This window comes from Cydia pomonella, chromosome 8, assembly GCF_033807575.1.
Source record: "Cydia pomonella isolate Wapato2018A chromosome 8, ilCydPomo1, whole genome shotgun sequence".
Taxonomy (NCBI): domain Eukaryota; kingdom Metazoa; phylum Arthropoda; class Insecta; order Lepidoptera; family Tortricidae; genus Cydia; species Cydia pomonella.
Window position 1 is genome coordinate 11903307 of NC_084710.1, and position 72089 is coordinate 11975395.

At 36.9% G+C, this 72089-nt stretch overlaps 1 protein-coding gene across 1 annotated transcript; it reads left to right on the forward strand.

The window, feature by feature from the left end:
* The first annotated feature begins 3992 nt into the window (after positions 1 to 3992).
* Positions 3993 to 30812, forward strand: LOC133520593 (ras-related and estrogen-regulated growth inhibitor-like protein). Its single transcript, XM_061855098.1, has 6 exons — positions 3993 to 4593; positions 16652 to 16708; positions 17356 to 17432; positions 22085 to 22266; positions 26535 to 26721; positions 27180 to 30812. The coding sequence occupies exons 1-6, from the start codon at positions 4530 to 4532 to the stop codon at positions 27246 to 27248; spliced, it is 636 nt and encodes a 211-aa protein (XP_061711082.1). The 5' UTR covers positions 3993 to 4529; the 3' UTR covers positions 27249 to 30812.
* The last annotated feature ends 41277 nt before the right edge of the window (positions 30813 to 72089 follow it).

A 72089-nucleotide genomic window follows, 5' to 3' on the forward strand; every position in this document is an offset into this window, starting at 1 on the left:
ACCCGCCCCGGCTTCGCACGGGTTACACAAAACCTTAACAAATGATACACTTATCTAAATCTTCCTCAAGTATCACTCTATCGATAGGTGAATACTGCATGAAAGTCCGTTTAGTTGCTTTTGAGTTTATCGCGAACATACACACAGACAGACGCAGCGGAGGACTTTGTTTTATAAGGTGTAGGTAGTGATAGTAATGCTATTACCTAGCTACTTACATTCACGTTACACTACTACTAGACAAAGGCCTGAGTAGCCTATAACCTGGCCCAGGATGCTCATGATTTTATCTTCACCCAAAGATTTCATGCTATACATTTTCATTCGCCATCATTCATGACAACATAAGAAAGCAAAGAAGATGTTTTTTTTTTATTCCCATGGCTACAACGGACTATGTTATCAGTGCTCAATTTATGCCACATTTTTTAATGATAATAGGCATTAAAATATACAAAATGGCAATATTTGCACCAAAAAAAGGTTCCAGGAACAAAGCCTGAGACAGACGGACAAAGACGTTGCTTAGCCTTTTTAAGCCGTTTATAACCAATGTTGACATTTCTATGGTTTCTGTATTTCCCACAATGTACTCTTGCATAGGGACGCTAAAACCATTATTACGCTGCACTTAATCCAGTTCGCCGAAACTAATATAACTCAACGCAATATTTACTAAAGCAGCGCAAGCTTTTGAAATCATAATAATCTTGAGAAATGTTTTCATTGCTCTTTTCAATGAACGGTTCAACTCAAGAGTAGGTGTTAACGTTGCAACAAGCAAGATCCAGAGATACTAAGCTCAATAGGCAAGTGTGAACCATTGTTGAGACCATTAACAAACGAGTTTTGACACGCGAGTTTGCGAAACCGCTGAGTAAATACACGATTTATTTAATTAGAACAACTTTAATTGAATGCATATATCGAAAATATGCAGTTTGCAAATGTCGCAATTAATTAATCAAATATGATTTGCGTGTGCCGCAGCCGACTGGACCAATTTGTTGCGCAATATTGAGATCGAGATAGCAACGCGTTAAACAGAGGGTTGATACGTACTGTGATAAGGTAAATATAATTGGCGCTTACAGGAAAAGAAATCGTGTAACATTGTGGACATTTAAGGGTTATACGCACAGACCAATCCGCATAAATCGCTTCCGACATGCTATTGAACTGTCTCTATAAAATTCTCGACTCGGAGGACTCTAGAGCACTCAACTCCCGTATCCTTGACTATTAGGAACACTGGGAACAGGAAATAAACATTGGTACCTAAACCTCGGCATGACACTAATAATATATTCGGCAGTCAAAGCTAAGATTATTCGTATCTCTAGGACGTAAGCAGCCCACACAAAGAAGTTCCGTGATTAGTACAATATAAATGCTTATGATACTTAGTATCTTTGGCTATAATTCCTTTTCCAATTTATCTGATACATTTTTTTGCTATCTAATTGTAAATGGGAGGCATACATAGATAAATAAATACATTGATTAAATATAAGTTTATGTATGTTTATTACGAACTAATACCTAACTTAGTTTCTATTTTATAACGAACGCCACCCATAATAATAATAATAATAATTCAGCCTATATACGTCCCACTGCTGGGCACAGGCCTCCTCTGATGCGTGAGAGGGCTCGGGCTATAGTCCCCACGCTAGCCCAATGCGGATTGGGGACTTCACATACACCTTTGAATTTCTTCGCAGATGCATGCAGGTTTCCTCACGATGTTTTCCTTCACCGGAAAGCTAGTGGTAAATATCAAATGATATTTCGTACATAAGTTCCGAAAAACTCATTGGTACGAGCCAGGATTTGAACCCGCGACCTCCGGATTGAAAGTCGGACGTCATATCCACTCGGCCACCACCGCTTCAAACCCGCACCAACGCCACCCATATTAATATTATATATAGGTACATACCTACATAATTAAATTAAGTGTATCTATGACTTTTTTTTCTACGCAGTGTAAAAACAAATAAATATGATTTCTAAACTGTTCATTAATGTGTTTTAAACACCCATAAGTATTTGGCAAAATTTTAAAAATCTTAATTTTAAATTCAGTTGACGAGCTTAATTTTTAAAATTGTAAACATTGAAAGCTCTCCACTGATAATGTATTTTGATCACGTAGAGTTTTGATGAAGATGATACTACAAGCTGTCGTGTTTGGGGTCTGTAGCGCTATGTTATGGACCTGTGTACGGAATATTTATTTTTTTATATATTGTATGTATTTAAAAAGCGCTACACAAGTAAACACAATAACATAAACTTTATTAGACCTTCGGCAATAATTTAGTAGGTAGATCGAAAGGGTACTGTCCAGATTGCTGCTGGTTGTAAAGCTTTAACAATTAACACCCGATCGCGCTTGACCCTTTTTTTACGACAATATCGTCGAAATCATGCTTGATTTGTAGCCCATCAATATACCGGTTTGCGGGGTAAATTTATTCGAGCACAATGTAGTTTAAGAACCAGGTCCATCGACAGTACGAGTATGACGCCGATTGCATAAATACGGTAAGGTCCGACCTTATACGAGGAAGTTGTCCAGTAACGACCAATTTGCCTCGGGAGACAGCACTCGTCGCGTTTTTTCTCCCGGCCCAACCTTCCTTAATGAGCAGAGAAACGCGCATCGCGCTCTAACTTCTATGCAAATCGAGGTATTTTCTTCGATTTTCGAAAGTTCATATTTGTGAGATCGCTAATGAATGCTGACAAATACGGTTTACGCGTTTCGTTAAGTTTTACTTTTACGTGGATATAGCGGCGTCTGTCAGGGTAATCTATAGCGCTTAAACAAATTGATGGTGATTTGTGCTTTGCACGTAAACTAACATTTGAGTGATGAAATCGTTTGGGTAAGAAATTGTTTCACCCCAGAGTAATGGCTGCTCCGCCGTCAGTTTGAGAAGCTTAGGTGTGTATTTATAAGTAATACCTATGTAAATATGAACATTCTTTTGCAACACCTCTTCGCGTTAGATTGGATCTCATTACTTTACTGTTAGTATGTAAACTATAGATTGATGTCTTAATAGGCTCTTAGCTATATTAGAAAAAATGGTGTTAGACCACATTTTATAACTGCCCATAAATGGAGTCATCTTTAAACACCCGTCTCGTCTTTGAACCATCTTCATACGTGGAATCGATTGGTATGAAATTTCTCTATGAGGCTTGATTGTAATTTTCTTGGTACTGAAGGTTTTGCGATCGTTACCGCTACTATTTTATTAGAAGGTCTATTATTATGATTGCACTGCATTAGTCCGTTCACAGGGGTTCGAAATCGGTCTCATCTGTCCTAGATGCACTTGTCGCATGGTAAAGTGGTCTAACCTACAATGGACTGAAGGAAGCGGGGTAGTCTAGCTGGCCAGCGTAGGCGGGGCGGATCCAATTACGTCTCAGCAAGAACGAATTTATTGCGGCGGGCGTCTGCGCCCGCAACGCTCTCACCTTGACATGTCGCCGACGTGCCGATCTAGAGCAGATCCCCGTGCGACAGGTTTGCAAAACCTACCCAAAACGACTAAATTTACGGGCCCATTAAGGATTAATTAATTACCATTTTAGTACCACCTACGCTTCTGGTGTTATGCGTAGTCTCCGGGTTACTGACATTGGTCTTAATTAGGTGAATAGTGCTGTACAAGGTACTTTGATTATCTAATCGCCTACCTAATCATCATAGTTTGTTTCTATGTAGTAAAACCTACTAACATAATTGTGTAAATACCAACCATATTAAGTGTTCCATAACTTATACATTTAGATTAATAACCACCTTTTGCGTTACCTATGTCCAGCATTCTCTATTATTGTTTCATAATCTTGTTTTCTTTATATTCAATTTCATTTGTATTTATAACAAAAGTTATCTTTTTTTGAGCAGACTAATTTTTTTATTAATTACCTATATCTAATCAATTAAATTCAAGATGAATTAAGTTTGTTGATTAGATTTCTAATTTATTTAACCCAAGTATTATACTTACACGTTTTTAAACGTCTGTTAGTACTCGTAATTATTATACTGTGTCATTTTGGTATCTCAAAGTTGACCTTATAAGTATACAAATAAAAAATATTATTTATATCCATTTCCGTTATCTAATAAAAGTTCTTATCATTCATCTCCCAATAACAACAAACGCCGATGCCGATGCATTATCGTAGTAAATACGTCATCTCTATGTATGTTATGCGCTTACGCATAGAACGGAGGCTGCGGCGGCGGCGGCGGCGCTATGCCCTCTGGAGGCTCGCGATTCCGACAGTCGCGTGAGAATCGTTGCGGCAGCCGGTTGGGCCCGACACCGAGCACACGCACAACAAATCGCGGACGATATATTTTACGATACAACTTGCGATTTTTAAGCGTCGTGAATCGTGAGTTTAAAAGTGCATTGGACCATGTGGTTTGCGAACTTCGCTGGCGAGATGTTTGAGTACGCATGATTTTGATGAAACCGTCGTGAAAAACAGCACAAATGAAGATGACTGTAAATCGCATTAGGGTGGTAGTGTTGGGGAGTCCGCGGTGCGGGAAATCGGGTTAGTATTTTATATTACAAACGTATGTTATTTCTATAAATGCGGGTTTTTATATATTTATCACAGTCTGAGTAGATACATAATTTAAGTTAAATGGGAACAATTTTTGCAGTTTTCATTTTTGTATAAGCTTCCACACATAGAAACAAATATACTAGCAAAATTAAATACCAGTTGAGTGTACTATACAATAAATGGAAAAATGTAATAAAATGTGAAACCATGATTACGGCCAACAGGTTAACGGCCTTGCAAATTTGGGAAGCATTAAATTTATTATGAGAGAATACAAGAAAACGAGTTTTTTTTTGGGAAATAATGATGTCCATTTAATTAACAGTTTAAAGATTGATGTCTGCATAATTAAAATTACAATTTGTTTTCTACAATGTTCCGTCCTTGGATGATGAATGCACCTTTGCAATTCCTGTATAATTATGTACAAATTTATAATTCATGCAAACACATGATACACATGTAAACCTTATTTAGATAATAGTCTTATTCTTTAATACTTTTAGTTAGGTAGGTATGTATCTACTTTAGGTAGGTATCTAATACATTGTGTTGACATTTTGAAAAATTTGAATAAATTAACATTTCAGGACAATTTTTTTGCTGCTAGATTTATTGAATAGTATTATATGCTTATTAGTGTGATTGTATCAATGAAATATAATTAAACGTACTTACCCTTTTTAGATCAATCGCCAAAAGTTTCGACGTATGTGTATGTATATAACCTTGAACTCTCGTTCGCTCATAGTTCGCGCGATTTCAGTAATTATGTTGCTGCTGAAAATAGTGTCATTAATGTGTGTAATGCTTTATTTTTAATTGATAATATGTTCCCTTGGCCTAGTATAACAAATGACAGAAAACCTTTTTTTTCAATTGCACTATTCTAATACATCATTAGGACAACCTCAAGGTTCAAAAAACCAATGTTCTAATTTGATGTATAATTCTTCAAGAGGGAAGGAATAGCATTGCGATCCTAGTGAAATAACGGTACTTTTTCTTAGAAAATCCATTTCGGGAGAAAACGCTTTGCACTAACTAAATCTTAACAAATCATTTCGATTTTGATGTCAATCGCTTTAGCATAATATATTCTAGGTTAATATTGCAAATTTTGAAAAAAAAAGGAAAATCTAAAAACCTTGTTTTTCATTGTGTCATACTAAAAAAATCATGAAGAGTGGAAAAAGGTTTTCTCTTTTTGTATAGACAATCACGTGGTTATACTTCCCTCTTAAGAACTCGGTCACAACCTTTCGTCAATGCTTTTAACTAGACTGAAAGTATTAAATCTGTTTATGACAGATGCTTGCAGACGGAAAACAATATTAAGAAATAGGTACTTACCTAGTACCTACCTAACTACCTCTAGGGAACCAATCAAATTATTTAAATACATATTTTTTGATTTATGTTTTTTAAGTAGTCACACTGCACTCCTATATATAAATATTATAAATTAAAAATTGTAATAAATGTCACACATTAAAGAAAATGTAACCAAGCCCTCCGGTGGCCCAGGCCGAAATTGAAGCGGCGTCCTCAGTAGTTTACTTGAGTATCAATATGATATCTAAGTATTTCAGTTTATAATTTATATATAGTAGTGTGTAAGTAATAAATAAGGTGCACACCACACACCAGCGACGTTCTCAGCGGTAGTACGCAGTCGCTGTGGCCGAAAACGGCTAGCAGGGGGATTATGATGATTTTAGTGTGACTACTTAAAAGCAAATAATTAAATACGTATTTAATAAAATCAATTGATTTATTTCTCAGTTGAGTAGGGTGGTTCAAAAACCGTTTTTTTATTTTCCCACTGGGCACCCCCTTATTTTGTTATACTTATTACTTATGCTGATAAACTAAGACTAGACGTCAGTTGAAATTTTCACAGATGATGTATTTCTGTTGCCGGTATAACAACAAATGCAAAAAATTACGGAACCCTCGGTGGGCGAGTCCGACTTACACTTGTCCAGATTTTTCTTTAGTGTAATATGACATCATTTCACTATCATTTTAGTTTTAGTACAGTCAAGGTATTAACTATAGATACGGACAAAGTGACTAAAATATGTACACACTACCTTAATATATAGGCAATAAGGTCGTGTATACATATTTTTGGCACTTTGACCGTATCGATATTTAATATCGTACGTTTTATAGTATTTGAATAGGAACGGATTTATTAAATATACGTCTTACACAATCTTCTAGTAATGAACACATTAAGCTTCTTGTAACTAGGTCTAGGTACTATGTTGTTAACAATTGCAATGTGAGCGTAGTCATCAGTATAAAATACCAATTTATAATACCGTAAGTATAACTCTAAAAAAATTTTTAATGGTTCCGGTAAACATAATACCTACTTATCAATAAATAAATATATAATTTTACACAGATCGACCTAGTCCCACAGTAAGCTCAATAAGGCTTGTATTGTGGGTAGCCGACGATATGTAGTTACTACACTTACTACTTTTTTTTCTCATAACAAAAATTCTTTATTTACAATAACAATATATATAATGGATATATACAGATGATTACTATAACTAGCTTATATCTAAAATAGGCCCTTGAGGCATCGTACCAAGGATGCTGGCGGCATTTCCTCGTTGATACGTTGTGCGAGGAAGCCGCCAGCTCTTCGGTCACCAGTTATGTCAACCAGACCTTTCGCGATTTCTCCAAAAAACAGGTGCGCGCTGGGACCCCATTGACCTAGAGTTTCATGGTACAAAATGATACTCTCTAACGAGGCTCTTATATTTATTACGTTTAAAAATTTTGGTGCTTTCCGCCGCTGCGCCCGCTTTTACATTAGTCCGTTGGAGGTGGGACGGTGCCAGTGTGTCTATGCAGGTAGCATCCCACACTAACATCCGTCCCAAGCTCCAAGGACACCCCATCAGGCCTCTTGCCATCATCCCTGATAATGCCAGTCGGTCAAGTCAAGTCAAGTCAAGTCAAAATATTCTTTATTCAAATAGGCCTAGCAACAAGCACTTTTAAATCGTCAAATTTTACAAATATCATCTTAATCTAAATATCAGAGCAATTTATTGATGCAGTTATTATTGTTCTAAAAAAAACATTGAACTATTATAGATATGGTAAACTTAATAATAAGAATTTCACAAAAAGATCGTCAAACATCAATCGATCGGCTCAAGAAGAGCAGGCACATTGATGGTGAGATCGACGGATTATGTCATTAAGCGACGCAAGTCTTGAAAAACGACCTGCACTAGAAAACATCCATAACTCAGCAACAAATATTTGTGATAATGATAAACACACAAATAAAGGCCCTTACCAGGATTCGAACCCGGGACGTATCCTGCTTCGTAGGTAGGGTCACTAGTTCATGGAATTGGTACATTTTACCTAACATCAAATGAGGTAGTTCTGTTTTTTTAATATGTTGGTAGTGATGAAATGGTAATAATAAGTCCAAGTTTTCGACCTCAAAAGCCCTTGGGATCATTGGATAATTTATTTTATTATTACCTCATTTGATGTTAGGCTGTTTGGTGTTTGACTTTACAATGGTAAAGTACATCAAAATCCATTAAATTTTAGGACTTTTTCAGTTTTTGTAAAAAAAAAACACCGAGAACCAGAGTTACGGCAAATTCACTATGCACACTTTCAAGAAGATGAAATTTGCAATTAATTGACAATATAATCTTAATAGTCTTAGTGAGGTAAATAGTTTCTACGGCTTCTCAAAGGTTTGCAAAATTTTGAACTAACTGTAACTGCAAAAAAGGTTGTACCAGCAGTTGTGGTTGCAGGGAAGCAGGACTCAAATGCTCAGCTGTTTGCAACTACAGCAATGGTCAATCCTGCGAGAATATACCAGACCGGAGATGTGTGCCGACATTGAAAAACCATTCATTGATGATCCACCATCAGATGACGATTTCGACCTGCCTGATCAGGTTGACGAAGAAATGCTACCACATACACTGGGTACAAAAGAAGTGCTGTGGATTCAGAGGACAAGCGTGGTCCATCAAAGATATACAAGAGATGCAAGTTATAACAAGTTCCCTCACTGTACTGTATATTATACACACAATGATCCGAAGGGCTTTTGAGGTTGAAAACTTGGATTTGTCATTACTATTTTATCACTAATAACATGTATAAAAAACAGCTAACTACCTCATTTGATGTAAGCCAACACCTCTTTTTTGGTACGATTTCCATGTATTACACTACTAGTCTAGGAGGCCGTTAAAATATAGTAGTTACCTCATCGATTCCATTGTATAACAAAAATAGTCCCACCATTTTTATGAACTGCTAACATTCGTTACCCCATGTCATCCGTTTAATTGTAGATGAACAGATTAGCGAAATAAATTAAATAAATAAATAAATATTATAGGGACATTCTTACACAAATTGACTTAAGTCCCACGGTAAGCCAAGAAGGCTTGTGTTGTGGGTTCTCGGACAGCGATATACATATATAACAAATACTTAAATACATAGAAACCATCCATGAATCGGGAACAAATATCTGTGCTCATCACACTAATAAATGCCTCTACCGGGATTCGAACCCAGGACCATCGGCTTCATAGGCAGGGTCACTACCCACTAGGCCAGACCGGTCGTCAATTAACCTTATATTCGTGTCAACATCAATAAATTACATATCTATCTACATTTTAAATTGATCTACGTTTTAACATAAACTCTATCCAATCGATTATCAAAACCCTGTGCTTAAAGATCGTAATTTCATTCGTTAACTAATATCTCCGGTTGTTTACCAAATTCCTTCAGATGGAATGTTTCAATGTAAACGGTATTATGATAAGCTCACCTTGTATTGTCTCGCCGTTGTTTTCTATTATAATTTAATTATGCATCTTATCACAAAGCACACACTGTAATAATATGATGCATTATACATTTTTTAGCAGTGACAGATGGAGTTGTAGACATTTCACGAAGAATTTTGTGAGTGATTCTAAATATTCGAACCAAGGTAATGCACATAATATTACTTTATGGTGAATAAATGAAAATGAAATGAATGAAAATGAAATCTATATGTAGAGAATAGCAGGTACAAGTATTTCATGTTCTGTATCAAATAAATTGTTTTATTTATGTAATGTTTTTTTTTGGTTTACCATATATTTATCTTCATTTTATGTAATAGTTTTCTTATGGTTTAATTTCGGTTTGGACATAGAAAAACCTTAACTTGAACTTGAAGAACTTCATGCATCCGGCGTCTTATAGAGCACGGCGTCAGTTGTCGCAAGGTAACCTACAAAGCAGAACTTAAACAGTATCACTTAATTAAGAAAAACTGTGTTAATTAGAGTAGAGGCGTTTAAGGTTGTTATTTAAATAGCTTGCATTATGATTTGCACATAACGTGAGTGTAGATCAACGACCTCGGTTAAGCGTTAATCGGACGTTTTAGCGTTACACAACGGTTGGCGCCAGGCGACGGTGTCGGGAAATCGCGCTGACCCACCGGCGTCGAGTGTAATTGCACCGCCCTAATTGCCGGCCCGGCGCGCCCGCTGACGGCTGACGGACCGGCGTAGACGCACGCGTTTGCAATTCATTACAGAAAAGCGCTGGGCCGACATGTGAAATTGTTTTTAAAGTAGATCCTGTCTACGAGGGTGTGGCAGGGACTCGCGACCGACTAACATCGTTTAGCTCGTCCCGTAGCATAAAACGGCGACTACGATTTAAATTATTCTCGGAGCTCATTACTGGAGCCACCGTACGTTATTTACAGGTCATAATGTCCGTTAGTCGTTTATAATTTCATTGATGCTTAATGCAGTTTATCCCTTATCTGGTGTCCGAATAACTAGGCCAGTCTCGAGATGATATGCATCGCGTATGAACGGTTTTTCAATCGACCAGTTAAAACAATTAACTTGGGTCAATAAAGTATTTTATTAACGATCTGCCATGACGTTCCCTGGAAGTTGATTAAGTGTAGACGTGGGGTGAAATTTGAAAGGCACGGACAGCGACTAAAAATAAACTTGGAAATTGTTTTTGGTGTCGAGAATCTGTCGCAATGTCAATTAAGAGCGCAGATTGTGCAGCACTATGTATCTTGACATGCGTTTATATAGATTCTATATTTTAGAGTGTAAAAGTGTAAGAAGTTGTAATATAGTAATATCCTGACGGATCACAAAAATATGTCACTCTTAGGTATCTTACAACTGAGATGACAACGACTCCTCTCCTCTTAAATTAAAATATACCAACAGTCGCGTATGCACACCCAGATGTTTGATGCAGGTTGGGTTTCAGCTTCGGTCATGTCTGAGGTGCTTAACATGTTTAAGTTTAGGTTCTAAGTTGCGTTTAGTATCATTTTCAACTAAATCAAAGATGTAGGATATATCAAATTTCATCGAAATTGGTTCAGCGGTTATTGATTCCTCATTCAAATTTCCACCCCCCTTTTCACACCCTTAAGGGATGAGTTTTGGGATAAAAACTATCCTATGTCGCCATGTACCAAATTCCAACTAAATCGGTTCAACAGTTTAAGCGTGAAGAGGAAAAAAAGTCTTATTTTTTATAATTTTTCATGTGTTTATTCTTCGGAATGGTATCAATGTAGATATAGATATAAACATAAGGTTGAGTGCCCCTAACCCCCCCCCCCCCCCCCCCTTTTCCTAAAAAAATACATCAAAAATCTTGGATAAATCCTTGGGACCTAAGACCCAACCAACGCTGCCATTCACGAAATGCCGTATTTCATCGGCTGCAACGGCCTCTACAAGTCTTATGAACTACGACGCGTTCCAAACAATTAGAACTAGGTCCCACAATAAGCATGTAGGTATAAAAAATCGATAGATGCAGAAAAAAAAACTCCATTCCAAAAACCTACACACATACGACACCAGCCCATATACGTGACGATGTAACCTCTCACTTGCTAAAAAAACCGGGCAAGTGCGAGTCGGACTCGCGCACCGAGGGTTCTGTACAAACCTGTAGGTATATATTACACAGCTTTCTATATTTTGTGCACAGTTAAGAATATATTCATAATAGTGTTGAATGTCCTCTAGTTTTTTTATGATTTTAGCGTATTTTATATCATATATTTTGATTTTTTTAATGCAAAATGAAAATAAAGACTTAAAAACAGTAGAGCAAATCTTCCAAAATCATTGATAGATTCATAAATTGTGAGCATAAGTACATCGGAAATTAATCTTATATCAAAGGCAACAAAACCACTGTTGCCCAGTATTATTATATGATGTAACTAAAAATTTACTGTTTTCGCATTTTTTCCTTTATCTGTGCTATAAGACGTTGCTTCGTACCAAATTTCAAGATTCTGAGTTCACGGGAAGTACCCTGTAGGTTTTGATTTTCCTTGCGAGTGTCGAAAATTTGCGGAAATTTGCGGCATAAACGGCTGTATCTTTTGAATGTGTTGGCTTAGAAGTTTGATTTTTTCACAGCTTCAAGGGACAGTAGACCTGAGTATTTGATATAAATTCCAGCTTGATACCTCCACGCGTTTATGAGAAAAAAGGGTCTTGACAGACAGACAGACAGACGTACGGACGGACAACAAACTGATCCTATAAGGGTTCCGTTTTTTCCTTTCGAGGTACGGAACCCTAAAAAAAGACATAGACTCACATTCAAAAATATTACCCTCCGCCTTCTTTTCACCCGATTATACGAGCTAATCAGGTGAAAAGGGCTCCAACAGCAAACCGCGCCGTCGACGGCTTCTCACGCCGTGATGGATCACTCCGTAGTGATGCACCGCGGTGCCGCCGACATCTACGAGTACCACTGGCGGTGCAGACTAGCAGATGCGGCCGATTTCGCTTGTAGTCACATTAATATTGATTTCGAAATTAACTGTCGATTGGAGAATATATTGATTTATCCTTGCACATTGAAGTGTAAAACAGAAAGTGATCAATCGCTTTGAAATATATTTAGATAGATAGATAGATAAAAACTTTATTTTAAAAACATTCTCGTGACAAAAAAATAATAAACTTATAATGAAAATAAAACTAAAACTTAGGTCTACTATACTAAACAAACTAATTACTAACTAGGTACTAGTTTTTTAGTTTTTTGTCACGACTGTGTATTTCGTTTAGGTATATAATTTGCTCAAAATGACTGAAAAGCGCAAATTTCGCTCTTATAAAAAATATAGTCGCTTTACGTGGTATATTTTAATTGGGTTTAACTTACTTGTAAACCTCGTTATGTACAATAATATTACTAATAGACAAGGAAAATGAATAAATGTACAGTCAGCTGCAGACAAATGGTAACCTTCTGCATAGAAATTTGTATGTAGCACATAGCTAATAGTACGACGAGTATGGCTGACTGATTGCTAAGCCCTTACTGATTGAATTTATTGTGTAACAAACATTAGCCATACCTAAGTTTTAACAATGCATTAAACTGCGGCGGCATTACTGTTACGACATTGCTGCAGCGGCGTTGATGTTGCCTCTGTATCTGTCGGTGTCAATGAGTAACGAATTGAACGTCACAATCGCGATAGTACTCGTAATCCGGCGGCGAATTTCACTCATTTTAATCAAGGAAAATAGCCAGTTTCGTAGCCAAATGGCATAAAACGGAACCCTTATAGTTTCGCCATGTCTGTCTGTCTGTCTGTCTGTCTGTCCGAGGCTTTGCTCCGTGGTCGTTAGTGCTAGAAAGCTGAAATTTGGCATGGATATATAAATCAATAAAGCCGACAAAGTCGTACAATAAAATCTAAAAATTTTTTTTTTAGGGTACCTCCTCTACACGTAAAGTGGGGGTGAATTTTTTTTTTTCGCTTCAATCCTAGAGTGTGGGGTATCGTTAGAAAGGTCTTTCAAAACTAATAGGGGTTTTCAAGAAACATTTTTTGATAAAGTGAATATATTCGGAGAAAATCGCTCCGAAAGAAAAAAAAATGTGTCCCCCCCCCTCTAACTTTTGAACCATAGGTCCAAAAAATATGAAATAAATCGTGGAAGTAGAGCTTAAGAAAAACATTAAATGAAAACTATAGCAGACATGATCAGTTTAGCTGCTTTTGAGTTATCGCAAAAAGTTTTCCCTTCATAGTAAAAAGACTTACTTTAATTAGGTACTGATTATGCAAATTTGCCTATTTGTTTAACTCGGGTGAGAGGTACCGTTTCATCCCTTGGTTAACAATTTACTATACTTTAAGCTCCAATTTAGCTTATTGTGACGAAAGAGTAACTACGGAACCCTACACTGAGCGTGGCCCGACATGCTCTTGGCCGGTTATTATTAATGGTATCAGTTGACTAGATTTGTTAAAGGATCAAATGCCTATATGGGACTCATTTGCATTAAAGCAATACAAAAGTCAGAAATTACAGTCAAAGTCTGCCAAAGTCATTCGCGCAAAATGGTAAACTAAACGGTATGTCTTTTCTTGGAGTATCGAAAACAAGAAAATTGTGACTTTGACGGTAAAATATTGCGTTTATGTATTTAGTTGCTATACAATTATTTTTTTAATAAAATTCAAAGAATCGAATAGTACGATTTTTTTCATTTTAGATTTTAAAATAAAAACAAATGAAATTTTGTAGATCATATTTGTTTTTGTTTTCCTTTTTTGTGTATATTGTGATAAACGGCTCATTTTCTATCTATTTGATTAGATTTTCTTATGAAATCCAACTTGTGTCATCAACAGTAATGTCGCCACAATAACGCAGCTATAGTTGACATCCGATTGTCGCTTTTACAAAGTTTTCATCAGTCGCCTAAAAGCCGTCTTCCCTAATAGTAGGTCTCCAGTGCACGCACGCTGTCAGCTCAGGTACTATAGGTAATGTCCTCACGTAGCCACAATTTCGCGTGGAGTCGCTTTTTTATGCGCCTTAATACTCGACATTAACCACAGCACCCGATGGACCCGCATCGATTTAATGTCAAACCTCTCTGTGCGAGTAAAACAAAAAAAATGTTTCTGTAATTTAATATAAATAGGTTTTTACTTACAAGAGTTGAATCTCAGGATCGGAGGGCCTAGTTATTTTTATTTAAAAGAATCGAAATCTCTCCCAGTTTTCAAGTATTTCCTCTGCCCCAAACGCCTCTTATAATATAAGTATGTTCGTAAACTTAAACAGTTTAGCTAAGTATAAGTATTTGCAATAACAAAACAAAATTATAAACTCTGTGCCTTTTATGACTATGTATACAAAATCTATTATTTATATGAGTATACATATCTAACATTTTTTGGTTTCATGTCAGCGCAATTAAGAATTAATTTGCTGATAGCATGACGGAAAGTGGAGATAAACGTAGGCAAGCTGGTATATCCTAGATGCGTATTACCTGTTCGCCGACACGCGCATCAATCGACTCTTGATCGATGAGACTCGTAATCTATTAATTACCCTATAGATTCCTGCCGATACATCCATTGTTCTTAAGATAAAGCATCATCTATCAACCCACGTGGTGCCATGTAGCTTGATCATCGCAATTTGTCTTATGCCCTTCAACGCATTTAAATGATTTTTATATCGAAATTTATAACGGATCGAATCGATTGTTTGTTTTTAATTCGTAATGGACTTCAAAGTATTTTGATCAAATTAAACAGTCAATTTTATCACCGAATGCGTAATCGAGTCCCGGAGAAAGTGTATGCACTTAATGCACGGGTGAAAAAAAACGAAAGGAAAATGAGAGTGTGGAATTTGGCATGTCTTTCATAAATTTCGGTTACCGTCTGTGGTTCGGTAACGTTACGTCTTTAAGAATCATAATGCCTCATTAAGAACTTCATTCTTCATGAATGCTGTTAACAGGCATTCAACTTTATTGATGCGGTAACTCAGTGGGTTTATCGAATGATGTCAATCAAAGAAGGAGTAGGTTTTGTGATATTGTACTTAATTACGATTACAAATGGCCGGTGATTTCCGGTTTATTGTGTAGTTTGTAGTAATGGCCGAGTTTAGTAATGTTAAGAAAAATGACTCTAAGGACCTACCTGATTCAGAGCGTATCTTTAGCACAGTTAAACAACAAAATACATTGATTGAAAATGTTATTTGATTGTCAACGCATTGATGCGTAAGAGGCAGAGGATTTATATGAAAATCCAATACAGAAGTCACAATTGAGATGCATGTACCTACACTCAGAAGTTGCAATCGAGACGAAGAACGTTTGGTCAAGTTACCTTAATCGGGTGCCCTAGAATGTGTCGTGAATGCATTCCACCCAAGTCCATTGTCATGCGACATGATGCAGTTGCATAAGGCTGCGTAAACGTTGGCTAATCGTTTTGGGCATAGAGTCAGACTAAAATGGAAGCGGCGATAATCCCCCTGGGCTAACACCGCCTTTGATGATAAAACTGCGCCTGGAATAATAAACAGCATTTGTTAGTGAGGGAAGGTAAATAAGAAATTACGCTGCATAAGATTGAATGCAGACGACTAGTCTTTCATCAACTATCAGATCTGAGCATAGTAATTCAAACAAGAAAGTGCATCAGAACATAAATTTCCATCAGTCATGGAGTAGAAACTCGTATAATTATTATTATCCATCAAAGGGTCAAGTACCTATCTTCATTATTCCGCGCCCGTCGAGTCGTGGCTCGTGTAATGAACTTTTTGAATAGGTTCTTCAGCTCCTTTCGAGGTGGCAGGATTCCCTCGTCGTTTTGTAGGTAGCTGTCGGCGAGGGCTTTCTCCAAACTTGCGTCGTCATTGTTGTTGATAACTGTTTGTATTGTATACGTCCCTTCGAATCGAAATACCGGGAGTGGAATGAAAAGACTAATCAATGCTATAGCGCTTCTGGTAGAAAGTTAGGAGGAACGACCTTAGGTCATTGTTAGCTTTATTACCAGGGTCATGATTCTGGTAACTTCCTGTCTATAAAAGGTGTAAAGGTTGATGTATCAATTACATCATAATTGAACGTTATAATAAGATAAGTTATTTGTTTGTTGCAGCGGTCGTCGTGCGTTATCTAACCAAGCGGTACATAGGTGAATACAGCTCTACAGGAGGTGAGTGTTTACAATCAAATTACCGACAGTACGATAATTATAAGAGGCCATTTCGTTTACGATGTGAATATTATATGCAAAATTACGCGTTATTGTTTTGTAACAATTGACGTCAATTTGCGCGCTGTCAGTGCAACTTTAAATTGAAATGTCTCCTTCCTTCCGACCTTAAACGAATGGCAAGTGTCGTGTTTTGCGTCACTGGCGTGGCGCTTCGAAGTAACATTTTAATTATGTTAAGGAAATTTATTTTAATATTCATTGCTAGTAACTCAGCGAAAGCCATAATTTAGTATTTATCGTTCACTCGCATTCCACTGTCTATATTAAGATAAACAAGGTAACAATGTCGCTGTTCGTTTAGGGTATGAATATACCTATAGCGATTGGCCGAATAACAATCCATTATACCATAATTGTCGGTAATGTTATAGCAAATTACAGTGCGCTGATAATTATGATGTTTATGATAGCTATTGAAATTGAATAGTTATAAGCAGGTTGCTACTCGATTAAATATCTCAAAACTTGTTACAGTTTATCTACCGTGATTTATCCTTGATATATTTTTATAAGTAAGTGTAGTGGTGGCTATTTGGCTGGTATGGTAGCTGGGAATACCTAAGAAATGTTTTGTTTGGTTTCAGATTTCCTTTATCAGCACCGAGTCGCGTTCGACGGCGCAGTATCTGAAGTCGAGATTATGGACACTTCTAACTGTGCAGTAAGTTAATTAATTAATAAAGTTGATTATTTTCCTGTTCAACTTTATTACCTTCGACGTTAATCTGTAGGTGGTGAACAATAAAGATTTAAGTGGCAACAGTATTGTAAATGAAGCCGGAAAGGCTGAGTTTCATTTAGCGGTAGACAATGGCGATGTTTATCTGCTAGGTAGCGGGAGGCTGATGCTCGTACAATTTAATTAGACAAAGTTTATGGGTCTTGTATCAGCTATCAGATGCGATCGCGGCGTCCGCGGTCGCCTCCAGCGGAATACCGCCTATCTCAAAAACAGACCGCGAAACGAATTATGCGTAAGCTGATAAAGTTCTTATACCTATGCTTATTTTTTGATATTGACATAGGTTGTTTTTAGTCGGTGAGTTTTGCTTAGTGCATATTGATCTACTTTATACAGATCTTTGTACAATTTATGACAAAATGCACATTAATTTATTTAGAAATGAAATATAAAAAGGTCAATACATAATGATTCAAATGAAATTTCACAATTTGAACCTACCAAAACAACCTTAAATTATATAAATATAAACTCAACAATTAAGTCAAATAAAACTAAACCTATTTACACTAAGCCTAAAATAACCCACTCTGCGTCGTACCCAGGCTCAAAGGTCCCTATAATGCCTGCAGCATTTCCCCGCTGAACTGCTATAGATACCTGTTGAACCAAGTACGACACAGAACGACGATTACCATCACGACCTCTTTCCCGCAAACGCCGGCCTATTTCACCAAAAAGTCGGCGAGCTTCCACTTCCCCACGGCCCCGCTGTCTTCAATGCTACGGGCACAAAATCGTACGCCGATGCCAGTGCGGCGTATTTAATGTGCTTGGCAGCAGTCTCCGCCGCCGAACCAGCACAACGTATTGTCTACCACGAATGGGATTCAGCGAATGTGCTCACGCAAGTGGCATCCCACAAGAGGCAGCGCCATCCGCCACGGAACCAACGTTAGGCCGTCCGGCCTCTTCCCATCCGTACGGCTGAGACCAGGCGCAGGCGGCTCCAAAATACAGGGCACGTTTGCTGAAACCATGGTTGCGCAATTTTCCGCATGCTACATTAAATGTATGCGATGATATGAATCAGAATCTTCTTCAACTTCTTCAGTTTTAAGATAAAAATAACTTCATTTAGTAAATTTTAAATTGTAGGTTCTAACTACATAAGTCCAGCTACATACGTAGCGCCAAAATTTGCCATTGGACATGCCGAAGCTAAGTTTCCTTGCTTTTTCTTTCAGGCCTGTAAATAAAGCCCTCCTATTGTATCAAAATATTCAATCCGGCGGGAATACTGTCCTATGACGGCTATGACAGATGTAGTTGTATTTGGTAGGTATTTTTTAAATATATTTATAGACATAATTTTAAGTTGATGATTTGAAGGGGCCAGTAACCTCGATTACCTTATGTTTTACATGTCGGTATTTCGGCGCAGTTCCCTGCTTCAGTTGATATTTCAGTGGCACGTACTGGAATATCAACTCAAAACAAGAAAACACCAATGTGTGGTTTAAAAATACTTCTTTTGTTTACAAGTATGTTAGATGGAAGACAAAATCTAATAACGGAAATGTAAAAAAAGTGTTTCAATGTTTTGTTTTGAATTGCGTAATAGATTATAAAGCGGCGGCCCCATTGCGCCCCGCAGAGACACTAGTGTCTTGACTGCATTATAATGAGCTCCGATACATTTCTTTAATAGATTATGCTTAATCTTGGCTTTTGTTAATGGAATTAAATCTGAATTTCCGGAATTTGTGCCCAAAACCTTTATCAGCACCGCTACTTTTAATTAAGCGGCGATATGTCATGACACCGTTGTAATAGGCGCCAGCGTTCAAATTAATCTGTCTTGAGAAATACATCTTATTAAGGCAAACATTTTGAGTGGCTTGAATATTTAATACTGATCAAACTTATACCTACCACGCTTTATGATTTTCAACATGAGGCGTTGCCTTTTTAGATTGTTATTCTTAAAAATTATGTCTTTGGAATTTCATTTATGCAAATAATTTTTGAACTGCGTGTCTTTCTTCTTCTACGTTACGAGCTCACGAGCTTTTAGAAGGCTACAATTATAATGACCACCAAAAAATGAGTGTCGTTTTTTTCGCATTAAATGGATTGCCATATTTTCATATGCCATAATGCTATTTCGCATAAATGTCATTATAATAATGCTTCAATTCGCCAAAAAAGCTGTGTATATGCGCATAATATTCTTTTGCCGTATACAAAAATGGCTAATGTCGGATTTTTATAACTTCAAACTTCATAATATTCAATGCATCGAATATAATGCTTCTACTAATGTTGAAAATCCTAACTTTGAAATTATTATAACTAAATCTACTGATATAATTTATGTTATAATTTTAGGCTGTATAAACAACGGAACTTATACTACTCGCTTATACTGCGTTTATTTGTTTGTCCCTACACCTCGTGAGCCCCTGACCCTCAGGGGGCCTAGTCAAGATGACAATCGTTTATAGAAAACGCAGGAAAACAACATTTATAATGAATTATTCGGTCATTTCTATACATTTTTTACGCTTATATTAGCGTTCCGTTTGGTTTTTTGCAAACGATTATCATCTTGCAACTATAGGATACTTACTGCATTAAAATAAGGTACCTATTACAATGAAGTTAATAACACAATCAGTAACAAAAAAGTATATATTTAAGCAAAATAATCTGCAAAACCAGTAATGATAATTTTTCTTCAATACAGTGTGTATTTTTGATATAACTTCAAACTGAAACTAGACGTAGGTTTTAGTGCTATAAAACAATTCTGAAAGATTTTTTTAGTTTAGTCTTCACTACCAGAGCACAATTAATTTTTGAAATTTTTTCGAGCGGCAATGTATATTACATCATGATCACTTTTGACAGTTATGACGCCGCCGCGTCATTAATGAGACGTTTTGATTTAAAACAAAGTAGTGATATATTGCTTGCTGAATTATTTTGTATGAAATAATAAAAGTCGTCCATTTTTTATAAAACCTATGAAATTGTGCTCATTACAGCCTAAACTAACTGCCCTTTGATTATGTGTTAATATCAAAAATACACGCTGTATAAATACGTAAGTCGTTTGACGTTTATAAATTGACACCGTAATATGACGTTTTAGTTCCAAATTTTTCATAGATTTTTTTCCTTATAGTGTAAAATTAAAGAAAACAACATGACTGTGAAACCACGTGGTGAAAAAAACGTGATTTCCTTAAGTCGAAAAGTCAAACGACTTACAATACAATGCGAAGTACAATAATCATTTCCAATGTGGTGCACACCTATTATGGCAGAACTACAAGCCCGACAACGACGAACTGTTGCCAGAATTGCAGTTTAGGTTAGGTTAGAACTGCGACTCCCACATAGACTAACTGTTGCCAGAAACGCAGATTAGGCTAGGTTAGAACTGCGACCCTCACAAAGACGAACTGTTGTCCTAAAAGCAGGAATCAGGTTAAGTTAGAACTGCGACCCTCACAAAGATGGACTGTTGTCAGAAAAACGGGTTATGCGAATAGAAGGATTCAACATAAGAATCTTATGACATTTAACCTGCAGGATGGAAATTTATTAGACATGTGTTTGCTCATAAAAAATAGGATATTCGAATTTAGGCTATTCGGGTTATACGTATAGAAGAATTCGTCATAAGTATCTTATGACATTTAACTTGTATGACGAAAATATCGTAGACAAGATAAGTTTAGCGCATAAAAATTAGGATAATCAATTTATTCGGATCAATAGTTATGCCAAACGTTTTTATGCGAAGTGAAAATAGACAAGAAAAATTTATGCGTTCCAATATAGACCCCCAAAAAATACTTTGGTACAAAACAAAAACTTTTTAGGTCCGGACTAAAGGACAGGGTACTGAGTACATATGTACAATGGGTTGTGGCGGTACTTCTTTTCACCACACCAACTGATATAAGCGCTCATGATTGTTCAAAAACTAATGAGAAAGTTGCATTTTATCCACATGTGGGGCAAAGTAATCAGATGCTGATTTGGAGTTGTTTAATTATGATAGCTGGTAGACTTGACTTTTAAATGATGATTTTGAACGATATTTTTTTTATTACGTTAATTTAGTTTTTTTTTTGGTATTTCATAGGTTAGGTTGGTTAGTGTGGTGAAAAATTTTGTGTTTCACTCGGGGGCAAAGTTTGTTAAACCCTTGTGCCTTGAAACCCTCGCAACGGTCAGGATTCGATTTCTCGAACCACTCGCTACCCTTGTGGTTTAATTTTGGAATCTTTCACTTGCTTGACGAGGGTGCGGAGTGTTAGGGTCGGCAACGCACATGTAACTCCTCTGGAGTTGCAGGCGTCCATAGGCTACGGAGACTGCTTATCATCAGGCGGGCCGTATGCTTGATTGCCACCGACGTAGTATAAAAAAAGCACGAGCGGTTAAACAACAACTTTGCCCCCTTGTAAATGAAATAACCATTCTTCACGTACCTACTTAAACATATCTACTGTTCAATACATGTTTCCCTCTTCTTGGGCATTGCCATTGGTTTATAATATTCTTCCTCTGTTTGCCTTTAGGCCGTCAATACTTATCGAATCTATTTTTCCCAGATTCGTGGCTGCTTGGCGGAGCACGTGCGATGGGGCGACGCTTTCGCTGTGGTGTATTCAGTGTGCGAGCGGCGGTCCTTCGCGGCGGCCGCCGAGCTGCTATCGCTCCTGGAGCGCACCCGGCTGCCGGGCTGCGCGGCTGTCACCCTCTTGGGGAACAAGAGAGACCTCGAACACGCTAGGTGAGAGGGCAAAGCAGCAGTCACAATAGGTTACTGAATCTACACTTATTATAACCCATTAATGACACAGGCTTCGGAAATTGTATGTAGTCCATTCACTACACGGGCAGGCAGTTTCTTTGGTGATGCGCATTCAAGTATCTCCACGATGTTTTCGTAGCTCAACAAGCTTTTTAATTATATTAGGCAATGTTGCGTGGGTAATAAAGACGAACTTATTACAGGTAATAAGTTATTTATTTATTTATTTAGAAACCAAACAGTCGTATAAACATATCAACAATGCAATACAAACGATGTACCACAACAAAAAGAAAATACAACAAAAAGACCTGGAGGTTCATAAATTATGTTAACTGAAATAAATATAGTTATATAGCTACTTAATGCAAATTTTTGAATCTGATAGAAAAAATAACTGATATCTGTACTTATTTTAAGGTCTCAGGGTGGATTTTAGAACAAAAACGGCAGAATAAACAAATCACAATTATTTTATTCAAAGTTCTAATAAATATCACAAAATTAAAGGAACAAACCGCACATTTTATATTACATAACGAAATATAAAATAACAGCATGGAACGATATCAAAGTAGCTCACGCGATCACGACGGCAGCCGAAGGCAAAATGTTCCGAGCAACGGTTTGCACCGGTTTTTATAGCCTATGCCTGGTAGGGTAGACTTTATGTTGCCAACACGGCTTCTCCTGACTAGAGGTCGTCCACGACCTCTTGAGTAACATTCATGGAGCCTGTGGTGCCAGCAGTAGATGGCTGAAGGATGGGCACTCGTCGCGCGCCGGGTTCTGATGGGCTGGTGGTGGTTCTGAGCAGCTCGTACGGGCTTCAGGCGCGAGGTCCGTCAGAGCTTCACTGGACAGTCATCAATGTCATCAGCTGGAATTGGAGAGAGCAATTATAACACACGCTTACATTTTATTTCCAACACATCTACCATGTACGTTAATTCAATGTTTTGTCAATACATCTTTTGCTATTCAACATGTTTTTTTTTCTTTTTTCAAAACAAGAACATAAATATCGAAAGAAACATATCGGAGTGCAGAAAACGTGGCTTGCTTACGCCTATAAGATTTAAATAAAAAAAAGAATACTGCCCTGTAACTGGTCCCTTTCATTCCAAGCCAACCTCAGTAAGGTAGCGCCAGTAGACTCGTTCAGAGCAGCATCCGCCGGGTATGGAGCTCGGAGCGCCGGCTCTATGACGTAATGCATGGGGTAACCGACGAACAGTTAAACTCGAGCCACGAGTTTGACAGTGATTAACACATAACTACGACCGTAGGTAGGTATACGGTCATCAGGTGACGAACACCTACACAGGGCCTTTAGGCAAGACGATGACGAACATCAAGTCTGTGCCCACCTGTGGCATCCTCGAATGCAGTAACAAAGTATGCTTGTTCGAGTACTCCGACGAACGGATAGGCTAGACGTACGAGCTAGACCAGCGACGAACGCATGATCAACAGGCGACGAACGCCATGTCAGTAGGCGACGAACGCCATGTCAGTAGGCGACGAACGCCATGTCAGTAGGCGACGAACGCCATGTCAGTAGGCGACGAACGCCATGTCAGTAGGCGACGAACGTCATGTCAGTAGGCGACAAACGCCATGTCAGTAGGCGACGAACGCCATGTCAGTAGGCGACGAACGCCATGTCAGTAGGCGACGAACGCCATGTCAGTAGGCGACGAACGCCATGTCAGTAGGCGACGAACGCCATGTCAGTAGGCGACGAACGCCATGTCAGTAGGTGACAAACGCCAGGTCAGTAGGTGACGAACGCCACTGAAAAGGGCAGCTCATGTCTCGGGGCACCACTCGCCACGCCAAGGCACCATACACTGATGCCGCTTGAGTCTCTCTCCCGCAGCTGCCGCTGAGTAGACTCAGGCCGTAGCGTCCACTCATCAAGAAATAAGTTTTCCTGTAGACTAAAAATGTTTTATTACAAAAACAAGATCGCCAAATTGGAACTCTCGTGATTCTTGCCCCGTATTTAACAAGGCTTCTAATTCACAAGGCTCGGCCTTACCTGACCTTGACTTACTAACCTATCTAGGTATTCGACCTCAGTGACCAAGAAAGTGCATTTCCGACGATTAATGGAAAAACCCGCCTGAGTAAGAGTCTTTAAGACGTTTTCTAGGGTCAGTATTTATGTGATCTCACAGGTTGAGCATCGCGTGTGTAGTATCGCGATCCGCACTAATACTAGCACCAGAACTACGACGTGAACGTCTTAGAGGTCTATTATGATCATCTGCAGACCTTCTACGCGAATACCCATAAGACCGCGGAGTCACACTACGATGCGCACTCCGAGACCGGTAACGCGATCGAACATGCGAGTAATCACGACGGAGACGCGATCTAGAAAGCCTATTAGTACCCAACAATCTCATTCCTGCGAGTCAGATTGCAATCGGTACCGAGAACTAACGCGTGAGCCATTTCGGGAACTACTACACATACGAACATGCGTCCAGTAACTTCCTCAATGTCGCTGGATCACTTGATATGTTAAACCACAAAAAAATACCAGTCGGTCCAATACGTCTAATCAAGAATCAATTTTAATGAACACACTTTTGGTAACCGCACATTTACAACATCAAAGTCTAAGAACGACAAAACTACGATTGATAATGATTTGCCGAAATAAAACACTAACTTACTACAATAAGCAACACGGTTACGCAAAATCGAACACTAAAAGCAATGCAACAGAATGCTTTTAAAGATTACCCACATGTAACCGGAATTTCATCGTAAACAACGCATAAAAAAGACGCGATTATAACCATTACACCATAAAAGTAGTCAAATGTAAAATTTGTTCCTTTTTAATGTGGGCTGCTACGTTCTTTATCCAACTTCTGATTTAAGGTCTCAGGGTGGATTTTAGAACAAAAACGGCAGAATAAACAAATCACAATTATTTTATTCAAAGTTCTAATAAATATCACAAAATTAAAGGAACAAACCGCACATTTTATATTACATAACGAAATATAAAATAACAGCATGGAACGATATCAAAGTAGCTCACGCGATCACGACGGCAGCCGAAGGCAAAATGTTCCGAGCAACGGTTTGCACCGGTTTTTATAGCCTATGCCTGGTAGGGTAGACTTTATGTTGCCAACATTATATATTAAAACAACTTACTTTTAACTATATCTTTTAGACTAGCCAACGAATTTTGAAAACAATCTACTTCGAATAGATTTTGATTATAGTAACTAGGAACTCGTCTGAAAAAGGTATGCCTGGAATAGTTTTTGACCGAAAAACTAATATGAAACAGCGATCGAGGGCGTAAGGGGTGATGCGGACAACTGAAACTAACTAATCTTAGTAGATTAGGACAATTAATAATATTTTATATAATTTTAAACAAAAACATAACGTCTAAGTATATCCTACGGTTAAAAAGAGAAGGTACACCAAAATGTTTCGCCGCCAACGTTGAATTTACAAAATAAGTACCTGTTCAATAACTTAAAGATTTTAAGAAAATGTTTTGAATTCTCTCCAAACGGTCAATATGGACTTGGTATTGTGGTGTCCAAATTACACTTCCGAATTCGAGGATACTCCTAACTAAAGAATAAAATAATAATTTATACATATTACGCTGCCTAGCTGCCTAGAAACTGTATGATAATAACCAGTATTTATTAAATCTCCGAGCTCCAGTTTCCAAGGTGCGCAGTGCGGAATAAGTGATTCCTTTTTTGCCTTCTTTTTTCTTTCTATTCTTCCAGATTATTTAATATATCCTTATTCATACTTATTATTACTAATTGATAACAATAAAGATTCTGTCGTTTTCGTATAACGAGGTTTTACTCCCCCTTACTTTTGGACCCGGGTATGTCCTTAAACTACGTCCAAAAGAGAGGTATGGGCAATGTGAATGTCATCTCGCCTTGTGTGGTAGGGCACAGCACAGTAGATGTCATTCCAGATCTAGAGCAGAGCCCAACTGGGGAAGTACCTCCACCTTACAGAAAACCGCAGCCTAATTAACACTTGACCCTACTCATAGTGTTGTGTTCCTGCCGGTGAGTAAGGTTGCCAGAGCTCAACGAGGGGGGTGGGGTTAGGGTCGGCAACGCGCATGTAACTCCTCTGGAGTTGCAGGTGTACATAGGCTACGGAGACTGCTTACCATCAGGCAGGCCGTATGCTTGTTTGCTACCGACGTAGTATAACTCAAGTTTTGTTGGTAGGGAGGTCCATGCGGAGGAGGGTCAGGAGCTGTCGCTGCGGTTCGGGTGCCAGTTCTACGAGGTGTCGGCGGCGGAGTCGTGCGCGGGCGCGGCGCTCGCCTTCCACGCGCTGCTGCGCGAGGCGCGCGCGCTCGCGCTGCTGCTACCCTCGCCACGGCGCAAGCTCGCTGCCTATTCTGTTTCTAAAGTAAGTATGTATTACTATGTGTTGGTGGCAAAGTTACATAGGCTGCGTGCTCGTTTTGCTTCTGTCGTCACCCCGGCGAAAATCGAAATTTCGTTAACCGCCTTTCTATCGCTCTTGTATATTCAAACGAAACACGAGGCAAATAGACAAATGAACGAAGTGGTTCACGGTAGACCTTCATCTTTAGTATCTAATGTCATTATTTACTTTTGGGTTGGCTACGCCTGCCTTCCACGTGCTAATGGGCGAGGCGCGCACGCTTCACTGCTGTCTGCCTTCGCCTCACTGTAGCTGCCCATTCTATTTCTAAAGTATGCTCGTTCTATGAGCTTGCGGAAAGTCGGAAGCGGGATTCATCTGCTTGTTTAAAATGTGAAACAAATGTGAAATATTTATACCGTTGTATTTTGATTAAATTATGAATATTCTTTTAATCTGATTACTTTTGTCTTTCACAGGTAATCGGCACAATATTTGGCAAAAATAGCAAAAGTGTGCGAAAGAAAAGGCCGTCACTTAGCATTTAAACTAGGATTAATGTTTCATACAAATATTTATTACTTAAGCCATGGAGACTGCTTCGTTTGTAAATACAATAAGAAATCTATTTTATAATATGCCAGCTAATGGAAAATTTTCCTTAGAAATATTTTTGGAGTTTTTGAGAATCTTATTAACCTGGCCGTCGTGGCCTTAAGCCGCAAATACATGAATTATAAATATGACCCATTCAAATGAAAATGGGATAATTTACCTATTTGTGAAATAGCGAACAATGCCAGGTTAATGAAATTACACAAAAAACTGTAAAAGCTATCCCTATTTTTTAAGAAAAATAACATACCTAACTGAATCTTGTATTTAAAAAATCGCGTGCTTTCGACCTTTGGAACAACGTTGGCCGAGCAGGTTTGTAGCTGCACCAACGTATCTGCACTTATCAAAGATCTTATCTTATTACGAAAGGGTCTATATTTGTTTATTCGCATAACTGATATGTTGGTAGTCTTACACCCTTCATTAAACGTGTAAGACAAGTACGTCAACGTTAAACTCAATCATTATGCTCTCGCAAGATGTGGAATTACTATAATTTTTACATTCATGATTTACGCTGCCGTTTTCACAAATAGCCATGTTTATAATGCGTCACTGTGACTGAGTTTTTTGGACGTCTAGTATACCTACTTATTAAAAAACTGAGTTGAGGATTTAAAGAGTACTTTTAAATACATATATTATAACTGAACTCTCCCCGAATACTTGATGCTGCTGGGATATAATTTTGGCAGATGGGCGACCTCATTGTATCATTGTAAACCTGTCCGGTAGGATCTATATTTGTTAAAAGTGTCTATTATTGTCTTGTTGAAGTTGGAAGAACGCTGGGCCGGTCAGTAAATAGTTCCATTATAGTGACTTGAGATGTGCCTTAATGATGATTCGTTTAGATACTTGTCAATCTAAGTTATAAAAGAATATTTTTTGTAGTACCACCACCACATATAAGTATATACGTTGTATATACGTTGCTAACGAGCTCAGTATTCTCAGTAGTGTTGTAATTTTTTTGTATTTAGCAGAAACAAGTAACCTTTTCCAGATATATAGTAGATAACTTTTGAGGGGAATAATAAATATAAAATAGTTTTGCCCTACGGTTGACTGGTAGAGAATTCCTTAAGTCATTAAGTCTGCCATTTGTACTTGTTTTTATTGCGCAAGAAAGTTTAAATATATAAACAAAATTTGAAAATTTTCATGTTTCTAATTTTCGTACTGTACCATATTAAAAAGCATCTCGGCCAGGTTACACGGTTTACGTTTAATACAAACTAGCGACCTGCCCCGGCTTCACACGGGTTACACAAAACCTTAATAAATTATACACCTAAACCTTAATCAAGAATCATTCTCTTAGCTGAAAACCGCATGAAAATCCGTTCAGTAGTTTTTGAGATTTTTTTTTTTTTTTTCTATTTATTTAGAAACAAACAGTCATACACAATTTTTGATCAAAACTTATAGACAAAAAATAGACCTATAGTTTCATATGTAGAGAATTATCGCAAACATACAGACAAAGAGACAGACGCGGCGGAGGACTTTATAAGGTGCAGTGATTACAATTGTAAGTTGTATTGTGAGTATTGAGCCTGGCTTTCTAAGGGTGCGGGTCGTGTGGATCGAGCGTGACTCGCAGGGCCCGATTACGGTACCCTACAATAGATGTAATTGAGGCACCACAGGAACATATAAACTTATATCTGAGGTCACGAACGCTCGATACATTAAGCGTTGCTATTTGTGAAAAGTGTTATTTAGCGAGAAAATAATTCAAACTGTATGGATATTTCTGTAATATTAATATAATATTTTGGCCATCGTATTGTTGTCTAGGTATTAGGTAGGTAGTTATGTACTTTATGTGGTAGGTACTCTAAAAAGACATTGACGTATCAATAACACAGTAGCTATGTGTCCATACCTCAACGACAAATCATTGTAGATACGCTGCTGCTGCATCTACTTCTGGTATTACTGATTCTTAAGAACGTGCGCTAGTAACTTCACAAGATGGCACTGACCCCTTTTTAGGGTTCCGAAGCCAAATGGCAAAAAACGGAACCCTTATAGATTCGTCATGTCCGTCTGTCTGTCCGTTTATGTCACAGCCACTTTTTTCCGAAACTATAAAAACTATACTGTTCAAACTTGGTAAGTAGATCTATTCTATGAACCGCATTAAGATTTTCACACAAAAATAGAAAAAAAACAATAATTTTTGGGGGTTCCCCATACTTAGAACTGACAGTCAAAAAAACATTTTTTCATCAAACCCATACGTGTGGGGTATCTATCTATGGATAGGTCTTCAAAAATTATATTGAGGTTTCTAATATCATTTTTTTCTAAACTGAATAGTTTGCGCAAGAGATACTTCCAAACATGCAAACTTCCACCGAAAATTGGTTTGAACGAGATCTAGTAAGTAGGTTTTTTAATACGTCATAAATGGTACGGAACCCTTCATGGGCGAGCCCGACTCGCACTTGGCCGTTTTTTTCCTATATATTTTAGGTGGTCGAATTGCCGCCATTACACCATCTAATGGCGCTAACACCGTCTAATGCCACATTCTTTTGACCGAATTAATAAAAATACCTATTCTTGTATGTGATGCTACATAGCAACAAGAAAAATAATTTAATAAGAGAACTAGTGAGTACTGTGAGTAGTTTAGTTAGCTCCAAAACTTAGTGCCTTCGGTCTATCCTCCTGACGACAGTGTTTCAAAATATTCCAGCTTAAATTTAACTCGGTCAAATTCACAAAGAGTCAAAAGTTAATTGGGGCCTATGTACATGTAAATAGTACGCCAATCGTCAGGAGGATGAGTAGACGTAACGGATCTTACAATACACGTAGACGTTCTATATGTATTTACATTTTAACTTTATTCCTTATCAGTTACACAAACCTAGGACTGTTTAATTTTCGTTCAGAAAATTTTTCTCACGGATAATCCCATTATTTTATACATTGTCGATTGTACACGGCGCATGTAGCTAAAGTGGGCGGGGTGCTGATGCTGACTACTTGCGTGAATCGCTTATGCATTACTCGTGCTCGTGGAAAGACCGAGCGATGGAGATAACGAGCAAGAAAATGTGCGGCTCAGTTGTGCAAGCAGCATGTGCAATGTGCAAGTTACTTGTTCCAGTAACCCGTACCTTAACTTGCACCAGTTGCGCAAATTGCAAGGGTTGCTTGCACTGGTAGATACTTGCTCAAATCCTGCGCAAGTGCTTTAACATATGCAAGCTACATGCTCTGTACCTATACAAGGAATGTATGGTCCTTTTAATATATAAAATGTCGCCTTTTACTAATTATGTAAGTATACCGTGTTAAATAAAGTCAGTATATCTTGTAAATAATTCATAATAATATAATTCTGTATATCATAATACACCTCGCACTAGAGTTATGACTGACTCTACAAATTGTAAATATTGATGTTAAAAGTTCATGTTAGCCTTTAGATATAACATTTACAGTAACATAATAAAACTCGATAGTAAAATAAATACCTGTTTTATTTGTAGAACCGAGCCCTTATTCTCGATGTATACTTGTCTTATGAAAATGATAATGAAAATGGTTACGTTCGCTTGCTCGCTTTAAAGTTAGTCTTATTTTTGTGACCGAGCGCGATGACGAACGTAAAGGAGCATATGTGCATGCAGTTGGTGGGTTCCGGTTTCAACGTTCCGGATCCGGGACCGCAAACAGGATCATCTGAATTAAGCAGCAGCACGAGCAATCCCAGACTTGATCCCTAAGATGTTAGACATGTTAGGAAAATTTCGAAAATGTTGAGTGACTGCGACATCTGTCCCACAAAGGAAGAAATATTAAGCGATCCCTTAGCATGCTTTAAATGTTCACGGATGAGGCAGTCACACAGAAAAATAGTAAAGTAGAAAAAAAGCATAAAAATAAAAGAAATTAACTTAACATTTCCAACTAGCAACTAAAATAAAATAAATACAGCTCTTAAGCGATCTGGGGACACCTACACAGCATTTTGCCAACAAAATGAGATATAGATAGAATTATGAGTAGAACTGATACTGTTATTTACAATATATTATATTGAATAAATTATTTCTAAAAAATATGTGACCATTTCTCATGTGAAAAAAAGTGACCGATCGCCGAACGGGATTTTAAAATATTTTTATTCTTCGTACGTTCCCGGAAAAAAAGTCACCTAGAAAATTAAGTAGTGATTCAAAAGTATTTTTTAACCAGACTGGAGTTGGTTTCATCCTTATTCTTAGAAGTCAATTATGCATGTCTGCTTTGCAATAAGCCATATAACATAACATTATGTAGATGGGAAAAAATGGTGTGTACAACTAAATGGCCACAAAATCAAATCGATTAACACCTAAATATTATATATTAAAATGTGCACCGTAGTATTAACAATACGGTGGAAGAAACGAAAAAAAAAACCTTTTTGAAATTACATGTATAGACTGTTAAAATCCCATAACCCTTTTAGCTTGCTAAAGTCGGTAAACCAACGTTTTCTAATTCTGGTGACGGTGAAGTTAAAAACATTTATTGTAGCCTCCGCACACTAGTGGAATCCCGTCTTTTAATAAAATATTTTAATACCTCCTAAAATATTTTATTAAAATACATATTAATATACAAATAAAAACATAAAGTAATAAATAAGCCTACAGTAATTAAAATGTCCGTAATCTGTACAATTTCAAAACAAGGGTTCCACGGATGCTGCTTACATTGTCATAGTCTCGTCTACTATGCTATAGGTACACCAGTAAATTTCTAACTGATGCCATAACTATTATTTCAGTATCAGATGGGTAAAGTAACGCCCCCTTTTTCGCACCGGAAATGACCGTCTTTTTTTTTTACCTTCGGCAAGTTCACCGTGACAGACTATCAAATTCGGACTTAGCGTCACTTTTATAGGAAACCTTTGTACATACATTTTATCGGTATTAAGTCGGTACGAAATTTTGCGGACGGCTCTCCTACTATTAGAAAAGTTCAGTGGTTGTGGACTGGGCCCAGTTCGACTCAACAAAAGACTTGGCAAACTTGCCTTGGCAGGGTACGTACCTATTGGATATTAAACTCAAAACAAAACCCATCCCAGGAAATGTAATAATGCCCCGAATGCAAGTTTTTTTACATGTGGTGGTGTGATTTTGATATGAATGTATAAATAAGTATCAATATTTACGCCCCCGTGAAGACGTCAACAACGGTTAATGCCTTATTAAGTCATCCAGCGGGTCACCATACATTTTTTCTCCAGATGCTTATAAAAATACGACGGCTGAAATACATTGCAATGGGACCTGCTATCCGGGGCATAAGTACCAATATCGAAGTTTATTATACATTTAAATATCCACACACGTTATTACGAATGTTATCCAATAGCACGTAGGCGTACAAGTGCAGTAGTTCTGCGAAAGTTGTTCCTGTACAGGGCACATATTTAACATAATTTCTTACACATCTGACACTGGTAAAAGTCGTAAACGATACCGAGTTACATATTCACCACTAAGGAGATAATAAATATGGAACTAAGTTATTATGATAGTAATATAAAATAGTAGAAAATATAGGTATCGTTAAAAGTAACGAAGGTGTACCTGCCTAGTCCAGTACCTAGCACTGTCTAACAGTACATTATTGGTATAACGTTCAAAAGTAGGTACGAGTACTACGTCGGTATCTAATTATACTTACCCATTATTGAATGGGACACGTAGGGCGCCGTAAGTCCGCTTCGTGTATTTGATCCACAGGCCAGGCTGCACGTGTAATGAGTTAAGTAGTAAATATTAAGTTTGTAATAATACGTGTTTTGTAATAATACGAGAGCCATTAAAAGGGATGATAAGAAATAAATAAATGATAATTTAAGACCAGGCGGGACGGGACGATCAAAATTGTCGCCAATCTCATCTAACGTCCACACGTAAACAATTTAATCACCAATTTTAGATTTATGGCAAGATTCGAGCACTCAAAATAAAAAAAATTCCCTAAACCCGCTTACTAACGCCGAAAATTGGTATTCTTATGTCCGCAAATTAAACGGAATTCTCAGTTCGAGGCGAACTACTACTACTTGTTAAATCTGCAGCTACTAGTTTCTAGGAAATCTATAACAGAATAGAAACATTGTTCCGTTAACCAGAGCTGCAGAATTTTACAAAACCTATTATAACATAAGGAATTCATTGTGGTTGGAAGAAGATTGATAATTAAATAGCTACCCGCTACACGCCCGGCCATCCCCAGCCCCATCAGACGCCCGCCCGCCGGCCGCGAGCCAACCGCGAGAGAACCACACAACCACATATTTCTTTCATTAGTTTTGAAGAAAAAAAGATCATTATATACTATCAGAAATCTACCTCGAGTGTTTACATTCAACCACCTCAGAAATACCGTATCTCTTTTACATGGTGGAGGTGCGGGGTATCTGAGATGGGGAATGTAAACACTCGAGGTAGATTTCTGATAGTATATAATGATCTCTTTTACAGTATCTACAAGTTCAACTCAGCTGCCTCCTGATTCCTGATAATTTAAAGGTGTTGGTAGTGTACGAGTATGTACACTATTGGTGCCACCTAGTTGGTGTTTAGAACGTGCTACCATAGCAAATTTCGCGAAGCAGACAGTAACAAGGCATTTCCAACATATTTCACTCACTTACACCGTTGCTGTTAGGTACACCATAAAAGGTTGTCGTTAAATCGAACTCAATTGTCTTGATATATTCGTCAGTTGCGAGAGTGATTCGCGTTGCACTTTCAGATTACGGCTCGACGATAGCGTCGCATTGATCGCGCCTGCGCCTCGTATACATGTCGTTAAAAGCTCTAATGAGTTTCTGTTTTCACTGGGGAAGTGTCCGGGTGTCACGCTCCGAGCCGACAAGCTCCGCTGGTGTCCGACTAATATTGATCGGACAGGGTAGTCAGTTTCTCCGTCGCCCGCGCACTGCCGGACATACGATCCGCAGATACTGTCTAACGCGTGATACTGATACGAATGTCACTCCACGAGTTACGAGAAAGTTTGCAACAAGTGCAGACTCAAGGTCGTGTCCGGAGAAATTTCACGTCATAATCAGTAACTGTCGCGATGAGATCACTGCGCGATTCAGATTCGGTGGAACGTGAACAATCGTAATGATGTTTAGCTACCGATAACAACGGAACAAGTTCAAGAGCGCGTCGATAAATAAATTTTGTGCGACGGACAGTTAGGAACGAATGGTCAATGTAAGTAATTGGTAAGGACTTGCGTAATAAATGTTATAGTCCCTTGTTCTGCGGCCGTATTAAATCGGTTACAGGTGTATAGGCCGATGTGGAGATATAGGTGATAAATCGGGAGGCTCTAGACGCGGCCGGCGGGGCTGCACTGGCGCCGGCGCCGCGCTCGCGGGCGCTGCACGTGCGGAATGAGAGGATGTGATGGCTATCGACTCGCTATCTTGCATCTCAGTGCATCCATGACGCTATAACCATGCGGTATGTTTATCAGTCGCTTCAAAACGCATAAATTTCTCAATAACATCTATTTCCATGAGCGCATGGACTTTGAATGCGTTTGGCTGCAGAATATAACTTGCGCACATAGTTTATTACGCTGTTGTCAGACGTGGAAACTTACCTTTGTCTATATATTATGAATTATGTTCCAGTCTTCATCAAGTTTCCAATTATTTTACGAGTTAAATGTGTGACCACCGTCATATTTGAACAATAAACTTTCCTAGTTGTGACCTCGCTGCATTTCATGCATTTTTCGTTATGATTATGAAAGAGCTTAGGCAATAAAAGGTTCTGACTTAGCTTTTACAACGTTAAATTGTGTAAAGAAAGTGTTTAAAACTTTATAGCTTTGACACTAATTCAATCAAAAAGGTCAAGTGCGGTCTAATCGATGTCACGACATACCACGTCACTTATAAAATTTAATAAATCATTGATGAACGAGAAGGTGAAAGCTAGACGTAATCAGGAATTCGCGGAGTGATGATATGATAGTGCCAACACGATGTACTGCCCCGGGCGATACTATCCTCGTTGCTATTGTTCTCCCACTTAGCATATTTATTAACTTTTTGTAGCAAAATAATCAAGACACACGGACATTATGTTTATGTTCAGATGTTTATCAAACAAAGGATGTGAAAGAAACGAATTTTATTGTTGTAAATAAGCATATCCATATAACTAACTGGATATCAAAACATAAATAATATAATTTTAAGATTACGATGACGATGACATTTATTATCTCCAATGATCTAATCAAGCAAACGTCATATTTAATTTCCTATTGAAACGCTTTTACTTGTGAGAAGGAAATGTTAATGTACGTTTTTTAATAGACAAATATCTGTTTTTTTCGTTCGTTCTAATTTGAGGTCAATTAGGTTGCTAGAGTTGCTACTTCCTGAACAAGTTATGGAAAATAACATTGTTATGTAAACTCATTATTTTATTATCAAATAACGTTTCATAAGTATCTACCATTCTGTAACAGCTGAACAAAAAGTGATGTATTTAATATAGAACAACTAAGACTGTAAAAGATATACTTTTGAGTGCGAATTTTAACAATTTATCTATATTTGGGAAAGTTATCCGGAATATCAGATACTTTTGGCGCGTTGTTTCATCCGCTACATTTGATGCTGACTGTTCAAGCTTTTATCAGTGACTAATAATAATAAAATTCTTTATTGCACACTACATAAAAAACAGATACAGAAATTGAGTAAAATATATACGTTGGTAGGTAACAACAGGCGGACTCATCGCTAAACAGCGATCTCTTCCAGACAACCTTCAGATAGTGAGATGGCGAACGAAGCGAAATTAACGAGCGGTGGAAAATAAAGAAAAAATACAAATACAAATAGTTTATTTCCAAAAAAAAAAATTAGAGCAAGTTGCAATTTATTCTGACCCCCACACTAGGCAAAGCCTGTCCCGTGAGGGAAAAAGTAGTAAAAATACAATATAATACATATACTACACATACATAGTTAAGATAGACTACATTTATTACTATATACAAAAAATATATACATATATTGTACTCTGTTTTTAACAGGCAAATAATACTCATCGAGACGATTCTAACATACTCAAACACAATTAATTAGGTTGCGTTATTTTATCACAGTGTTCCTATGGCCACCTCCTGTGCCCATCAGATCAGCTCGATGGTACCATAATATTGTATTGTCTCCCGACTTACATATGTATGTACAATTTCAGTACAATCAAATAATGGGAAGTGGCTAGTCTTTAAACCATGCATTTGAGTTTCTACATCACATATTTACCCATATCCACCATCGTTGGAAAGTAAACTGTATATTACATACCAACATCGAGTGATAACATCACACTTAGTCGGTGATTGCCGATTGGTTGCAAGGTCGGTGACCTGGCGAAGTTTTTGCAATAAAAGCAACTTTCATCTAAAACACGTCAAAAATGTATTGAAAGTGAACTTGGTAATGAAACGGATGAAAGGGGCGGATGGTATCACAGTCACGATGCATCCAGCGACAGCAGTATGACATGTAGAATACGCCGCCGTGCAAGCGGCGTCGATGCAACTTATGAAACTAGGCTGAATGGCAAAATTACGCATCTCGTGAATTTTTGAAAATACCTATGTATTGTTTATTATTGCCAGTATTCACACATTGCAAATCATCAAGGAATATAAAATATGTATTAATGTAATGGTTATGTATGTAGGTAGACTAGGTAGGTATACTTCGCTGAAATAACTTGAGATGTTATTAAGACCAAAATTTATTTGATCGGAGATTCTTATAAGGTACTGTATAAACTTAATTATGTATTTTTTTGCTGAAACTAAACGGCACATTTTGGCTTTGGGTTTTCTTTACTGTACGTTTCCATTGAGATACTTATATTCAAAATGAAATTAAAAACTTTATTTTAATATCTAGTATTGAGTCACGAATATCATGAATAGGTCAACAAATTAAAAGGGGCTAATGTACTCCCATAATGAAATTGCTATAATTTTCTTCTTTATGCGTTCAAATAGCATTAGAATATATGTAAGTGCGATTGTTTTACTATCCATCAACGTCAAAATATAAGTAGACCTGTCTTGTAACCATTAATTATTTATAGCTCCTCGTCTTACGATGAGTGACAGATGTAAACAAATTTGAGATTGATGGGCGCTTTTTTCGCTACTTACTCTTTCACTAGCACTAAAAGCAAAAAAAATATAGGTACGCCACGTATCACGTGAGTTAAACATAATAACGTACGTCATAATAGGCACGGTAAAATACACCTTCCATAAGAGATTTTGTATTAAAGACACACATATGTAGATACTTAAGAGTATACTTTGAATTTACGACTTACGACAACATTTTGTTTTAATAGAATGACTGCTGCCTTTTTGTCTATCTGGCTGTTAGGTACATAGTGTAATTTCAAAAAACATAATTCTTTACTTACTATACTATGCTTCTGCCTACTGACAGTATCTACCACTTTCATCTCTTGACTGAGATTAAACGATTACTAGTTTCTTCTAATTGCTCGTGTTTGTCTCGATTGAATCGGTCATTGAGATCCACGCATGAGTGAGTCTAACCCAAACCTGATTGTGACGTACGTCTATCATTGGGCATTATAAAATATGTATGTGATAATCTAGGGACAATCAAAGACGTTTGCCGACAGTTGCATCATTTCAATTGACGAAAACGGATCGAGTCTCTTTGATTCATCGGCGTGACATTATTACTTATTAAAAAAATGGTTGTCTGTAAATAAAAGTCGGTTTACGGAAGATAATTTTGCGTGATAACGTCATAAGAAAACATTGATAAAAAATGGCTTACTTTTATTTATGAATTGAATTGAATTATTATCACTGAATTATCATTATTTTGTATAATACAAAGGAGTTACTATAAGATCTGTCCACAACGTGGCCGTAACGTTACCATGGAGATCTGTCCACAACGTGACACTTTTTCGTGCATGCTACCGGTTATGGAAGGTAGAGGCAAGGAACAGAAACTCCTTAGGCAGAATTGTTGCAAAAGTGTCCAGCTGTCAGCTATAAATAGGTAATAGTTCCAAATCTCACCAGAGTAGCGCTAGAGTAGCTATAACCAAGAACCTAGGCGTTATTGACTAAGTGAAGTGCGCTGTCTATGATTAAATTTTTGCTCAAGTTTATGGTTTTTTCTCGGACACTTTTCGGTGTATGGAGATTTTGTTCCTTGCCTCTACCTTCCATACTACCGGTGTTCATTAATTTATAAGACGTTATCACGTCAAAAAGAACATAAATAAATAGGTACCTATTACTTAATGTTGCTGTTAGTACTTAGCTAAATTGTACCTTATATTAAACACAGGAGCAACTATTCCATATTCGTAAATGGGCAATCTGTGCCCCTAGTGTAAATTTAGTCGATAGCGAAACGTGACGTACGCGTTTGCGTTAAGTCTCATTTTGTATGGGTTTTTGAACAGCGCGCCAAGCGGGACGTTTTGGAAAGTCAAAAATCTCATACAAAATGACACTTAACGCAAACGCGTACGTCACGTTTCGCTGTCGAAAATATTTACACTAGGGGTACAGTATTTGATTTTTATCGAAAATGGCGATGTCACCGGAACTGTCAAATACTGATCAATGCATTATGTTCATGATTTCATGAATTGCGAACGCGATGTCACTAGATTTGCGATGTTTAGAGCTGTCAAACAACAATTTTATAATGGTCATATTACGGTAGGTTATTAGTAAAGCTGAAATCAATTAGTCGAATTAGAGCTTTATTCCATATATATTACAAGTATTACAACCAGCTATCAGTTGATGTAACAACCCAACGCATGTAACCGATCCGATTCCACCGGACTAGGTTACTGGTCCTGAATTCTCATCCCAATCACAGAGCCCAGTCACACAAATCAGTTTATTTGTGAGCTGAAGCATCATATAACTGCTACAGAAGTTGTGGTCACAGTTATTCTAAATCGTTTGAGTTGTATTCTCGGGTTGCAATGAGAATAGTCTGCTAGCCGCAACCTTGCGTTTGCGCACCTTGCCCGTAGCTCGTGCTTTATGAACCGAGATAACCTAATTAGCCACCAGTGTAATATGCCACACATTTGTCCGTGTTAGACGATAGTGTACTTGCAACATAATGTAGAAGGTTTATTAGAAGAAAAATATTTACTCGTAACTATGCGTTATAGTGTCTCACTGCTCGGCAAAGGCAGTCAGTTACTGATGAAGGTGTCTAAGTCGTCTCGCCATCTCCGTCTAGGCCTGACGACTTGACGAGTCGTCGGCGCTTATTTTGCGGCATCCATCCGGGGGGCTAGCATAGCCAGACACATGCGGCAGACGTGACCCGCCCAGTCCTACTCCAGTCTAGCGGTCTTCTCCCCTACGTTAGCTATGCGTATTTTGTATAGTAGTGTAGTGTTTTGGATGCGATTCGTCCTTGTGACACCTAGAATGGCTGCGCTTCATTGCTCGCTGGTTCTTTGCCGATTTTTCTCATTCAAGAAAGAAATATGTTTTCAATTTATCACCGTGTACTATGCATTACTAAACAACGGCGAGCGTTACAGAACTAGTCCATCGTGTTGCTCAAATCATTTTTATATTTAAGATTGTATATTTTCGTATGTAACTTAGTTGTCGGGTTGGTTGGGAGGTTTCCTGGCTGATGCAATCTAGGATTCTTTAAAGTAAGAGTGAATAGACTGTTACTGAATCAGTAAATCTTAAGGTGACATTCGGATTTCAACTGTATCGCAACAGTAATGCAGCTGTAGTTGCCATCCGAATGTCACCTTTAGGCTCTGTCATCACTTTCCATCAGGTGATTGAGACTAAAGGTGAAAAACTATGAACCTTTGTTATCTGAAAATAACAATAACCGACTTTATAAATAATTTTCAGTTTTATATGGCCCGATTCAAACTTAAAGATACGTCAAACATTTCCTAAAGATACGATATGGGTTGGATATGTCAGTGTCAAAAGTGTTAAAGTTTTTGTTTGAAGAAATGTCAGTTTTGACACTGACATATCTAATCCATATCGTATCTTTAGCAAATGCTTGATGTATCTTAAAGTTCGAATCGGGCCGATATCTAATAGCTAACTTCACGAGGTAAAGATCTAATGATTGGCAATTTATATGACTATTTAGGGATGCCGGGTTCAATTACCCGTCTATTCCATTGCCAATATTCTTCATGTATAAAAAAAAAACGTGTAAAATAAACTTAGAGCGTGAAATGTACAGGGCGTCCCAAGACTATGCGGACATCAAGGGAAAGTACCTTAAATATCGTAGATAGAATATTTTGCTGAAAGAACACTTTATGTTATATTTAAAAGTCAGTAATTCTGCATTTAAAGATTTTCTAAGAATTACTTGCTTCGTCTTGGAACCGAACCGACTTAATAATTTTCTTGAAATTTGACTCAAACATTTTACGTTGTTTCTTTCTTTTAAAATACTATGTTACTTAAGAAGATTTATTATTTTTTGTCCATTCTTTCGATTGGCATCATAAAAATAGTTTAATAATTTTTCACATTTTAGTTGGTTCGATTCCCAGGCCAAGCAAGTAATTCTAAGAAAACATTTAAATGCAGAATTACTGACCTTTAAAAATAACATAAAGTCTTCTTTCAGCAAAATATCCTATCTACGATATTTAAGGTACTTTTCCTTGATGTCTCGTAGTCTTGTGACGCCCTGTATACTTAAGTACTTGTTTTGGATCTTTCTTTGTTTTATACACATAAAGACACCGATTAGGTACTCTTGCATTTTAGTTATAGAGCGAATGCCAATTACCTTGTCTGTGATCATTCATGATGTACAAACACTATCATTAAAGTAACAGACATGCTGCTAATTTTACATCCTTGCGATGTATCCTGATAACGTCATGGCTCATGGCATTGTATAAGTAAGAACTCTTGAAAAAGATCTTGTAGACCCTCTGGGCCAGCGGGCGTCAAGATGTGTCTGCACAGCACACTTTAAAAATCGCGAGTTTAAGTTTATTTACTAACTAATATTGCAGAGACGACTTTTATGGCCCCAACGGACGACTTTTACAGTTCCACCCGGCACCACTATAAACGCCAACATGCTGTCAAATTATATTATTAAATAGTAAATTTTGCTATTGGAAGATATTGCTGTAAATCTGTTTTTAAGACTTATTAAAAATGAATAGGTATTAGAGTTATGAAATAAAAATAAATAAACAGAATTCGTCACTTTTTTATTTAATTTCATTGATATCTTGAAAAAATGGTTACGGACATTGCATTAGTAATTTTGTTTTAGTTTGTAGTAGTAACTTCAAAAAATACTTCGCAACTAGAAATTATTCGTTTATTCCTAGCATAAAAAAAAGCGGCCAAGTGCGAGTCGGACTCGCTCATTTCCGAAGAAGAAAGAAGGGTTCCGTAACATTTATGACGTATTAAAAAAAACTACTTACTAGATCTCGTTCAAACCAATTTTCGGTGGAAGTTTGCATGGTAATGTATATCATATATTTTTTTTAGATTTTTTATTCTGTTATTTTAGAAGTTGCAGGGGGGGGGGGGACACACATGTTTTCTTTGGAAGTGTCTCTCGCGCAAACTATTCAGTTTAGAAAAAAATAATATTAGAAACCAAAATATCATTTTTGAAGACCTATCCATGGATACCCCAAACGTAAGGGTTTGATGAAAAAAATTTTTTTTTTAAATTTTATGATGTTTAAAAAAAAACATACTAGATCTCGTTCAAACCAATTTTCGGTGGAAATTTGCATGACAATGTATATCACATATTTTTTTTTTTAGTTTTTTCATTCTGTTATTTTAGAAGTTACGGGGGGGGGGGGGGGGGGCACACATTTTACCACTTTGGAAGTGTTTCTCGCGCAAACTATTCATTTTAGAAAAAAATGATATTAGAAACCTCAATATCATTTTTGAAGACCTATCCATAGATACCCCACACGTATGGGTTTGATGAAAAAAGTTTTTTTGAGTTTCAGTTCTAAGTATGGGGAACCCCCAAAATTTATTGTATTTTTTCTATTTTTGTGTGAACATCTTAATGCGGTTCATAGAATACATCCACTTACTAAGTTTGAACAGTATAGCTCTTATAGTTTCGGAAAAAAGTGGCTGTGACATAATCGGACACACGGACATGACGAATCTATAAGGGTTCCGTTTTTTGCCATTTGGCTACGGAACCCTAAAAAACTATGTTATTGAATGTCACCGCTTTCTTATCGTGTCGTTATAACTTAAGTCGGGCTTTTCAGTATAAGTGTAAATTAAAATACCGACCTGAAAAATTATTTTCTTTCTCTTTCCTTCACGTACAATTAGTCATGATAGTCATGATACATGACACTACCTTTGATGACTAACTTTGTAAAATGCTATATGTGTACTCAATTATACCACCTCGTCCACAGATTAAATAAAAACAGTAATCAAACTATGGCCAAATATTAAACGGTATCGAGTTAAATACTTAATGGTCTCTAATATAGATAATCGACGCACCTGTCAGAAGATTGACGAATAGTAACGTGGGACGTATCGGTAGGTACATCGGAGAAAGTAATCGTGGATCTACATCCATGATCATTTACGCTTGTATTGCACTGGAAGAACCTTTTAATAATTAAATTTTATATGGTGTTTTAGGAACGGCATCCAAACTTTTAGGCATGAATTATATTATTTCGATCGAAATTCACGGACGTGTGATGTTAAAATTATACTTATAATTTGTGAATTGAATTGGCCTATATTCTTCTCTTGACGGTCAATCCTGACGTAGGTCGTGCGTAGCGTGTGCTTTTAGAAGTTTTAGATAAGTACCTAGTGACCACGTCTGCGTTGCGCAAAACTAACGTCACGACGTTATAGGAGGAGACTAGGTAGGTAGGAACTTAAAGCTGGCTATACACACTAGGGTACGCATGCGCAGTTTTGCCAACTGCATAGGTAAAAATGAGCGTAAGTGGCATTCGGCTATGCAGTTTCCTAACCAGCTTTACCTGTTCAGTTAAACTTTATACCACGTCGGTGGCAAACAAGCAAACGACCCGCCTGATGGTAAGCAGTCGTAGCCTATGGACGCCTGCAACTCCAGAGGTGTTACATGCGCGTTGCCGACCCTAGTGTGTATGGCCAGCTGAAGCTTTTACGAGCATTAGGTACTTGCGTGACGGCTATTTTGCGTGGATTGTAGGTATTAATATAATACGTATTCTAAAATTATGTGTTAAGAGGAAAGTATACTACGTACTCGTCCATACAAAAAGATAAAATGTTTTGCCACTTCTTAATATTTTCCACTTTCCATATTTTTTTAGCATATTATTGACACAATGAAAAACTAGGTTTATAGGTTGTCCTTTTTTTTCAAAATTTGCGAAACATTTTTTTTTGTATTAAAGCGAAACCTATAAACCTAAAATACATTATGCTGAAGCGATCGACATCAAAATCAAAGTGATTTGTTAAGATTTAGTTAGGGGAAACCGTTTTCTCAGGAAATGGAATTTCATAGTAAAAGTACCGTTATTTCTTTAGGATCGCAAAGCTCCATCTTAAGTACTTGCGCTTCATTCCGCAACAACATAAAATAACAAGTATAATAAAAAAGGTTCCTTTGAGTTAAAAACTCACTCACTCTTTATGCTTATCAAAGCTTTTCAATGTTATCGGATTAAATCCAGAAGCAGACCTCGAGTCAAGTCTCACTAAGCTTCATTCGCTACGCTTCGGTCCCAATGATTTGCGACAATCCTAGAACTTGTTCTATTGCGCGTGATGAATTAGGTGTAGCTTTTTTAGATATCACATCGATGGCAAACAAGCATACGGCCTGCCTGATGGTAAGCAGCTGTCACCATGCCGTAGGTGTTACATGCGCGTTGCCGACCCTTTAAGAAGCTGTACACTCCTTTATTGAAGAACCTCATAGACCCCGGGAAAACCTCGGCAGGGAGCTCATACCTTTATGCAATTTATGCGCACAGGCAGTTCTATCAGTGAAAGTTCCCGCGGTCGGTTATTTGGCGAATCTCAAAAACAACACCGATGAGATAGTAAAAAGCCATTGTGTACAGACTGCTCACTGGTGGTATTTTCCGATATATTTTAGGCTCAATTCTAGATGTTATCTACGTCATACAAAAAGGATTTAAATACTTTAAATTACATAACGTCTCATGGTCTCAATTTTCTTAAGTTTTCTTAAAGTTAAACCACATCCAGGCACATTTATCTCCTCAATTATATATATTAGGTGTCAGTCGCTTCAAACGAGTTCGCAGATAACACTAAATGGCTAATTTGTATTTTTAAAGCATTGCATAAACCATTACGCGTTATTGCGTGGTCAGTTGGTCACTAATGAGTGTACAGTAGCGGTAATCTTTGACTCCGCAGCAAACTCCGAACAGCTTTTTCACTACGTACCTACACAACAACCATCTCTTTTTGTCTTTTTTTTTTAAATATTCAAAGAATGTCTAAAAGAAGTTTGTAAGTCAATTGAAATAAATGAGTATTATGAAACAAAAAAATGTTTAAGACTTATGCCTGACACCCACGCGGGCACTGCTAATTAAATTAAGGTAAACAATAATATTTTATACAAAAAGCAAATAACCATAGCTTGTTAATCAGTAGGGACGAGTACTTACTCGAATATAAACCGTAAACTACTAGTTTGCAAACGGCTAATTTTATTAGGAGGTCCAATCGGAAACAGGTATAAAGCCGTATAAAATTTGTAAGTAGGTAGCAGAAGTGATACGCTGTCTTTCTCTGAGTTCGTGGTTCAACTGAAGGCAATGCAATTGTTGTTACGGTCGTGACTGTGATTGATAAGACATTAAAGTCCGTGTCACATGTTATGATATCTCTGACACTAATAAATAATTTACCGTGCTTTATAATTGTGCAAGCGAGCTTTTTGTTTGGGCTTCTGGTCAAGTTTATTGGTATCAGTTGCACGATGATTGTAGCAATGACAGATGCCTTGTGCATTACCAGGAAACTTGAAAGCAAATATAGTTGATTGCGTACCTATACAAACTCATGTTTTGTAAATCTCAACAAATATTTTGGTTGAAACCTAAGAACCTAACCGTTAATCTTGCGCAGAAGACGCAATGTCAAAGTTGTCAATACATGAGAATCTTAGAAAAGGGCATCAGTAATTTTATTTTGTGCGTACATTTTTAATTATAGGTGCTCGGGCTTGGTATGTACGAACATGGCAAACAATAACTATAAAGATATGACCCATTATACACATTTATGGCTACCAGTCTGATAGAAATAAATATAAGCAAATTGATCCCGATGCCGATGCGATAAAAATCAAGGGCGATCTCGCACCTTATTTTAGACTCAAATTACTAGTTCTCACTAGTGAGCTTATTACCTGCAGGAAACCATAAATCGAGCTAAAGTATTGAAAAGGGTGAAACAATGTAAACCTGATCCTGCGCTAGGCTTTACAGAAAGTAATGAGTTCAAATTGTAGATTACACAAAGATTAGACACGTAAATGGTAAGTAATATCGTTCGTTAGCAGCACCGGATGTTATTTACATAATGTAACTAGCATATCATTTGGCATTTACCCTATTTGGCCAACTTTTAAAGTTTAAATTTTTATCCATCCTCCAAAAAGGAGAAATTGGCTATATTACCGAAATAAAGGACTTAGGAGTTGTCATTTGCTAGACAGAAATCATAATAGATACCTAAATTATTTACTTTTTAAACTATAACATTTTGTTGGTTTAAATGAAACCCCGGTTCTTAAATAGTGACTGATCTGTCGTTGATTCAATCGTTCGATCCACCACTAACTAGCACCTCGCCTCCGGTGCAAGATTTCTTTACGAATGTGGATTATTAATCAGACATCAGGATTCTTACGCGTAACAAGCTCCGAGCTAAGTTGTGACTGTGTTGAGAGTAAATAGAAATATAAACTAGACGTACTGAGTTTGTGAACGCTTAGTGCGAAACACGAGTAAGATTTTTATTTGACGTGGATAAAGGCGTTTTTCCTTGGTATTTTGGTACACGTTACTATGCTTATGTATGCTTGCTTGATAACTATAGGTAAGCATTGAAGGCTTTCATGCACCCTTGCACAGTCAGCAATTTTACAATACCTAAGAGAGTCCTCTGTAGCTCGTATGATCTGTCGTGTCAAAAAAAACCCGGTAGGTAAATCTTATTGATGGAACTCTATCCTTAGACAATATTATTATTTATTCGGTCGGTTGGCGTATTTCGTATATATGTAGCAAATTATCGACATTAATCAACATGGCAACAAGCAGTTAGCAGCGTCTAAAAATATATGTTTAGTTAACAAATATACAAATAAATCGTTCTTATAGCGTTGCCGCGTAGTCGGGTAAATAGTATTAATTTTGAAAGATTTTTATAATATGTATACATTTTATAATTGTTAAGTTAGTCCAGAAGATACTTGTAAGTCACGGACGCTTATTAAATGATGACGTAATCCAGGAACTCCAAGTAAAATGGTAACTCAATCCTTCCAGTGGATGTGGGTCATGGCTTTGGAGAGCGCCGTAAAGCCCGCCGTCTGCGACCATCATATTTAATTATTATGTTTGAGTACGAGTCTGTTTGCTAAGGCAAAGTGCGGCCAAGGGATACGGATAAGTAAGTAAAAAATGCTAATTGTAACTTATATTATCTACATTGCATTATTCGACTGCACTACTTTTGTTATAATTACCTTTCATGTATTAGGTATGGATTGGTTATCGTTATTTGGAATAACGCAATAAAAGGCAACCACTATATTACCTAACCAACGTCATTTTACATACTGTTATTCTTGGTATAATGGTTATAGGTTACATTTACATTTCGTCTAATATACACTGCCATAATTATTACATACTCTAAAACAGATTTGTTCGTAGTAGTAAAATTATATAATTATATGTAAGTCTCAATAGAAATTATATGTAAGGCTCCCGGAAAAGTGGGTTAGGTTAGTTTAGGTTAGGTTAGCAGTTCTGCCATTCCGTATAAAAAATAATGTTATTGATTTTATAAAGTATTACGTTATATTAAAATATAATATAACAAAAGCCATTATACAATATATCTTTACTGTAGTTAAAAATTATATAGAAATAGGTATTATATCAATTACGGTTTAGATGAAATCATAATATAACAAAGTCAACATAGAATGATAATTACATTATAACAAGTAATAATACATGAAATGGCATTATGGCAAATGTATGATAGTTTCATTATAATTATATTACATATTACACACCCTAAATGTGTAATAATGGCAGGGCCATTTTTTTTATATAAAATAAAACACTTTTCACTCTGGTTGAATAGCACGCCTTCTATGTTTCAGGTTACATTTATTGAAGCTTTAAAAATATAACCTACTCGTAAAGTATAGTGATTTAAATTAAACATGAGGCATGGGTGTTTTATATGTATTTAAGTATTTATATTTGAGTTAAGTATGTATATCGTCGTCTAGTACCAACTTGTACGCATAGTACAAGATTTGTTCAGTTTGGGGCACTGTCGACCTGTATAAGATTGTCTTAAAAAAAAAAACTTTATAAAAGTTAAATTTACCAATAGGTCAAATAGAAACGTGTGGTATGGGTGCAGTCATAAAGATTTAGGTAACAAAGCTATGATTACCGGCATGTGCTAACATGTAGTTTTGAAGAAATTCGAAGAACGGACCATAGAGGTGAGATACTTGCGGGAATGGTTGAGGAACTGGATCTGCACATACTCAATAGAGACTCGGAACCCTCTTTTGATACCATCATAGGAGAAAGGAGATATACCAGCTGTGTTGACGTAACTACTTGCTCTCAGGACCTGCTCACTCAGCCAGATCGGCAACTGGAGAGTCACAGGAGACGTAACGAACTCGGACCACAAAGCAATCGTATTTGAACTATGTTTAGAAAAACCCAGTGGAGTCGTTGTCGTTAATAAAATACTAGGATATACAATACAAAGAGAGCAAACTGGCGTCAGTTTCATGAGAAACTGACCCAGGGTTGGGTAGAAGAAAATATAATTAAAACAGAAATAGACCAGATAGAAAATAAAATAGATATAGAAAAAATAGTAGAAAAGTTTGTAAATACAATTAAAGTAGCAAGTGAAGAAACTATTCCAAAAGTAGATAAAAAAAGTGGACAAAGGAGCTCGATGACTTGAAAAAGGATGTCACAAAAAAGAAACGAGGCATCCGTTGCGTGGCACCAGTGCGACGAGCATGGGTAGTAGAACAATACCTCGAAGCCGAGAAGATTTACCAAGAAGAAGCGTAGAAAGCTCAGATTACTAGTTGGAAAACTTTCTGCGGAAAACAGGACCGAGAGAGTATGTGGGATGGAATATACCGGGTCATAGTCATAGGGCGGACAATTAAAAGAGAGGAAGATGCAGCGCTAGTTAAAAACGGGAAAGAACTAAGTCCAGAGGAGTCGGCGAGTCTACTAGCGGATACCTTTTACCCCGAAGATGAAACCCGGAACGACAACGCAGACCACAAAAGACAGAGAGACAGAGCACATAGGGTGAATGAGAGAGTGCATGATGAAGTATGCGATCCCCCATTCACAATGGAGGAGCTGCGTTGGATTGCGTCTAGTTTCAACCCTAAAGAGGCACCCGGATATGATGATTTCACGGCGGACATTTGTAACAGGGTCACTGAACATAACCCGGAGATTTTTCTGGCGCTAATAAACCGACACCTGGCACTCAACCATTCCCAGACTGCTGGAAAGAGGCGGTAATTGCAGTACTGCGTAAACCTGCAAAAGACGACTACTCTCACCCAAAGTCGTACAGGCCGATTGGGCTACTCCCAGTACTGGGTAAAATAGTAGAAAAGATGATGGTCAGTAGAATTAGGTACCACATACGGTAGTATTTCTCGCTCATATCTGGTAAGATATGAGCGAGACGTGACCCAAGCGCTTCAGAAAGCATACTGCACATAATCCCCGAATGTCCCGTTTTTGGTAAAGAACGTACTGATTTAGAGATGGGGATAGACATGAAAATAGAGGAGTGTACTCGTAATCCGAAAGAGTTGATACAGAATAAAAATGTAAGAGATAAATTTGTGGAATTTTGGTAAACGAGTAGTTTTAAAGGTAATAAATAGAATTAAGTAAGAAATGGAACACAAGTGTATATTTTGTTAAATATAAGAAATTTGTGTCCAATCAAAACTTGTAATTCAAATATAATAAAAACGTGTAATTTTATTTACCCTGTCTTATAAGAATATAAATAAACAATAGCGTAGATAGTGATAGGCGGAAGTTCCACCCACAAACAGTAACAAGAGATGATGCATGAAATAAAGATCACGTATGCAGGATGAAAGTGCGAGCAGAATAATAGCGAGAACTAGTATGACTGTGAAACTGTAAGGATAGGCTATAATTCTGTTGGAGGATAGCATTGTAAAAAAAAATACTTTTGAAGGTATCTTATAATCTACTTTTGGTATTATTTTTAACTAGCCTTTAATCACTTTAAGCTGTAGTTATATATCCACAGGGGATGAATCTTGGGATAAAATGAATCAATTTGTATTAGACCTTATGATGAATAAAAACATACAACTGTTCAAACAATCCAAGTTTCATATTTATACTAAGTATATGAAAGATTTATCTTCGACACATTCAATGCACCGTGGCTAAAAGCAAGCGTCCCAGCAGATCGGCCGCTCGTTTGCTCTACAAGGGACGCCACTCTTATTTCACCTTGAGAATCTTGAGACTGAAAGCAATTATTTGGAAAACAATATTTACTTGCAAACTTACAGAATCTACATAAAATACCGTTTCTTAGTATTCAATATGAAATACTATTAAACTATTTTTGCTAAAAAACTGCTATTACGATGACTAAAAGTTGATATTTTAAAGTTCAGTTAGGATTATAAGAAATATGGAGAAAAAAATATGATACCGTTGTGACCTAAAAGCCAAAATTTTTGGCGGTTAAGCACACACATAAATAACTAATAGCTGGTGCACCATCGAAACATTGCCAGGAAACGTACCTACATTTACCGGTTGTCTTGTCTACCAAATTCAACATAAACAATTGGTCGAAAAATAGAGTTCATATTTGTAAAAGTAGAAATTAACAAACATTGCAAGGCCAAATATCTTCAGCCAAAGAAACGATTCCAATTGCTTTAGACACTTTTCAGTTCGAAGATTCTAAACTTAAAGGTAGAATAGAAGCTTCGTTACTTAGTAAAAATTTAAATAGTGCAGTATTCCGTCCCTAGATAGTATCGGCGCCCACTATTGCACTGGCATGGCGCCAGCTGAGCATTTCCCATAAACCCATCAAACACATTATCTTAGTTCCTATTCCTAACGCAATAGGGACTACTTTATAAGCGAGATTTAAACTAAAAGTTCCGTTCTCAATAAAAGATTTTCGATTCCACCCAATACATACCTTAACGACCTGAAATTAAAGTAGTTTTTAGCAAGATTGATATTAAATTATAAAATATGCCCACAATTTCGCTATCGATTCTCGACATCCGCTCATTACAAGGTGCTGGAATGTTGTTCAACACATTTTATAATAGGAATTGTTAGTTATTTTATAGCATAGAAAATAACTACATTTTCAGAAGCGTTCACTGTTCAATAAAAGTTAACGTTTATTGTTAATGTTTTCTGCGAAAGTGTTTAATCACATGCTATTACAATAAAGAAAATAAATATATAAAACTGTCGGATTATTAAAGTGCAAAGCAATGTAAAACTCCAGATAAAGTGAAATCAATCTGGACAAGTGTAACGGCCAGATTTGAACTTTAATATACGTCACTGTTGATAATGACATATCCGATCCATATCGCATCTAGGCCGAAATTTAGACTCGCGCAAAAAGAATTCTGTTTACGTACGTTGTTTAAACACTTTAAACATTGAAATTCCTTACCTTACAGCTGCTCTAGAGATGTAAATTTACCAATTAGGGTTGGTGAGATACAGCCTGCTGACAGACGGATGGTCGGACATACGAGACATAAATCATAATATCTGGGAAACCGAGCTTTGCTCGGAAAAATACAAAAACTCAGAAATGCGCGTTTTCCCTGAGATAAGACCTAACTAGATCGATTTTTCGGCCCCGAAAACCTCCATATAGAAAATTTCATCGAAATCGTTAGAGTCGTTTTCGAGATCCCCGAAATATATATATAAATATTCAAAAATTGCTCGTTTAGAGGTATAAGGTATGTATTTGTAAACATAAGTTTAAACCGCAGCCAAATAACAGACCCTACTCATAGTGTTGTGTTCCTGCCGGTGAGTAAGGTTGCCAGAGCTCAACGAGGGGGGGGGGGGCGGTTTTTTGGGTCGGCAACGCGTATGTAACTCCTCTGGAGTTGCAGGCGTACATAGGCTACGGAGACTGCTTACCATCAGGCGGGCCGTATGCTTGTTTGCCACCGACGTAGTATAAAAAAATAAAAAAGGTAACTCATTTACTTCGCCGAAAATTATTATATGAAAACGAAATCCTCATTAAAATTTTGCCAAGCCGAAACCATAAGACTCGCACTCACACATGCAAAAAGTAAAAGTTCCAAGTTTTAGAGGTTTTTTGTTGTTTGTTATAATCCAAATCCAAGTTATGAGGGTTCATAAAAACGACGAAGCGCTTCGAGAAAAGGTATTGGGCATGCGCTTCACTTGGCTCGTCTCGGCGGGGGCACGGTATTGCAAATTCACACTGGAACACGAAAAACAGTATTAATAAGGTACGAGTAATATAATTAGTTTGCTAAAGGTAATAAATTTATTACAGACCCCATAGAAAATCTACATCCTAAATAGGTGCTTTATATTATATAATTATGTAACATAGCTTTATTGTGATGTGACTCTACCAAAAATTAACCTTTCGGTGTGTTCAAAATTAAAGGCATCACACACACTTAATTAAAGGCATTGCACACTTGCCATCAACAAGTAAATGGCAAGACATGGATCCAGATAACGTCATGTTTAAACTTGTTCTGTCATTATATCACAAAAGTATATCGAATCGAAGGGACAATCCATCGATCTTAATTCACTCGGCTTATTTTTTCAAGTTCAACAAACTCTCGTCAATACTCGTACTGCCGAATAACCAAACTTGTTGTAACCAAAAGCCTGTAAATCTTCCTATTTTTGGCTCGACCATTAAACCGATTTCGGCTGCCGTTTCGGGTTTTATACACAAAGCCGCATAATCACTCACAATAAATATCAATAAAAGGTTTAAAGCTAACCGTACGTACGTATTACAAGAACGATAATAAGAAATATATAACGGGAACTCCCATTTAATTCCTATTATGAATCCAAGTCTCACTAAATAAAAACATATTATTACCTTTTGTCCAAATCTTGACGTATCTATTGTTACAGGATTAACAGGGTATTAAAGCAGACAGGTGCATCTCGAATCGTGTCCACAGGCACTTTATGGTTCCGACAATAGCATAATATTTACGGGCACAAGAAAATAAACCTTATACGAACAGTGTAAGTCAGTGTATGATGGTAAGGGAGGATGTAAGGAGCGTATCTCCGGAGCGTCCGTCCATCCTTCGATGGAACCTGATAACAGTAGCCGCGGGATGCCTCGTAACTCGGGGAGAGGATGCTCGATAAATTCCCGAAATGGCTGGTTATTCGATACGCTCGATCGCCTTTTCGATACTTCCTGCTCAAACTCTTAAAAAGACTCACGTTTGAATGGGTCCTGGGGGTTAGTTTTCGGCTTAAGTAAAAAATATCATGTCATGTTCTCTCTGCAGCTCTGCACGTCAATGGCTTCTTAAATAAATCATAAATAAGGTTTTTAATAGGGCGTATTCGGTCGAGTATAGGTATATGCTGTCTGCGTTTGATCTTGTACAGTAACACCGTTTCATCCTAACATACGAAACGATTGATGACCTTACAACAACAACAAATCAAATCATTATGTACAACACGCCTTTCAAATTACTCTACCGATATTTCAGATTTATCTTCGTTAAATTAGTGTTAAAACATTTAAAATAAATAAGCTGTTGCATCATGTACCTAATGTGAAAATCGAGAAAGGGTTTTCGACACACGCGTGCGAACATATTTTCGTAACAACATTAATTTGTACTTACTTCATTATAAGCGCTTCATATCCAAGGTTAGAGATTTGGATGTGCTTTATGTTTGACATGACATTATGGATATATTACACCTGTGGTTAAAATGCTTTATCATTATTCGTTACATGTTACGACAATGTTGCATCGATACACCACATTGTAATATGTATAGTGTTTTTTTGTTTTAGATTTAACCTTGACTTTATTGTTTCTGTTTTCTTCTTAGATGTATATTGGGAAAGTATTGATGCATCTCAATAGAGTATAATAGCAATAAATTAGTTGCTAGAAGAGCTTTATTTGCGTACTCGTAAATTGCGACTCTTGGAATTTAAGGTAGGTAGGTAATTGTTATTTTTATGACGGATTTTATAGAACCTACCCTTGTTGTGTGTTCGTAGAAAATATTTTAAATAGAAATGTACGGCCTGGTCTATACAAAAGGTGCTTTAGATGAATGACTACAACAGTAATCAAAATTCAGGTACCCACTTAAACAAACATATTAATTGTCTGAAAAAGGAAGTGATTCTCATCGCTATTTATTATAAATAGTTAGGCTACATTACATTGTATAAATATAAATAAATATTCGTCCAACAGTAAGCTAAATAAGGCTTGTGTTGTGGGTACTAGACGACGATATACCGGGTGCCCAGTAATTAATGGATAACCTTCTAACCACCGGCAGGGCACCTTAGGCCGGTCCAGAAAATGCGCTTATAGGTCTAGTAAAATTTCATGGTTTTCAAGATAATCTTGATTGAAGAAAAAATTTGATTGAAAAAATTGGTCCTTCAACCATAAAGCTCTCACACACACACACACACGTCCATAAAAATTAAATAGGACGAGAAATCTCTTAATTTGTGACGTGTAGTCCGTCGTTTAAGTCAAATAAACTGCTTGTGGTGAGTATAAAATGTAGTGTATGGAGACCAGTGTGACCAACTTTCTAAATAATAGTTTATCTAATACTGATTCTAAAATGGCATAACACATACTATTTACATCTTGACAAATAATGGTGATTAAAGTTAAGTAGGTAAGGTGCTACCTAGCTATTAAAAAAAGAGTTTTGAGAAAGAAGTTTTGTTTATCTCGAAAACCACGAGACTTTTATTAGACCTATAAGTGACCAGCCTAAGGTGGCTGTCGGTGGTTAGAAGGTTATCCATTAATTACTGGGCACCCGGTATATATATAATATGTATTTAATAAATATATACAGATAATATATACAGAAGTCCATAAACCAAAATTCTATAAAAAATACAAATAATTACATACAAAAATGTAAATGCATTACATTTTCATCAGTGACTCATTTATTACTTAACAAATCTTTGATTTTAATGCAATATTTTGTAGTGATAACAGAAGGCTGCTATTTTATTTGGCTCAACGGTACCTTTAGTAACTTACTTTATCAATTAGTTCTGCAGCAATAACCGACAATCAAAATAATAGCTTTGCGTAATCGACTCATTAGAGTATTGTATACGTTATTGATTTCGCCAAGTGTCCGGACACCCCGCTAGGAGCCACGACTGCCCAATGCTTCGTCACGGCTATTAATGAAATGCTAGTTCATTAGGTATTTTTAAGAATTATTTTGCATTTCACACCTAAAGAAGCCATCAACCAACTAGTAAAGAACCCTATAATTAAAGGCATAAAGATAATATTTTGTTGACAGGTTCACGGCTTTAACTGTAAACAAAGCTAATGCGGACAAAGAACCTTTAGTACTGCAAGCGCATTGTTTAGGTTAGCGTGCAAGATTAACGTTTGTGGCTTTGAAGACATGTGCAATTCCTGACAGGATGAAATTCAAATTTCGCAGTAAAGCTTCTTTTAAAAGAAGTAAGGAGACTTCAGTAGACATAAGAAGCTTAAGGCCCCGTGTTAACATATTTTTATGGATTTTTATCTGATCTTTGTGATTTGACAATGCAGTGTAACTAAGTTGTAGATTGTACAAGCTGCTGTTTCAATAAGGACATTTGGCATTTTATTTTCTTCTTTTGTATGTGACCATTATTTTTAAATCCAAATTCTAGTCTACTTTCTCTTTAAAGTCGATTTTAGTCGCTAAGGGAGTTCTCTTGCATCCAATCATACAAATGTGTGGTTCTTATAGGTGATTACAAATAAATGCATAACTATATCGAAATCAAACTTCCTTTCAGTTTAAAGGGCACCCACTCGAGCCATCACTTTTTCCGACAGGATTAAGCCATACAACTTATAACGCCGACCTTAAACCAAGAAGCTCTAGTGACGTAAACTCTGACCCTTCCAGTTGCAAAAGGTCAACCGATCCCGCACTAGCGTTTTCTTATCTATAACTTTGTGACGAAACTAATCTAGTTCGCGTATTTACGAATCCCAGATAAAATCACCACTGCTGTAAGACTATCAAAAACGTGATTTGCACGCGGAAAGTTTTGCAAGTAGACAGGTTACTTCATTGTTTGGTCGGACTGAGATCGGGTCGTGTTCTTTCCTTTAGCGAAAGGTGAAGGACGAGACAGGAATGTGGGATATCGCGGCGGATACGGTACGAGTTTATTATGCAAATGCGTCTCCGAATGCGTAAAAGCGTGCGAGATGTGCTGACAGATTAACAATATTACTGATAAAGTGAACTTGGAAGGCCTAAGTGAAGGTATTAAATATTTGACTCGTAACAATATCGAATATAAATCGTAGTTATTGCCGTGTTTGTCATTATTTAGTAGGCTTGTTACCTAGAAGCTTTTATTTAGTTTCACCTGCCCCGTTGTCTGTCTGTAATCAAATCTTATAAGTTAAATTTGACCCACTTCCCGGCTTCCGATAAAGCTGAAAATTTACATACCTATTTACAATGCAATATTATGGTACCATTGAGCTGGAGACAGACCACCTGTTATAGGAACTCTGTGATATTTCATAAAACAACGCAACTTAATTGTGTTTCGGTTTGTTAGAATTGTTTTAATGAGTACTAGTTGCTTGTTGAAAGAAAAGTACAGTCAGCGGTTAAAGCTATCAAAAATGAAATGTTTGACAAAAAAGGTCATGCTCACTTAATAAAACAGATTGTGTCTTTGACAAAAACAACATGGAACTGGAAACTGACCGGGCCCATTTCATTAATATATATAAGCCTACTTGCCTAGTAGTGGCATAATATAAAAGGATTGATTAAATTAATTATAAAGCGCGATGCCCTGATTAATGACATTAGAACGTTCTCCGTAGATGTTTCACGGTCTGATTACCGGAGAAAAGCAAATAATTTACATTCTAGCTTATGTAGGTCGTATTTCAAAGCCTAGTTAGGGCCAGCATTATGCTGTAACGCAGCCCCCGGCGGCCACGGACGGGTAAAAAGAGAAACCCTATTGGTCTTCACGCTACCGTTTTCTAGAAAATTGCATTTCCTCAGTGAAAGTCTATTAATGACGGGGCGCAGGATTCATGGCAGTGTAAGGACGGTATTGCACGGGCAATCGGCGTTAAAAGATTTCTAGCTTTCTAAACGAATTTATTTATATAACTGCAGAACTCGGAAAACTAAAATCTCGCAATTATTTGGAGAATGCGGTGTTTTTCTTTCCGGTAGTTTCTTTGATGTAATACTCCAAGAGGCCTATTACTTAAAACATAAAACGGGCCAAGTGCATGTCGAACCACACATAGTGAAGTGTTCTGTCCCTTCATACGATACAAAAAGCCATTCAAGCAAAAGAGCTTATTTTCGCGGCACTTAAAGTGCCGTAGGTTCAGACAGTGGGGTGTTTGAAAACTCGTACCGCTTTTTTAGATAACAGTACGGTTGGCAAAAGTTTAATGAGCGATCTTAAAGATTTTATCTAGGGTATTGGAGGTTTAAAGGTTATAAGTTTTATGGAGAACACAGCTGTTAACCGTTCCCATGTTACGTGAAAAATACTATAAATGGCTCAACCGATTATGTTTAAAATAACTTTCGTGGAAAGTATTTATTTTCGTTTTTTTATATATATTTCTTTTACCGTTTTGTCTACGGAACCCTAAAAACTGGCAACACTAGGAAAAAGGCTTCCCGTCATTGGTCAAGCGCATTTATGTGATGGGTATAAATAAATGTTGTCAAAACAGGGCCCTGTTTTAAATATTCACTTAATCATAGCATAGACCCTAATTCAATTTCCCAGAGAGAAGAGGAAGAGTACATAATTATTCGTACTTATCTTAAATATTGTTTTAATATTTGGCCATTTCATCGATACCTACCATATTTGTAGTAAAATTGTTAGTACATTAGTAGGTACTCTAGGTACCACTAGTCCAGTTCTCATTTAGCATACCTACATATTCATATCTACCAGTTCTGCAATATGAAAAATAATTTAAAAATCACATGTTTTGTAATAGGTACCAGATATCTGCTATCAGATAACTATGTTAATAATCTCAAATTATAACTTGAGCGTACTGAGATACTTCGTCTGTAAAAATCTTACAAACATCTCCCTATCTATAGAGGTAGGTGATCGCTTTAGATTTTTTGTTTATTTCCACAACCCTCTATCACGCCTACTAAGATAAAAAATAATTGGAAATGGTAGAAATAAAAGCATCATTAGACGGTTAATAATACGTCCAATTAGATGTGAGATTACGTCTCTGATTGCAGCCAGGTGAGAAACATGTGTTTCTAATTAGTCACGGATAAAATTTTGTTGAGATAAATGAAGCTTCGACGGCATAACCCCAGAAGTAAAGGGTCGAATACCTTCTTAAATCTTTTAGAAGTTATAGCCAATAAGGTCTGAGGCAGAATTTATCCGATATAATGTGAACGGTGCGATAAGGCCTAAGGTAAAAAATCGGTCAGGAGCAGGTTCCGTAGTTACCATTAACTTAAAAACGGCTGGACCGATTAATTTCACTATAGTTTTCGTTGAAAGTATATATCAAGCTTTTGTTTGACGATTTTTTTCCATGTTTTGGACCCATGGCTCAAAATGTTAGAGGGAGTTTGAGGCACACAGTTTTTTTTCTTTTGGAGCTATAATTTCCAAAATATTCACTTTATCAAAAAATTGTTGTTGAAGACAACAATACGCCACACCATTCGATTAAAAAAAATGTATCTAGGGAGGTACCCTACAAATGTATTTTGTAAGCAGCGTGAAGCAGGGATATGTCATGGCACCCACACTCTTTGCCATATGCTTCTCAGTAGTGATGAGAGACTCTTTAAAGTATTGTGGCAACTAAATACAACGAAATGTGAGGTTCTCTGTCCTCATCGGTTTCTTTGTCATATAAAGATTTGGGCCGAAATTTCAAGTGCAAAAAGTCTAGAGATACTCTACGCTGACGACGTGTGTCTTATGTCTGACAGTATGGCGCATCCCCAAAGCTACGTCGACGCATTGAATCGCTCTTGTCAACAATTCGGCCTGGTAATAAGTGCATCCAAGACGCAAATCCTCAAACAATAATTCTGGGGAGCTGAGTCTGATCCATCACTGCTATATCTAGATGTGAAGCTACTAGGTAAGTCTGGCATCAGAAATACCATCTCGCATTGCTAGTGCCACTGTCAATTTCGGGGGACTTACTGATTGTGTCTCGAGGTCCTATGATATCAAGCTTCAGAAGAATTAGCAGAAGGATAGCGGAAGCACGGCGGTCAACACCTTCGATATAAGGAGGTTCTAAAGTATCACCTGAACGCGTGTGCGATCGATCCTGCACGTTGGGAGGAGCTCGCTGCGAAACGGTCATCGTGGCAGTCTACAATCTTCGAATCCACCAAGTCGTTTGAGGATAACCGCCTCGCGACATTAGACGTAAAATGCCAGCTACGCAAGGAAATACCTAAGCCCTCCTAGGTGTATACGTACAACACGGCCGGTCAACTCTACTGCTGTGAATGTGAAAGGGTGTTTAAGACAAGTTTGGCCTGGCCAGCCACATAAGACGAAAAACCCTTGATTGCTGAGGTCGCCGTCATCGAAATCGATGTGGAGGACTATATATATTTTGTAAGTAGTTTTTATTTTACCGTTGTTTCGCCATGGATTATTTATGTATCCATTCCAAATACCATATTGTAGCTTTCTAGCACTAACGATCACAGAGCAAGCCGTGGACGGACAGACAGACCGACATGGCGAAACTATAACGGTTCCTAGGTGACTACGGAACCCTAAAAATATCTGTCTTACTTATAAATAATGTGTTGATCTTTTAACGAAAGGATCACCATTGGTGCGTTTATAGGGTTCCGTACCTCAAAAGGAAAAAAACGGAACCTTTATAGGATCACTTTGTTGTCAGTCTGTCTCGAGGTATCGAGTTGAAAATAAAACCATATTACTCAAGTCTCCCTTGAAGCTGTGATAAACTCAAACTTCTAAGTTAACGTAAAAAAAGATACAGGCGTTTATGCCGCAAAAAACGGGTATTTCGACACTCTCAAGAGAATAAAAAATATAGGATACTTTCTGTCTAGAACTATGAAATTTGGCAAGTAATATCGTCTTATACTACATGTACAGGAAAAAATCTAAAATTATCCATTTATTGATGACTCGTCCGATCCGACTTCGTGGTTTTGTGACCAAATCTTTTTTTTTTACATTTTATAATATGTTCGGTTTTTAGGGTTCCGTAGCCAAATGGCAAAAAACGGAACCCTTATACAACGTGTCCCAAAACTCAACGATAAGCCGGCACCAGAGGATGGAGCTGCTTATGATTAGTCGAGAAAAAATAAGGAAAAAAATATATCTCAATTATTTTAAAAATTACAGAAAAAAAATGAAATTCATTGAAAATCGACATCCCTAATGGTATTTTTAACGACCATGTCTACAAATATTCAAATATTACTGTTTTTTATTTTGTTTTTGGAAACTTCAGTAGCCCTGCTATCTAACACAGTTCTTAAAAATACCAAAATACATGTAGTTTTTACACAAAAAATAATCAAAATTCATTTTGTCCCTACAATTTTGAAAGATTGTTTCTTACAGTCCACTTTCAATCATCATGGTGTAAAAAAATAGTATCGACACCACTATGGCAATTATTTTCAAAAGTTGACGCAACTAACCAAGATTCCAATATGGTATAATACTTTGGGAAACCTAGTCACAACAAAAAACAACGAATTTTTAAACAAGAACCGACATTTTTAAATGTTGATATTAATCACTTTTGAAAAGGGTTGTTGTTGCAAGTTTTAAAATTTCAATGGAAAATGTGGGTAGTTAATACAATTTTCAAGTCAGTACACTCTGATCCTTTGTTCGCTGTGCACCGTTCCGTATTAATTGATGTGGCTCTCATACTAACAACTCTTGGCTTTGCTTTTTGGACTGGTGATCTGCAAACTGTACTGACCTGGCATTATTTTGGACTGTGATTGTGTTTTGTGTATTGGACTTTTTCCGTATTCTGGATTGTTTAGCGTTTATCATGCCGCTACCGTACACACCGTTGGAATACGCTAATATGCATCTCATTTATGGAGAATGCCGATGCAATGCTAACGCTGCTAGCAGATTGTATCGAGAAAGGTACCCAAATGTTCAAAGACATCCGGATTATCGAGTGTTTATTAATGTACATCAAGCCTTTGCGGAAGGTCGTTTACCATATGACAGGAGACACACTGGAAGACCTAGATTGGAACGCGATGAAGAAGTTCTCAATGAAATAGAAAACGATTCAACTACCTCGGTACGTGCCATAGAACTAGCTACGGGAATACCAAAAAGTTCTGCACATCGAATTCTAAAACGTCACAGACTTCACCCATATCACTACAGGCGTGTGCAGACGTTACTACCGCGGGACTATCCACATCGGGTCGCATTTTGCCGTGCGATGCTGCAAAAGCACAGGGAAGATCCCCAATTCTTAGACAAAGTTCTATGGTCGGATGAATCAACCTGCAAGAAAGATGGCTATTCAAATCTACACAACTTACATAGTTGGAGCAATGAAAATCCGCACTTGATGAGAGAAGACAAATCTCAGTATCAATTCAAGGTTAACTTATGGACGGGCATCTTAAATGGAAATGTAATTGGACCCTTTGAGTTACAAGGAAACCTTAATGGTGATGGCTATTTGACCTTTTTACAAAACGACTTGCCCGAATTATTAGAAGACGTGCCTTTACGTGATTTACAAAACATGTGGTTTCAAAATGATGGTTGCCCAGCTCACTATGCCCGTGCAGTGCGAGAATACTTAAACCAAGAGTATCCAGGGCGTTGGATCGGGCGACTTGGTCCTATCTTGTGGCCACCCCGTTCGCCCGACCTGAACCCCCTGGACTTCTTCTACTGGGGCTGTCTTAAAGACAAAATCTACTCAAAACCCATAGCAACATTGGACGAGCTTCGCCAAAAAATCACACAAGCTGCGGATCATATCAATGGTAGAAGATATGCACGACGGATAAAACGATCATTTCTAAGGCGATGTCATGTCTGTATTAATGCCGGTGGCAGGCAATTTGAACATTTACTGTAGTATTAATAATGTAGTAAATGAATTTAAAAAAAAGGAAAAAAAATTGTACCATTTCTTTGCATTTATTCAACATTTTTCAACAACAAAAATCCTTTTTTGGGTACAGTAAAAGTGATTACCGCCAATTTTAAATAATGTCGATTCTTGTTTAAAAATTCGTTGTTTTTTTGTGCCTAGGTTTCCTAAAGTATTATACCATTTTGGAATCTTGGTTAGTTGCGTCAACTTTTGAAAATAATTGCCATAGTGGTGTCGATACTATTTTTTTACACCATGATGATTGAAAGTGGACTGTAAGAAAAAATCTTTCAAAATTGTAGGGACAAAATGAATTTTGATTATTTTTTGTGTAAAAACTACATGTATTATGGTATTTTTAAGAACTGTGTTAGATAGCAGGGCTACTTAAGTTTCCAAAAACAAAAAAAAAACAGTAATATTTGAATATTTGTGACATGGTCGTTAAAAATACCATTAGGGATGTCGATTTTCGATGAATTTCATTTTTTTTTCTGTAATTTCTAAAATAATTGAGATATATTTTTTTCCTTATTTTTTCTCGACTAATCATAAGCAGCTCCATCCTCTGGTGCCGGCTTATCGTTGAGTTTTGGGACACGTTGTAGATTCGTCATGTCCGTCTGTCTGTCCGATTATGTCACAGCCACTTTTTTCCGAAACTATAAGAGCTATACTGTTCAAACTTGGTAAGTAGATGTATTCTATGAACCGCATTAAGATGTTTACACAAAAATAGAAAAAAAAACAATAAATTTTGGGGGTTCCCCATACTTAGAACTGAAACTCAAAAAATATTTTTTCATCAAACCCATACGTGTGGGGTATCTATGGATAGGTCTTTAAAAATACCATTTTTTTCTAAACTGAATAGTTTGCGCGAGAGACACTTCCAAAGTGGTAAAATGTATGTCCCCCCCCGTAACTTCTAAAATAACAGAATAAAAAACTAAAAAAAATATATGATATACATTGCCATGCAAACTTCCACCGAAAATTGGTTTGAACCAGATCTAATAAGTAGTTTATTTTAATACGTCATAAATGGTACGGAACCCTTCATGGGCGACTCCGACTCGCACTTGGCCGTTTTTTTACTTTACAAAAAGGCGATCAGGCTTTCTGGTCACTCGAGTACAGTACAGCTCAGAACTCGGAAACTCATAATTTATTTGATTTAGCATTTTTTAACAACATGCTTTTTAAAACGACTATATTTACTTACTTCTAGCACAGAATAAGTAATAGTATTATCATACTTCTACGCTCATCTATTTTCTACATAGTTATCTGCACCTATTTGGTGATGTGATTGATACCTATTCACAGGAAGTACCTAGGTACTGGTGGTAACCAATAAATGATTTGACTATTTATGGTTTTGACAGATATATTTGAATCTAAACCCCAATACATGAAACAATGACCAAAAACGTTATTTTTGAATCACATAAAAGATCGTACTCACTTACAAATCAATAAGCGAAAAAAAAATTAAATCGTCGGGTCTACACAGCAGTATATCCCTACGAAGCCTATAACTAAGCTTATAACTACTACTAATGCTGCCAAGTTAACTTATATTGGAAAAAACAAAATAGAATAGTCACGTCTCAATGACTCGTCCGATCCGACTTCGTGGTTTTGTTAAGTTTTTGTGGGCGTTGATGGGCAGTAAAGTCATTTCTTTCAATTATTAACGCATCCTAAAAGCCGAAAGACCTACTGTTGTTTATTTACTTTTTGTATTTAATTTTTTATATTATTTGTATATTATTTTTATTTATTATTTTGATACATAATAATATACAGCATTACAGTCGAGACCAAAGCACTGTACAATTCAGATTATAAAATAGGATTACACAATAGGAAAAAACAGATCACGATCAACTTTCGTCCATCACCTCGCAATACCGCAGACACATCTGATACACAGCCGTCCATTTACTATGTACTTACGTACTAAGAATCTAAATCTTAATTGAATATAATGTAATATCTAGTGCCTATTAATCTTAAATTATTACGGCTGTAAGAATTCAAATAAAATTGAGAGTTCAGTCCTAAAAATAAAATAAAAAAATTGTAAGATCCTAAACCAACTCAAAATAAAGGTCACTTTTCTCGTGGGTCCATTTTCATAGAGACCTTTATATATATAACTAAAAGTGGAAAAAAAATGTAAATATCGACTTGTGGCACATTGTTTTATTGTGTCTTTAAAAATATGGTTTAGGTTTCTACAAAAGTTTTTTGAAGAATTAATCCTTAAAAAAATAGTTTCTAAAATAAAAAATGATCCTCCAACTTTTGAATATGAAAACATGCAAGAAAATAAAGCTTAATAAATACTTCCCACGAAAAATATTTTGAATATGATCTGTCCAATCAATGAGTTTTATGGAAAATTTCTAAAAATGGCAATAAATTTACTGCTGTCGAAAGATAGCAGTAAATTTACTGTGGCTACAAAATTTTCTTTGGCAATGCACCTCTATTTCAAATTATATTTGGTAGTATAAAGTATCGCATTGAATAATTGTGTCAAAAATCTATTATTGTATGACTACATTTTGGTCATTATGAATATATGGTTAATAATTATGAATCTTATTACTAGGATTAGATAGTAACTTTGTCAGTTGTGATGTCTGTTATTAGTCGGCTTTTATAACGTATTGATGAGGCCACCAATGAGCCGATTACGCGCGTAGATACAATGTCGCCGGGATAATGAGACTGCCCACGCGCATGCGGGCTTGCGGAGCAATACCATTGCTTACAGAGTCGAATGCCCAGCGTTCCAGTGTAAGACAACTTTTAAGAGTAATTTCTAGTTGAGCAACTTTTTAAATCTCGACTTTTTGAAGCTATGTTTCTGTCGCGCTGCGGTGGGCGGGAGTGCGTGCGTGCGATAAGGACCACTGCAGCTCGGACTAAAATTCCCACGCAAAAAAACACAAAAATCGAGGTTTCGCTCTCGACTGTTTCCTCCTCCAAAACGCCACCAATCCTTATGAAATTTTGGAACTACAAGACAAAGAAATAATCAATGCCGCTATGTTTTGATTATTTGGATATTATTTGATTACTGCGCCTTTTTTTGCAGCCAGTTGAATTGAGCCGTGTTTGCGATTTTCAAGGCGCTGTAAGTTTCATAAAAATAAAATAATCCAAAAAAGCAAAACATAGCGGCACAGAAATTAATGATATTGATTTTATTTGAAAAATTCATTGCTCTAGGTTAAAAATCCAGGAAGGAAACAGTCGAGAGCGTTTGTATGAAAAAATTGCAACTAGGAATTCCTCTTAAAGAAGGCGATAATCATACTAAGAATGTACCTACTTAGGAAATTGGGACGGTTGACACTACCCATCAACTCATTAAGACGAAGCTAACGTACCTTCAATGAGTTTGCGCACGTATACAGCATCCCCTGTATGGCCACCTGCTGCGGTCACCATACTCGTATTCACCATATAAGATTGGCTAGATGGTGATGAATATTGGTGACTGCATAAAATTGAATTATCATTACTTTAACGGAGGTATTTTAAATTTTAGCCCAAGTTTAAATCAAAAGTGATTACAAGCACCGGGCTATCAAACTTAATAAAAACTCATAATAATACGAGACGATTGAGGTGCATTCAAGACATGGTAACTTAATCTTTGGGCTTGCCTGGCTGATGGCTGCTGCTTAAATATTTACCGGGAAACGGAGGCATCTGTGAAAATTACAATGAGAAGATACGTTGATACTATTAAGCTACAAAATTCCTCCTCCTCTTCCTGGGTCCTACTTCTCCAAAACACCTCTGACACGAGTCGAGGTTGGTACGGAATAGCGTCTAAATATTCAACTCGCCTGCGCTTGGTAAGCAATTGGCATAATATCCCTTGTTAGAGGGCTGCGTAGGACAAAAGGAATTTACTATAAAAAGAAAGCAAGGTGCTCCTTAATTAACATTATTATCAGGGATATCCACTTATAAAGTTCCTAATAATCTTAGTTCTAAATGATCGATATGAAAGTTATTGTATTTTGTAACGAATATCTAAATGCCCACCCAGATTATATCGTTTGCCTACTACAGTATAAAAACCTAAAAAAAATCTATAGTCCAAGAAGAGGACGGTAAAATTTTGTGTGCGAATTGGACGATTCATTTCCGCCAACCAAAAAAATTATGTGTCCATCCTGAAGAACGCTGCCGGTATAATTGTTTTAGGAATTTAAGACGAAAGTGGAGGACATAAAAACGTAGTCCTCATTTTCCTCTGGATATTAATATTATTAAAAAAAAATTGACACTATTTGGTCTATATCAACCACAGCTATGCCCTTACGTTCGATTTTTTTTGTTTATTTTTATATTATTATTATAAGAGTTAGGAGCATTAAAAAATTTGTATGAAATCTGTTTTCGCTCTTAATTTATACAATAATCAAAAAAATCGAAAATGGAGTTCGTGCACGGGAGCATAGATATCATGTTTTTGAATTATATTTTTTGCACGTTTAAATAAAAAAGTAAAAAAAACCGATAAGTTCCCTCAAACATGATATTGCCGATTTTTAGAAGCAATTTTTATATTTTTAGCTTTTGCATTGATACAAATTTTTAAAGTGGATGTTAGGCCTATGTTCGTGATTTTTCAGCTGAACGTGTCGTTGTTTTCTATGGGACCCCCCCCCCATTCTTATCGCGTCTTGGGATTGATCTCATATTTAGTATGTGGTCAGTGGACTAGGTTGTTAAGTACTACATAAGTAGAGAATGGTTGAACGCAAAAAAAATATTCGCGGTATATATTTGGTAATTGGCTTTACAGTACAAATGCAAATGGTGCTACTTTACCGCCCTAGTTCGTGTACGCGTTCGCGTACTCATGTGACTCAGGTCGATTTAAAACACTCCCTTCGTCGATCGTGTTTTAGTTTATCGGCACTCGTTGCGAATTTCTTACTTTTCGCACTTGTATCGTAATGTTCTATTATAACTTTGTTGTGACTTGTATTTATGCATCGATGTATTTAATGGTGTCCGACCGAAGTTTCGGTTTCGGCAGGTTTCGGCATAAAAATCGTGTTTCGGCTGAAGGTTCGATTTCGGGGCAAAAACTGCCGAACCTTTCGGTCACACCGAAACTTATGACCTTGTACTTTCGAATCTTTTTTTTTCTGTTCAATTTACTTAGCGGACACCCAAAATGGATACATGATTTAATTAGTTGGTCTAGAAACGTTTTATTTTTATAAACGTAATAAAACGGAACCCAACGATATATGAGAGAGAATAGAATGTAAATAAGTGTCTGCTCAGTAAATTGGAGCTTGGTTGATTGTGAACTTTAAAAATTAAAACTTAGAATACTTAGGTACATTTATTTTAAGTTTTTTTACTGAATTTGTTTTATTTAGTAGCACCTATGCGAATTATAGGTATTTACTTTTTCATGGGTAACGGTTCAACAAAACTTTCGGTTTCGGCCGAAACTACGAGTAGAACCAACAGAAGATCAGAACACGTTTTGATCGGACACTAGTATTTAATGATGATGTTAATACATTTGATGGGCGTCTTATTGAATAGGCATCTAATTTTATCCTTATTTATTTATAGATCATATATGTAAGAGATCTTGTCGCGTATTTAGTTTCCATTTGTATTACTGAATCCCGTTTATCCACGATGACGCGCAGATTTGTCAAATCTAACTTTTAATAACATGACAATACGAGTCAAGGCACGCGTCGTCGTGAATGACACGATCTATATTCGTTGTAAAGTTAGATCAGGCAGATAGTGACGTTTTGGACCCTAAAGTGGCCCAGTGTATCGTAACACTTTTTGCCATATAAAATAAATAATAATAATAATAATTAAGGTGTACCCCTTACATTTCATTAAAGTGTCAAAAGGGCCTCTACGTGTTGGCTTCGGCTCCGCGTACGCCTCCCAAAGGTCCGGAACACCATTGTTCCGTGATGGGAAAGACATACAAATAATAATTGCCAAAGTGGCCAAATGCTTATTTGGCCACTTTGGCCTTCAGGCGTCACTATATATTTGATGCTGACTGTACTGCTGGGGTTTTTTTTATTTCTTTGTGTATGTATGGACGTTTCCTTTTATCACTTAAACTTTTACTGCAAACATTTTCATTTACGAAAATATACATTTACACCTTTATATCTCAGTAATAGCAACGGATAATTAGAAAATTGTCCATGCTAGTAGATAGCGATCGGACCGGTAAAGAACTGCGAGGCTTTCTAAAGTAAGACACCAAGTAAGTACAATTGGCTGAGTTTGTTATTGAAAGCACAGATCGTATCTGAGCTAGTTATTAGCGTGTGATTTAGTGACCACTGTCTACACAGCAAACATTATATACGCAGTATGTATTCTAAAAAATATTTCTAGCCAAATGTTTTTTAATAATTTTAAGTTAAATCTGCTTACGGTTATTATGGTTGTATACGGTTGTTGCAGGATTATTTTGCTATCAGAAGGCATATTGAAATTGCCACGTGGCAGTTATTATATGACATATTCATATACGTATTGACGCTTTTGTTATATATGTGTGAGTTAGATGCCTTATTGATTATGAAATGGTTTTTAAGAAAATTGTAACAACCTAACCTAACCTATAGAACCCCGGGATTCACATAGCGATCTAATCCCAAAAATTCAGGCAGGCGCTGGTTTGTACTTTGTATGTAAAGGACTGCAGAGGGATTGCTTTCTTTTCGTCAAGGCACTTAAACATTCTGTAAACTCGATCAAATTTTCCGCGAAGTCCGTACAAAACATTAAAATCGCAAAGTATTCATTTTCATACATAAATTTATGAAGATTTTATAGACGAACGAATACTAGGCTAAGTAACATATTTTACCAATGTATTTTTTTTTCTGTATCTCGCCACACTTCATACACACGTCGCACATTCATAATCTTACGACGCAAAGTTTCTATAGAGAAAATTTTAGGGTAGGTACTGTTTTTAATATGTAGATTGTATCATTCCCGGTATGCTGTATCGCGACCACCCTCTACTTACTGATAGATAGCGTCGGGCGCCGCGGCGGGAAATATACCCAGGGCGGGAACCGATCCTTCATCGCGGTAATTAGATGGTTTCTGTTGCGGTAAACGCCGCCGCCCAGGAAAAATGGACTGCATTTGTGAGTTCCACGTACATAGGAATGGAAGTTGTCGAGTGGGTTAAACCTAAGGTTAAGTCAAGACCTTACACTTATTGAAAAAAAATCTTAAATATACTTTACAATCTACATAATTCTTAACAGAACTGACAGTTAGTGGTCCTTATGTTTTTGTAACATTTAAGGGTTTTGAATAACTGCTAGTTAAGAGGGGCGTAAAGCCAGGAAATTAGAAAAGAACAAAATATATGGCACGCCACGCGAAACTTGCGACGGAAGATATGAATATCGCGCGGATTACCTTTTAGCTAAATAATACTGAAACTTTTGTTTAAAGTTTTGCTCGTAGCGTCCCTTGACTGTATCACTAGCTGGTTTATACTTAAATTATACTTCTGTGGTATAGGTACAGGGTAACGATTATAGTGATTCTTTTCTATTGAGCCACGTTTAACTGAATAAGGTTTTCGTTGAACTGCCCTTGCATATATAATCTAGTTTCCATGTGTTTTTTTTCGTCACTTTCCTTTGTAGAAATGTGTAACCCAACAATGCAATATAAAAACTACAATTTGGCGCTGCCGCTTGACGCTTAACAGCGTTGACGACGGCATCTTAAAGACGTCGTGTTTATTCAACATAAATAATGGGAAATTACCAATTGTGTTTATTTTTTACGAGCAATGAGTATTCAAGAGAAACAAAAAAATAAACAATGCCCATCACTTGAGCTCTCGCTAACCGACGTGTATTCAAATATTTGGTCTACAATACGTAAATGTTTTTGTCTATTTATACGTCACTGTATTTTACTCGTACCTTGTCGACACATTCTCTTGAGTATTGTTAGAAAACAGAATGAGGACCTTTACTCTATTAAATGAAATTATAGCCACAACTCAATATCAACTCTCTCACTACAAATAAGTAGTATTTTTACTTAATTTCACTCAGATTTTATATTTTTGTTTGTATAGTGTTCCATTTTTTACTTGATTGAAATTCTATAAGTTAACATCTAACCACTTCCCGGTATCTGCTTGAGTAGAATTTTGGTATACTTCCGCAATCAAGAACAACAAGTTTCTTCTAACAAGTTTCAGTGGTGTGTATCTTAGTTTTTAAGTTTTTTTGTGATTTGTTGTGATATAAATAAATAAATAAAAAATTCGCCATTTCATGACAATGCAATGCCTAATTAGGCAAATTTATTGGACGATGCCGAGTAAACAATAGGTTAGTTGGCAAATTTTTATTAATGATATCAATCGGTCAGGTTTGTTGAGGTACAGATGTCTATATGAGACCCATTGCCTTAAAGCAATACAAAAGTCACAAATGATAGTATGACACAAGCACTTTACTGACGAAACGCTGCTAACAAAATGTCAATACATCGTGATGTCACTATTGTTTAGAAGCCATTTATATATGAAAAACAAGTTAATTGTGACTTTGTCGGTGAAATATTGCGTTTATAGTAATAAGGTCCGTTTAAATTAAGTTTTCAAAGATTTCATTTCTTTGGTCTACGATTTCATGTGGGCTTATAAGCCGCGAAAAATACCGTAAGTAATTGAAATCTGGTTTGGTAATTCATTCAGGTTCGTAAAACTTTATAGCCGACAGGGGTTATAAAATTAAAATTCAGAAATTACTTTATTAACGACACTTATTTCGGTAAGAGGATGCCTCCTGTTGGGTTCTTGTCAGACAGAATTCTTTGGAATCTGACATTGATATCCCCATGTCTTTGACAATTGGAATTATGAACTCTTTTGCTCACCCACGCCTACCAGTAATATGTGGGCGTGGTTATCGTGAGGCAATGCGATTGCAATAAGTTTTTGCTAATATTTATTTTTTTACCAGAACAGGCATATACCATACCTATACCTATATAGTACCTTGTGCCATTAATTACTTAAAATTGTTTATAATGCGGTGGGTTGTCTGTAAAAAGGTTTTAGTTTTTAATATCATTAAGAGTAAGAGTACCCAGCTAAATATCACTATTCACGCGATATTGCCTCACATTGCCTTTGAAACAAACGAGCTTTGGTTTTTTGTTCGTACACATTAAGCAATTAAAATGTACACACGCTAACAAGATACCGGTATGGGTAGTCGGTCCAATTTTTATCCAATTAAGGTATTGAATACGTACTAATTCTACAAATACAACGAGTTTGATTATATTACCAGTACGAAATATTACAACAGTACCTAAGTGTCAACAAGTTTTAATTATTTACAATACATTTTGCAAAACATGAGTATGGTACAAGTGACAAGTGAATTAAGGTATCTACATAGATATTTTAGTAGTAGGTATATCACAGTATTATGATACAATATAATGCCGAGGAGTTGGTCTTGAATTAGGTTCTTTGTACACAGGAAGAATCTTTATATCTGGGGTTATTAAAAAAAGGTTTCTTTTTCTTTTGCCAAATAAATTTATCGTCAAAAACAAAATACAAAGACTAGAGAGATACACCACATATAAATAAAATAAAAATGTAATGCCACTTACACCACACCCCGGGTACCTGCATGTTCATGTCAAACACTAATTTCTGCGGACAGGTCTCGCATTACACTCCCACGTATCAACATTGCATAACTAACACAGTAATGTTCTTACGCTCTAATTAAGTTACATGGACCGGTCCATTTCGCTCTAAGTAAATATT

Excerpts from the sequence above, each read along its gene's own strand:
- LOC133520593 (XM_061855098.1), top strand. The coding sequence starts at position 4,530 with ATGAAGATGACTGTAAATCGCATTAGGGTGGTAGTGTTGGGGAGTCCG. Across the intron at positions 4,594-16,651 it reads TCCGCGGTGCGGGAAATCGG|CGGTCGTCGTGCGTTATCTA; the intron begins GTTAGTATTTTA and ends TGTTTGTTGCAG. Across the intron at positions 16,709-17,355 it reads TGAATACAGCTCTACAGGAG|ATTTCCTTTATCAGCACCGA; the intron begins GTGAGTGTTTAC and ends GTTTGGTTTCAG.